The 65,013-nt window shown below is 59.6% G+C and overlaps 7 protein-coding genes and 1 long non-coding RNA gene across 23 annotated transcripts in view; 5 read left to right on the top strand and 3 right to left on the bottom strand.

The window, feature by feature from the left end:
* Positions 1-2,962, bottom strand: part of ZNF784 (zinc finger protein 784) — a 3,250-nt gene extending 288 nt beyond the window's left edge. The window contains exons 1-2 of the mRNA XM_059383011.1: positions 2,837-2,962; positions 1-1,637 (exon numbers count right to left, since the gene is read on the bottom strand). The exon at positions 1-1,637 is cut by the window's left edge and continues 288 nt beyond it. Of these exons, the coding sequence (XP_059238994.1) occupies positions 741-1,637; positions 2,837-2,938 (999 nt within the window). The 5' untranslated portion in view covers positions 2,939-2,962 and the 3' untranslated portion in view covers positions 1-740. The remainder of the gene's footprint in view (positions 1,638-2,836) is intronic.
* A 14,861-nt stretch (positions 2,963-17,823) lies between these two features.
* On the top strand, positions 17,824-20,224 carry ZNF580 (zinc finger protein 580). 3 transcript variants are annotated; one of them, XM_059383048.1, is made up of 3 exons: positions 17,824-17,908; positions 18,063-18,332; positions 19,296-20,224. In XM_059383048.1, exon 3 carries the CDS (start codon positions 19,308-19,310, stop codon positions 19,824-19,826), a length of 519 nt encoding a protein of 172 aa, XP_059239031.1. In that variant the 5' UTR covers positions 17,824-17,908; positions 18,063-18,332; positions 19,296-19,307; the 3' UTR covers positions 19,827-20,224. The 3 variants fall into 3 exon arrangements, with proteins under 3 accessions (XP_059239031.1, XP_059239033.1, XP_059239032.1); XM_059383050.1 differs by lacking the exons at positions 17,824-17,908; positions 18,063-18,332 and adding an exon at positions 18,451-18,544; XM_059383049.1 differs by lacking the exons at positions 17,824-17,908; positions 18,063-18,332 and adding an exon at positions 18,556-19,196.
* Positions 20,225-20,321: 97 nt separating this feature from the next.
* On the top strand, positions 20,322-22,330 carry ZNF581 (zinc finger protein 581). 6 transcript variants are annotated; one of them, XM_059383052.1, is made up of 2 exons: positions 20,322-20,538; positions 21,281-22,330. In XM_059383052.1, the coding sequence occupies exon 2, from the start codon at positions 21,303-21,305 to the stop codon at positions 21,897-21,899; it is 597 nt and encodes a 198-aa protein (XP_059239035.1). In that variant the 5' UTR covers positions 20,322-20,538; positions 21,281-21,302; the 3' UTR covers positions 21,900-22,330. The 6 variants fall into 6 exon arrangements, with proteins under 6 accessions (XP_059239035.1, XP_059239034.1, XP_059239038.1 ...); XM_059383051.1 differs by having other exon boundaries at positions 21,284-22,330; XM_059383055.1 differs by lacking the exon at positions 20,322-20,538 and adding an exon at positions 20,613-20,795.
* Positions 22,331-22,424: 94 nt separating this feature from the next.
* CCDC106 (coiled-coil domain containing 106) lies at positions 22,425-27,745 on the top strand. 5 transcript variants are annotated; one of them, XM_059383045.1, is made up of 6 exons: positions 22,425-23,368; positions 24,707-24,782; positions 24,940-25,047; positions 25,142-25,318; positions 26,362-26,574; positions 27,023-27,745. In XM_059383045.1, the coding sequence occupies exons 2-6, from the start codon at positions 24,752-24,754 to the stop codon at positions 27,337-27,339; spliced, it is 846 nt and encodes a 281-aa protein (XP_059239028.1). In that variant the 5' UTR covers positions 22,425-23,368; positions 24,707-24,751; the 3' UTR covers positions 27,340-27,745. The 5 variants fall into 5 exon arrangements, with proteins under 5 accessions (XP_059239028.1, XP_059239027.1, XP_059239026.1 ...); XM_059383044.1 differs by lacking the exon at positions 22,425-23,368 and adding an exon at positions 23,394-24,112; XM_059383043.1 differs by lacking the exon at positions 22,425-23,368 and adding an exon at positions 23,394-24,108.
* Positions 27,746-27,844: 99 nt separating this feature from the next.
* Positions 27,845-29,171, bottom strand: LOC132005659 (uncharacterized). Its single transcript, XR_009400865.1, has 2 exons — positions 29,079-29,171; positions 27,845-28,984 (listed from the first exon to the last, which is right to left on the bottom strand). It is a non-coding gene; the product is annotated as an uncharacterized LOC132005659 (long non-coding RNA).
* A 251-nt stretch (positions 29,172-29,422) lies between these two features.
* Positions 29,423-45,472, top strand: U2AF2 (U2 small nuclear RNA auxiliary factor 2). Of its 2 annotated transcripts, none has more exons than XM_059383040.1 (12): positions 29,423-29,508; positions 32,704-32,839; positions 33,570-33,614; positions 33,913-34,016; positions 34,317-34,468; positions 35,748-35,864; positions 35,996-36,134; positions 40,548-40,627; positions 40,710-40,832; positions 41,108-41,206; positions 41,438-41,686; positions 44,718-45,472. In XM_059383040.1, exons 1-12 carry the CDS (start codon positions 29,460-29,462, stop codon positions 44,850-44,852), a joined length of 1,428 nt encoding a protein of 475 aa, XP_059239023.1. In that variant the 5' UTR covers positions 29,423-29,459; the 3' UTR covers positions 44,853-45,472. The 2 variants fall into 2 exon arrangements, with proteins under 2 accessions (XP_059239023.1, XP_059239025.1); XM_059383042.1 differs by having other exon boundaries at positions 41,108-41,194.
* Positions 45,473-46,012: 540 nt separating this feature from the next.
* On the top strand, positions 46,013-60,482 carry EPN1 (epsin 1). 4 transcript variants are annotated; one of them, XM_059383058.1, is made up of 11 exons: positions 46,013-46,211; positions 48,987-49,312; positions 53,398-53,647; positions 54,578-54,702; positions 55,028-55,102; positions 55,671-55,754; positions 56,981-57,266; positions 57,892-58,002; positions 58,174-58,254; positions 59,518-59,775; positions 59,875-60,482. In XM_059383058.1, the coding sequence occupies exons 2-11, from the start codon at positions 49,085-49,087 to the stop codon at positions 60,081-60,083; spliced, it is 1,707 nt and encodes a 568-aa protein (XP_059239041.1). In that variant the 5' UTR covers positions 46,013-46,211; positions 48,987-49,084; the 3' UTR covers positions 60,084-60,482. The 4 variants fall into 4 exon arrangements, with proteins under 4 accessions (XP_059239041.1, XP_059239043.1, XP_059239040.1 ...); XM_059383060.1 differs by having other exon boundaries at positions 46,020-46,211; positions 48,971-49,312; positions 58,171-58,254; XM_059383057.1 differs by having other exon boundaries at positions 46,020-46,211; positions 58,171-58,254.
* Positions 60,483-62,975: 2,493 nt separating this feature from the next.
* The window catches only part of LOC132005902 (ret finger protein-like 4A), a 3,433-nt gene continuing 1,395 nt past the window's right edge, over positions 62,976-65,013 (bottom strand). Inside the window, exon 2 of the mRNA XM_059383415.1 lies at positions 62,976-63,562. Coding sequence (XP_059239398.1) covers positions 62,976-63,562 — 587 coding nt within the window. The remainder of the gene's footprint in view (positions 63,563-65,013) is intronic.

The following is a 65,013-nucleotide window of genomic DNA, read 5'->3' on the forward strand; positions in this document are numbered from 1 at the left end:
GTGGTTGTTTGCTGTCCGGAATTTTTTTGTGGCTTCAGAGTCGGTGGGTTAAGGAGGGACCACCATGGGAGCCGGGAGCAGCTTTTGGAGTCAAGATCCTTACGGTCAGGCTTACATCCTTGAGGCTTGAGTGCTCTCGGCTAGGACATGGGGACCCTCTAGCTTCGAGGTGATGGGATCCCAGAGTCTCTTTACGGAGGACCTGGTGGGCGTCTTCTGCCTGAGGGTGGGTAGGCATCCCAGGTTCAGTGCAATCCAGTGAGGTAGGCAAAAGATTCCATCCGGCCCACCCTAGGCCCCAAGATAGTCCAGGGTTCTGTAGATGACGGGCTAGCCCAGAGACACCAGGGCAGACCCTGGTACTGCCCCTTCCATTTAACCCTGGCTCCCTCCATAGTGCCCAGGCTCTGTGGGGACAAGCTGTGTCTTGCACGAGTACACCCAACGAGCAGGCCGATTGGGCAGTGACATCCAGCCCACGGTCCTCATACTTAGCTGGGCATCCACCCGGTGGTGTTTCTGCCTTTCTGAGTCTCATGGAGGTGCTGTCTGGGTTTGTGGGGCTCCCAAAACTGGGTCTCCCTGTGTTCTCCCGCACTAGCTGCTCATGGCCATCTCCGTTAGCTCTTGTCACTTCTCCCCCAATATCCCCTCTCCTGCCTCCTTGTCCACCCTCCCCCTCCCCTGCAATCTGCCTCCTACTCCTCGTGTCATTGCCCCCACAGCCCTGGTCTCCCAGCCTACTGGTCGACCTCCACCTTCACCTTGGCCCCTTCCCCTTGCCCTTCTTCCAGAGTGTTTCCTGGCCCACACCCACTCCCTGGCCCCTCGGCCCCTGTGGCCTGCTGGCTGCCAGAGTCCCCCACCCCCAACCCTGGGCCCGGCCCGTGGAAGTGGGTGCGCTGGTGCTTGCGGAAGTTAGAGGAGTTGTTGAAAGTGCGATCGCACAGGGCGCAGCGGAAGGGGCGCTCCCCCGTGTGGATGCGCGCGTGGCCACTCAGCACCGAGGACTGCGTGAAGCCCTTGCCGCAGATGCCGCAGTGGTAGGGCCGCTCGCCCGTGTGCACCCGCTCGTGGTCGCGCATGTCAGAGGAGCGGCGGAAAGGCTTGGCGCAGAACCTGCAAGCGAAAGGCTTCCCCACCGCAGCGCCGGCAGCCGCCGCCGCCATCACCACCTCCGACCTCTCCTGGGGCACCCCGGGTCTCTGTTCTCGAGACGCAGCCACCTCCAGAGGCCTCTGAGAGGTCCTTGGCTCCACCCCGTGTCGGTGCTGGTGCCGCAGCAGAGGTGCCAGGGCCTTGAAGGCCCGGGGGCAGAGGGGGCAGCGGTAGGGCCGCTCCCCTGTGTGCAGGCTGTAGTGGGCACGGAGGCTGGCGGGGCCCGGACAGCTGTGGCCACACACATGACACCGGCTGGGGTCCCCACCCTGCCCACCGCCCTCCGCCCCTGCCAGATGGCCATGTTCATGGAACAGAAGCTCAGAGACCAGCCGGAAGGCAGCTGGGCACAAGGCACAGTGGAGGGAACCTGGCTCCGGGGGCTCAGGCACCAGCGTGGTGTCTGTCACCTTCACCACCTGGATCTCGATGAGGTCACTCGGGGGTGTGGTGGGGCGGCCATCATCAGGCACCAGGACCTGGGGGGGGTGGGGTGGAGAAAAAACCAGGAGCCTGTGGACTCTCCCACAGGGCCTCCCCAACATGCCCCACTTATTAAACACCCATCTCCTTTGTAGCATACTGGGCCCCTCAACTTCCAGATCCTGCCCTCCATCCTCTGGGATTCTGCAGTATCTCTCTCAAGACTTCAACACCTATCCCAAGCACATCACAAATGCAGCCATTTCCCTCTTCTACCCCAGTTAGAAGCCAGTTATTTCTTGGCTTGACAACTGAAAAAGCCTCCTGAGCAGAACCCCTGTTTCTATGCCTGCTCTCTCCCCAAAGCAGCCTGAATGACCTTTTGAAAATGGAAATTGGATCATTTTCCCACTCAAAACCCTCCCATTGGCTTCAACTGCACTTAAGATCCAAAACTGTCATCATAATACCCATCATGATCTGGCTGCCGCTTTTCTCTGACCCCTGTGTAAATATAAGCCAGCACACAGCTGACTTCTCTCATCTAAATTTAGCCCCCCTTACCTCCCTGACTCCATCAGCTCACTATTTCCTTTAAAGCATGTAACACAATAAATATCTTATTGACTCTCCTCTAGACTGTGAACTCCAAGAGAATACAGTCCTTATCTGCTTGGTTCACCTCCCTACCTACTGAGTTGAAGTAGGAGCTCAGGAAATGTTTGTTGTTACTCTCCAGTCCTGAGTGGGGAAAGTTCCAAAGTCACCTGGAGCAGTCATCCCTCCCCCCTAAAATCTTCCCTTAGGCATTCGGGACACGTCACTCAGACTCTTGGCAGAATCACTCCAACGTGGGTCTTGCGACCGTAACTACCCACCCTTGCCGTTCAGGGTCACCTTCCCAATCTTCCACCCAAGTCCACTAGCCCCAGAATTTCTGAGACCCCGCCCCTCGGGAGGTCCCGCCCCCTCATTACACAAACGCAATCTCAGATCTCTCCCTGGACTCATCTCCCGCCCAGAAGTTCCACCCAACCCCCTCCTCTGGCCCCGCCCCAACAGGCCCCGCCCTCCATTCTCATAGGCTCCTCCTTATGCCACGCCCCTCGCCCACCCCGAGAAGCACCGCCCCCAGACCCTGAGCCCTAAATACCTCTCCCGCCCAGCCCTTGTAGGCCCCGCCCCTGCCCCGCCCCCTGCCCTGAGACTTCCTCCCGCCTCGAGTTCCCGGCCGAGGCCCCTTCCCCGCCCGCACCACGTCCGGCGTCTCCGGGGATCGCGGCTCCGGGGCCGCTGAGCTCGGACTCGGGGGATCCGGGCGCGCGGCAGCCATCTTGTGCTCAGGCCCCGCCCCCATGCCCGTGGTAGCTGCGGGAGGGGGCGGGGCTCGGGCCGCCGTCAGTGGCGCTGCGCAGGCGCACACGGGCGGGCAGGGGCGTGGCCCTGCGGCGGCCGCGCCCCGCCAGCCAGAGGGGAGGGCCGAGTTTCTTCCCACTTGTCCGCTGACGACCGCGGAGCTCGTGTGGGGCGTGGAGGTGGCCCCGGCCAGGCCGGATTCGTGTCGTCCCCCCCACCCCCCGCTCACCAGCATCCACAGGCCGTTGCCGTCTGCCGACTCCCGCCGGAGCCTCGCTCGCGTTACCCCCACACGGTCTTGTCACCGCCCCCGGGGGGTCATGCGAAGGTGGCCGGCGTGGGGGCTTCCACGGCAGGTACTGGGCCAGACGCGGCCCCGCGGCTGAGCGCGCACAGCTCAGGGCGGTGCGGCATGGAGAGCCCATCTACGCTCGGGCCACGTGCCCGCGGTGTCGGGTGTAAAACCGGGCGGCCGTGAGAAGAGGGGTACGGGGCGCCTCTGCGGCCGCGTCGGGGTCGCTGGAGACGGCCGGGCAGCGCGCTGGAACCTGCCGCTGCTCCTTCCCCGGGGCGCGGTAGCGCGGCCGTCTCTGGCAGCTGGCCCGGCCTGTGCTTCACCTTGGCCCCGGGACCGTCCGGGGCAGCAAGCCGCGTCCCCTTCAGCTCGCGGGGGAGCCTGCGGGCCCTTCGCTAGCTCCCCGCGCCCGTCCCCGCGTGGGATCCGCTGGCCGCGGCGGTTTGCGGCCGCCCGACCTCCAGAGCGGCCGCGGTGAGCCGGCCTGGTGCCGGCCTCCGGTGACGCGTAGCGGTTGTGTAGCGTCAGGGAAGGCTTGATTCTCCCGAGCCGCGAGCCACCGTGCTGGTACTACTGGGGGCGTCAGCTATTTTTTATTATTATTATTAATTAATTTATTTGACAGAAGGGCAGGCGGAGGGAGAGCGAGAAGTAGGGGCTTCGCTGAGCAGAAGGTATAACTCGATACCGGCACCCCGAGCTGAAGGCCGCCGCTTCGTGGGCTGAGCCACCGGCGCCCCTGGTGCACCGGGTTCTGTCTCGACTACGCAGATGGGGCCTGTCCTCACCCGCCCCTACTGACACTCCTCAGAAACGGTTTTTGTATGAAAAGGGTCCAGTAATACAAACAGCTGCCGCTAATAAGCTTAAAAGACACGACACTGCAGATACGATCCACCCTGCGCCCCGGCACCCCTTTCCCCGCCCTCCCCCGAGGTTAGACTTTGTATCTTCTGTTCGTCGTTCCTAGGCATGTCTTCCTTATTCCCTGCGTAAACCAAGTGTGATGTTGTTGTGTATGCTGTAAACTTTTTGTAATAAGGGCGCCTGAGGGCTCACGTCATGATCCCGGGTCCTGGGACCCAGCCCTGTGCTCAACAGGGAATCAGCTTCTCCCTCTCCCTCTGCCCTTCCCCTCTGCTCGTGCTCTGTCTCTCTAGTAAATAAACAAAACCTTTAAGGAAATAATTGTTTTTCTAATCAATTAGGAGTGCCTGGCTGACTCAGTCAGAAGAGCGTGTAACTCCTGATCTTGGGCCCCTAAGTTCAAGTCCCACATTGGTTGTAGAGATAAAACAAAAACAAAAACAAAAAACTGAACCTTAAAATTTTTCTAGTGGCACCTGGGTGGCTCAGTGGGTTAAGCCTCTGCCTTCGGCTCAGGTCATGATCTCAGGGTCCTAGGATTGAGCCCCATGTAGGGCTCTCTACTCAGCAGGGAGCCTGCTTCCCCCCACCTTGCCTACTTGTGATCTCTTTGCCAAATAAATAAAATCTTTTAAAAAAAACTTAAAAATTTTTCTAGTGATATAATTTCAGTCTAACATTCTCTGTTTTCTCCTCCCCTTTTTATTTTTGTGTACATCGATACTTCTAGTCTAGCAACTGCTGATGTCAATGCCGGCATAATACCCCACTGATGATTATGTCCCATTACATGTTTTCATTCTCCTCTTGGTGGGCATTGGGTTGGCTCCAGTTTTTTATTATTGCAAACAGTACTGCCAGGAGTATTCTTGCTCATGTCTCCTCGAACCCTAAAGAGAGCTTTCTCTGTATTGTATCACTGGAAGTTGAATTGCTTGGTCAAAAACTATTTGACATCTTCAACTCCCACCTGTATTATTTAATTGCTTTTTATTTTTTTTTGAAGATTTTATTTATTTATTTATTTATTTGTCAGAGAGACCAAGCAAGAGAAGGAACACACATAGAGGGAGAGGGAGAAGCAGACTTCCCACCGAGCAAGGAGCCCAATGCGGGGCTCAATTCCAGGACCCTGGGATCATGACCTGAGCTGAAATTCAGAGTTGGACACTCAACAGCCTGAACCTCCCCCCCCCCCCAACACCCCTCTTGAGTAAATTATTTCACCACTCACCGTCTCTAGTGCTTTCACCGGCCCCGGGATTTCTGCCCTTTGTGGCTCTTTCATTTCAAAAAGTGCATTTAAGATTTCAAAATTAAAATATTTCTCATGGGCCCCCCAAAGTGTCATGAGATCTAGGCACTGTAGATACCTGCCGTGGCTAATAAGAAAGGTAGCCCTTTCTGTTTTCTCATTTGTAGAGCAAAGATAATAGTACTTACTTAACACCGTTAAGTGCTAGGTGCTAGGGTGATTAAGGAGCCGCTCTATGCGAAGTGTGACGTAGGCACTAGGATCAGCTGTAATGATTACTAACTTCCACTTCCACCAGCCGTGAGTGGGAGCTCCTATTGCTTGAAGTCGTTATTAATCTTCAATAGTCCAATTTCATTTTTTGCCGATCTGGCGGGTGTGACATGGTTTTTTCATTGAAGTTCCTTCTATTAAGTGAGATAATTCAGGATCCCGTATCTAGCATAGAGCTCATCCTCTGTTCTCTTGTCTGTGGGCCGGGTCCATGTCAGCTCTGCATCCTCAGAAGGCTTCAGCGAATGTCAGGTCAATGAACAAAGGAGTGAATGAATGAGTAGCTTAGATAACACAGGTAGAAGAATTTGGGTATGAGAGGTAGAGACAACTATTTGCAGAGGAGACCTAGTTCAGCGGAGTGACCACAAACTTTCAAGTCAGACAACCGTGGATTCGGATTCATTGACTCACTTGCTATGCAACTTTGGGCAAGATGTGTCTTCTCAGTCCCCAGCTGCTATCCACAAAGTGGCCAGCATGATTCTACTTGGTGGGACTGTACTGAGAACAGCACATGGAGAATGCTGTGGGTCCAGCAGAATTCCTGGAACCAGCTGGCGCTTAACAGATGTGGACTCCTTGCCTTTTCCCCTGTCTGCCTGGGTCCCTCGTGGGCTGGCACTACATTAGCAGCCGATATTTCAGAATCTGATGCTAGAGTTTGGCTACATGGACCCGCTATAAAATGGCAGAAAGAGCCCTGGATTTGGAGTCGGAAGACGTGGGATCTAGTCTTCCTTCTTTCTGTCCCTGCTGTGAGCACATCACTTAACCTTGGTGGGCTGGATCTCCTGCTTCTTAAATGAATTGGCTGTTAGGGTTACCATAGGACCCAGCAATTCCACTCCCAGGGAGGTTTCCAAGGGAAAGGAGAACATTTGTCCACACAAAAATTTGTAAACAAATGCTTACCATTTGTTTACACCATTATTCATAGTAGCCAAAGCTGGAAACAATGCAAATGTCCATCAACTCATGAACGGGTAAAAAACATGTAATATACTTATGTGGAAATTAATATATGGATATATATTATCAATAAGATAGATTTTTAATCTTTATTCCACAAAAAGGAATGAAGTACTGATACATACTAAAACATGAATGAACCTTGAAAACATTATGCTCGGTGAGAAAAACCAGACACAAAACCCTACACATTTTATTATTCCATTCAGGCAAGCTATCCAGAACAGGGAAATTTACAGAGACAGAAAGTAGAGGGATGCCTGGGGTGGTTCGGTTGGTTGGGCTTCATCCTTTGGCTCAGGGCATGAGCCCAGGGTCCTGGGATGGACTCCTGCAAAGTAGCCCTTGCTCAATGAGGAGTGCTTCTCCCTCTGCCTGCCGCTCCCCCTGCTTGTGCGCACTGACAGATAAATGAATACAATCTTTTAAAAAATGCAGATTCGTGGTCCCTTAAGGGCCAGCAGATGGGTGGAGTGCGGTTGAGGGATGAGAGGAGTGACAGCTAGAGGGTACAATGTTATTTTTGATGTGATGAAATGTTCTAAAATTGTGCTGATGGCCGCACATATCTGTAAATATACTGAAAACCATCGAGTCATCAGTGATCTTTCAGGATCAAACTGTAGCTGACATTTTAAACTGACACGCCTGTAAGATAGGCACATGATGTTCACTGTGCAGTTCTTACACCTTTTCTCTTTGGTTGTAAATTTCCATAATAAAGCGCGGGGTTGGGGGAGCCTGCAGATGATGTCCATTTGTTTGTTTCTTAATGAAGTAATCTCCGCCGCAGTGTGGACCTGGAACTCCTGACCCCGAGATCCGGAGCCGCACACTCTTCCCACCAAGCCAGCCAGGGGACCCTTGAGCCTATGGATGATTTTTAAAATCTGATTTTTAAGAATCTCACATCAATTCCATGGAAAATTCCCATCCGACTTTAAGCTCTCTAAAGGCAGAGACGAGGGGCGCCTGGGTGGCTCCGTGGGTTAAGCCTCTGCCTTCGGCTCCGGTCATTATCTCAGGGTCCTAGGATCGAGCCTCGCATTGCTTCCTCCTCCGCCTCTGCCCCTCCCCCTGCACGTGTCCCTCTCAAATAAGTAAATAAAATCTTAAAAAAAAAAAAAAAAAAAAGAAAGAAAGAAAAAAGTAAAGGTGGCGACCAGGACGGCCTCACTTCCCGCTGCCCCTGCGGCACCCACACCGGCGTCTGGAGCGCTGCCGGTTCCCAGGAACACTCGATAAATGAAGCCTGCGAACGAGCGAGCCGCGGGTGACCCTGGTTGCAGGGGTCCGGCCCGGCGGCCGCACTCCGGGAGCCGACGACCCTCCCTCCCTGACGGGTCTGCGAACGAGCCCGCTGCCCGCAGTGACCAGCGTCCGCGGAGTGGGGCTGCAGCGCCGACCCCGGGTTGCGGGCCGCGCCTCACACAGCGGCGAGTGCGGCGTTTCACAGATGGAACGAGGTGCGCACGTGCGACGAGATCGAGTCCCACCAGCCGCAAGACCTGAAAGGTGACTGCGGCCGCGCCACCCCACGCTTGCAATTGGACGTAATATTTTCAGGAGTTTCGGGCCTGACCCGGCTCCATCCTCTTCCCCCTCTTAAGTGACTGGCAGGAGCCGACTGGGAGGGCCCCGCAGGCCTCCCCGAGGATCTGCCTCCTCCTCCCCCTGTGACCTGCCATCTTTCTGGGATCCCAGCTCCTCGCGGCGCGGGGAGGCCCGAGCGGGAAGCGGACCCTTCTTCTCGGGGCCGCGTGTTTCCGGCGGGAGCGTTTTCCCCGAGGGCCCGGACGGCGTACCTCTTCCCCAGGGTCTCTCACTGGAGGTCGCGGTACCTCCTTGCCCGGGACTTCCTTACGGGCGCTCTGCCAGTGGCCGCCGCTTCCGCCGGGCCGGACCAAAGAGGCCGCCCCAGCTCGGCTCGGACCGGCGCGAGAGGCCGACGGCCGGGACAGAGTTACTTCGAGAAAGATCCAGCACCGTGTGAACGGCCGAGAGGGGAGAACCATAGAGACGGTGGCGGCGGATAGAGCAGCCGGGCCGGAAAGGAAACGAGGAACAGGGAGGAGATGTTTGTGTGTAGAAGGGTGGGAGGAGAATAAAAACAAAAAACAAACCAACAAAAAACCACACACACAAAAACACCAATCATAGAGAGGCCAGCGGAGGCAGGAAGGGCCGCGGTGGGCGGGGCGGAAGAAAGGGGGTGTGGGAAAGGGACCTGGCCTCCGAAGGCCGCACGGAAGCTGCGGCGGGACTGACTCCTGGCTGGAGGGATGCGGCGTATTTTTTCGGTTTGAGCTCCCTCTCGGAGCCTCAGTTTCCCCCCTGCAAACGAGCATGGTTGCGATGCCCATCTTCCCGAGCTCGGACCTCATTCTTTCTCAGGCCCGCGTTGCAGCGCCGGTCCCCTCCCTCGATCCCTCGGCCCCCACCAGCCCGCCTGCACAGCGGATCTTTCTGAAACGCAGGCCTGACCTTGTCCTTCCATGGCTCCCTCTTGACCCAGGACTGAAGCCCTTCGTGGAGCGGTGCCCACCAAGCCCCCGACCCCCTCTGTGACTACTTTGTACCCTGGCCCATGAGCATTTCATACCTCGGGCTGCTAGGACGGGCTCAGAGTAACCTTTTGCAGGGAATGCGGCTGGTTTTTTCCCCACTAAATTCCTCCAGAAAGCATCCTCTGACTCCTGCCTGCCTTCAGCTCCTCTTGCTGACCCCAAGCCACTAGTTTCAGAGGAATCCCAAAGCCCTCACATGGTGGTGTCCCTGCCAAGCTCAGAACCCTCCCGCGAGGTGCAGCGTGTAGTCCGCAAGTCCCTCAAGCTAGGACCTGTTGATGTCCCCCACCAGCACTGTCCCCGGCTGCGTGAAGGATGGTGGTTCTCTAGGCTGGGTGCGTCTTGGCTCCGTGTGTCCCATGCAATGGATCCACCGCCTAGGATTCATCCACTTCTCAAGCCCTGGTGGGCATTTGGTTTCTTTCCATGTTTTCGCTCTTAGGAATAATGCTACTCTGAACACTCAGGCTTAAAGGTTTTGTATAAACCCGTGTTTTCAGTTTTGTTGAGTATCCCTCAGGAAATGGAACTGCTGGGCCACCTGGTAAATTGTCATCTTTAACTTAGGGAGGAAATGCACCATTCTTTGTTCCCACCAGTGATGTCTAACGGCTCCGGTTTCCCTACGTCCTCGTGGAGCTCCGGTGTCTTCAGGTTCACCAGACGGCCTTTCCCTTCAGGTCCCGCAGTACCTCCCACTGGGACTTGAACTCCGCTGGGCCCCTGGAAGCACCCGCTTCATCCATCAGCTTTGTTTTCTTGCCCTTTGTACCACAGCTGCTTTCCAGATTCTTGGTACGTGCGTTAAGTTGGTGGATGTAGACGGAGCAGTGTCTGACCATATTCACTGTCAGAGCCCCAGGTGCTGGGGTGAAGACTGCACGTGTGCCTGCTTCGCTGCTTCCACAGACGGAATGTGTCTCCCCCTCCCCCCCACCTCTGATTCATATGTTGAAACCTAATCCCCAATGTGACAGTATTAGGAGATGGGGCCTTTGGGAATGGATTAGACCATGAGGGGGGAGGCTCCATGAATGGGTTTAGTGCTCTTATAAAACAGACCCCAGAGACCTCCCTTGCCCCTTCCGTGTGGGGACAACAGAGAGAAGGTGCGGTTTGTGAATCTGGACACTGAATCCGCTGGCATCTTGACCATAGCCTTCCCAGCCTCCACAACTGTGAGAAACACATTTCTCCTACCTGGGGTCTGGTGTTCTATGATGGGAGTGCAGTGGACTGGGGATGTTGTGCCAAGAGAACACATTATTGAGCTTTTCCTGACCTAGGTTTCTTCAGCCCACCAAGCCTCCTCCCTGCCATCGAGAGAGATCCTTCCACTTAAAAATGGGCCAGATGTTTCAGGAGAGAAGCGCGCTCTCTCTCTGACAAATAAAATCTTTTAATAAATAAATATATATATATATATATATACATATTAATTATAACTGTGCGTGTGTGTATAATTTATGTGAGATTTATTTATTTATTTATTTATTTTTATGTGAGGTTTAAAAACAAGCCAACGTCATGTTTGGGAGTTGAAGTCAATGTGGTTAGGCTTGCCCTGGGTTAATGATCAGCAGGAAGCACTTGGGGGAGCTCTTCAGGATGCTGGTTATATTACTGTGTATATAAGTAAAAATTCACTGATCTGTTACTTTGGGTAATTTACATCTGATATAAAAAAAAAACACCCAGAATGATGGTGTCTATATGACAAGTGGAGCAACAGAGTCACCAAATGAGCACGGTGTCCCAGTCATGAAGTCCCAGAACCTAAGTCAGGTTCGGTGGGGTGAGGTTCGGAGCTGACGACTAAGGAAAGAATTCTTAAGACATCTTTGGTGCAAAATGGTGGTTTATTAAAGCACAGGGACAGGACCCGTGGGCAGGAAGAGCTGCTGCCCCGGGTTGTGAGTGTAGGCATGTTATATACCTTGCGGTTGGCGGGAGATGGTGAAGGGATGGGAGATTTCAACAGAGTTTTCACATGTTAGGGAGGGCCTACAAGGGGCTGGGGGGAGGCCTTGCCCTTATGGCCTGATCAGTGTCGTCTTTAGGTCAGGCATTAACATCAAGATAATTGGGAGATTCTTGGTGGGGTGTTATGATCCTGCTATCATTTACATTCCCTTCTACCTCAGCCTCCTCCAGTTTATGGTGGGGAGGAAGACATTAGGGCTTCAGGGACTGAGAGTTATTTGCCTCTGGAAATTTGTGCTATTGATAAGGTAACCTCCCTGTTTGTAGATCTCTAGGCCATCTGTAGAGCAAGGGAGATTCCTGTTCTGCAGGATTGCGATCCCTGCAAGTTAACTATTTATCGTTTTATGGCAGTCAGGGGTGCCTGAGGAATGCTACACATATGGAGGGGAGCGGGTGAAGAGGGGGTGCAAGGCACCAGCTTTTGCTTTGTCCTCAGCCAGCCTCCTGCGCCCTCATCACCAGGACACTTCCCAGATTCACCTGGACAGACTTGGGGTCTGACTGTTGGGAGATTAGACTGCGACCCTGTCCTTTCTAAACGGCTTCATTAAAATCTGCAGTTTGCCGTAAGCTCCTGATGGAGGCCCAGCCCGGCCGGACCGTTAGCGGGGAGTGTGGCTCCCGCTGCCTGGTTTCTCCCGGCAGCACGATCATCAGCGCGGAGCGGCCGGCCCCAGACCTATCACTCCCGCCGTAGGAGCCGCCCGGCTGCGGGGCGCTCCGGCGCTCTTTCCCCGAGGTCGTGCCCTCGTTTTAAGCATGAACTTTCCAGTTCTACGCCTTGTAACTCTCAGGGGCCCCAGCACGGTTTCCCTAAAGAGAACATAACGGGAGAAACAGCCGAGACCCAGCTCTGCGTCGCCGTCCTGGCTCTGGGATCCTGGAGACCTTGTCCTTTGAAGTTCCCGCGTCCCCTGCATAGGAGACTTTGGTGATGCTTCTGTTCTGGTTGTCATCCCTCGCCGAGGGCTCCCTGGGGTGAGAATTCAATATTTTGGTCTTTGTCGCCCCCACGAGGCCCAGGAGAGCTCCTTGCTGCAGCAGGTGTCCCTTAAAAATACAATTTGTCACCTGTGAAGGGAAGGCAGGCACAGCTGCTTCGCTCTGGTTTGCTCACTCTTTTTTCCCTGGCGGATGCCCTGAAGGAGACCCTCACGTCCGCCCAGTGGAACACAGGTTCCTGGAACCCTTCTTATGAGGGTGTGTGTTTCCCCCCCGGAATGCCTTCACGTGAACGCTCCCCCTTCCTTTCCGGTCGGGGTCTTGGCCCCTGTAGGGTTCCCAGAAGACCTTCCTTCTGAGGCCCTGGCGGCAGCGACCGGGCGGCCGCACGGACAGATAGAGCCGTGTCCGGAGTCACGGGCCGGAAGCTGAAGGACCCCGCGCCGAGGGGGAGTGCTCTGCGGAGAGTCTGAGGCGAGGCTCCCGCGGGCTGAGCGCCCGGGGACTGGGCGCGGGCCGGACGACCGTCGGGGGCATGGGCGGGGCGGACAGCGGCGCGGCTGTGCGGAGGGGGTACGCGGGGCGGGAGGGGTGCAGACGCCCGGTGTTGCTGGACAGGCTTGCGGTCTGCGGGCCGGCGGCTGCTCTGCGGCGGGGCGCGCGGAGGGGTCAGGGGGCCGGGGGTAGCCGCATCCTCCGCGCCCCGCGGCGTCGTGAAGAAAAGCACGGGGTCGTGCGGGGTCCGGGGGACGGCGGAGGGTCTCAGTGCGCACCGCTGAGCGAGTGGTGGACGCCGGAGGCCGTGCGAGCGGGGGAGCGCGGGGCGGCGGCGAAGTCGGCCAGTCCAGCTTCCGGCTCGTGGGGCGCCGCGTCGGCCGGCGGGTTAGGGGGTAGCGGGTGGAGGGGGACGTGGGGACGTGGGGACGCAGGGAAGTCCTTCGGTCACCACCCACGCAGGTCTTCCTCCTGTAGCTGCCCGCCTGGATTCAGGGATGCCCCTGGCTTACCTTTCATCAACGGAGGCTGCTCCCGCCCTCCGCGAATACCCTCCCCCGGGTTTGCTCTCCTCCTGTCCTTGGGCCTCAGGCTCCTTTCCTGCGCTGGATCCGGGCATCATTGACTTCAGGACCCTGGCCCACAGAGGGCCTGGCAGCAGGGTACCTGGCCCTGGGACACCACCGACCGCCGGGGGATGTATTAACTGTTAAGACCGGGTTTACTTTGCTGTCGCAGGGCGGTGGTCGTTCCGGCCTGTCTTTCCTATGTGGACACCGAGAAACGGCCAGCCCCTTCTGATTTTGCTGTCGGTACCCCTGTGGCGCCGGAACCGCTGTTTGGCAGTGGCGGCCAGGCTGCAAGGGGCGGTCCCTGGAGCTCACCGCGGGGACTGGGGCTGGGCGCCCGGAGGTAGTCCTGCCCGGGCTCTTCCCGCCTGGGTCCGGGGCCCCTTGGCGGCCCCGCCTGCCCCAGCGCCCCACTGGCGGTCTCGGACCCCTCCAGTGGCCGGGGTGCTCATGTGCAGGGAGGAGGTCCACGGGTCAGAGCGCCCACCCTCACTGCCCCCAATGATCCCTGCATGCACCGGGAGCCACGGCATCACCCGCTCGGAGCTCCAGCGCGTGGCCCAAGCTTGCAAGCGCTGCAGCAAGGCCTCGCTTTTCTGGGGGCCCTGGCGCAGCACCTGCAGGCTGGGAGGAACTTGCTGGACGGCGGTGAGGCCACGGAAACTCTGTAGACTCTCTTGGTTTTGGTACAGATTGCAGAGGCCCTGGTCTTAAATGCTCTGTGACCTGAGCCCCTGTTTCCTCGGTCCTGGAAGAGGAAATGAGGTGGGGTTTCCCAGCCAACTCTGGTCAGGGGTGAGAGGCGGGAGCCTCCTGTTGGATTCCTTACCTGCCACAGCTCCTCTCTGTAGCCTGGGGTGCACGGCTGTGCCATGCTGTAACTCAGTTTCCCATCTGTAGGTGGGACGGAATGAGACGTGGGAATGATAAGGGAGCTACAGGTGTGTGGTGCCACTCAAAGGCAGCACCTGCCGCTCCCCTACCTATTTTCCCAACTCATGGGGTCTGCTCAGACAGGCTCAAATCAATGTGAGGTGGGCTTTTAAGATTTTATTTGACAACAGGGTTGGAGTGAGAGAGCAAACACAAGCAGGGGGAGTGGGAGAGGGAGAAGCAAACTCCTGCTGAGCAGGGAGGCCAGTGTGGATCTTGATCCCAGAACCCCAGGATCATGACCTGAGCTGAAGGCTGATGCTTGATGACTGAGCCATCCAGGAGCCCCTCAGTTTGAGTTTTGATTCTTAAGTTGTTGGGGTGGAGCTGAAACCCAAATTATGTGGGAACTTTTCCTTTGTAAGTTCTTGGCCAGAGACCTTAGGCACATCTGCCTCTGTCTGGGTGGGCTGGAGCCCTCTGGGAAGGCATCGATGCATCCACTTAGGGTAGCATGGCTGAGACAAGGCTTGGAGGAGTGAGTGGGAGCAGGAAATGTGGCATTGTTAGGATCCTGCCCAACGAGCAGTGAGGGTTTTGGGTGACACAAGGGACTTCGGGTATGGGACTCAGTGGCCCCAAGGGCAGGGGGGCTTGGAGACAGAGAACCCCTGCAAAAGGAGGGTCGGGGAGACCTGGGATGGGGTGCAGAGAGGAGGGCAGGAAGCTGGTGAGTGGATTACTAAGACCCAGATTGACCCAGAGGCAAAGGCTTGGCGATCACTTCTTTCCCAAAGGAGAGAAGAACTTGTTGTGTGGGAGTGCAAGGTCGTATGGAGTGAGCGGTGGATGTTGAGAGGAGAGCGGTCCAGGAAAAACTTGTCAGAGGCTGGGCTCTGGCTGTAGGCTGTGGAGGGAAGGGAGGGTGCTGGTGGGGAGTGGGTTTGATATGGTCTCTGCCACTCAGGCTGGGGGAGCGGACTGCCCTTCCTGAGGCTCAGGGGAGTGCCAGCCCCACTGGATTACTGAGAGGGAGAGTGAACTGAAGGCTGGGGACACAGGTAATGGGTCCTAGAGGAGGCTGGAGAGATTGCTGAGCTGGTGGGTGGGAATGTCAGCCAGCACGAGCAGTGTCCCTGCCAACCAGGGCACAGGATTTGGGACACTGAGGAGGAGGCCACAGTCAGAGGAAGGGGAAGAGTGGCAAGTCGAGGAAAACACAGGAGCCTTTGCACCTAGAGCCGTGTAAGTTCAAGGTCCGGTCGGGGGCTGTGAGGTGCTGTCTGGCTCTGGGGAGCTGAGGAAGGCGGGGGCAGGGAAGAATGAGACCATCCAAGGTTCTGGACTCAAGTGCATGTGGGAAGTCATGGTGACCACATTCCAGGAGAGAAGCGGGGTTTTATGGCTGTGGGTAGGGAATGCTTCACTTTTGGATGGGGGGATTGAAATCATTCATTCATTCATTTATTCAACCAAAACTGAATTGAGTCCTTACCCTCTCCCAAGACCTTGGCTGGATTCTGAGGATACAGCGTCATCCCAGACCGACTTCTCTGCCTTTATGGAGTGAGAAAGGCAGACAGAAGAGCGAATTGGTAAGTGAGCCAGACCACCATGGACGGCCCTACAGGATGCTGGAAGGAAACAATGAGGATGCAGAGCCAGGTGTCACCCGCTTGACCTCAGACTCAGTCAGCAAAGCTTCAGTGATGAACTACCATCTGAGTGGAGACCTGAGGGATCAGAAAGGGTCCATCCCGGTGAGGGGCTAGGGGCGATACTCCAGAGAGAGGGAACAGCAGATGAAGGCCCTGGAGGCTGGGAGAGGGGTAGGGGCAGCACTGTGCTTGGTGGGTTTCTGGGCTTCATTCTGAGTGCAGTGCGGAGGGTTTTTTTTTTTTTTTTTAAGGTTTTTTTTTTTTTGCAGACCGGGGTCCAAAGTAGGCAGAGAGGCAGGCGGGGGGGGGGGCGGAGCGGGGAAGCAGGTTCCCTGCTGAGCAGAGAGCCCGATGTGGGGCTCGATCCCAGGACCCTGAGATCATGACCTGAGCTGAAGGCAGAGGCTTTAACCCACTGAGCCACCCAGGTGCCCCTGTGGAGTGTTTTAAGTCCACAGAGGAGACACGATTCCCTGGGTTTAAACAAATATAGGGGCTGCAGTATTGCCGTAAAGAGAAAGTACCAGAGGGTGGGTGGGAGGCTGTCCCAGTAATCAGGGGGCAAACCACAGTGTGCATAGTGGACACCAGCTGTGGCTGGGGTCCGGCAGAAGCTGGTGCTGTCCTGAGGACCCCAGGCCAATCTCATGATCTTTTCCAGCTTCTGCCACTTCACCCGTAAAACGGATCCTTTACACCAATACACTCAGTACTGCAGCAGACTCACTGGGTTAGCTGCCTGTGTAGACCAGAGCCCCTATTGCCCAGGGTGACACTTGGGAAGCCTGCTCTCACCTGAGGGAGATGGGGACGAAAGAGGTGCTACAGGCATCTGGACAGTACCGTGTGGAAGACAGGCCCCCACACTGAAGAATGATCCAGTTCCAAAGTACTGGTAGAGTCAGAGCTGGGAAACCCCAGTGTAGACAGATGGTGCAGTTGCCCTGCACACAAGGTGTGCCCTCTGCTCACCAGTCCCTGTCCTCCCTACTGCCCACTGAGGACAATGCTGTCCCCTAACATCAGAATGAGCCACACTTGGGAAATGTGAAACGAAATGGGTGACATCAGTTTTAACATGATGCCTTACTTAACCCAGTATATCCAAAGCATGACCACTTGCGAACCATAATCCATCTAAAAGTCATTCACGAAAGGTCCTGCCTCTTTTCTTTCCAGAATAAGTCTTCAGAATCTGGGGGACGTCTTGCATTTACAGTATGGCTCACCTCAGGCCAGACCCTCATCAAACCTCCCTGAGCCACAGCACCATACAAGGGGGGCTTTAGTTTTAGCCGAATTCCACACATGTCTGGAGGTTTCTGGAAGGTTTTCGGAAGAATGCTTTCTCAGCTCCAGCTTACTGCCACATCCGGAAATTGTTTTCCAAGTGTGTCTGGGATTTTGAGTTTGCGTATTTTCTGGCTTCTTGGATACTGCCTAGTAAAACACTGAAAAATAGCATATGGTCCAGACCAAACACTGAATCCTTTTCTGGCCTGCAGGCCTCCTGTTTGCAAGTGGTTGAGGGTGGCGGGAGCTGTCCCAGACCACAGGCAGCCACTAGCCCCGTGTGGCCATTGAGATTTACCTGAAGAGAAAGAGCATTTAAAGCTCCGGTCCTCGGTCGCGGGGACCACACTTGGCCAGTCACCACAGACCAGTTCTTTCTGGTAGCTCATTGCCAAGCAGCTCTGACCGCCCCCCACTTCCCCCGGGTCCCCAGGCTGCCAGCTCCAGTAACGCCCTTTCTCTTCCTCCGCTGTGCGCTGCCCGCCACGCCACTCCCTGCTCTGGGACTGTTCCCGCGGTGGCTGCGGGACAGGCCGCAGGCGCCCCAGGCGCGGCTCCTCGCTCTGCCCCGCCGCCGCTGCAGCCACCTGCCCCCCGCCTCCCGGAACAAAGCTGCAGGCGCGGCCGGTGGGTGGGCACGCTACGAGCCTGAACGGGGCACTGCCTCGGTTTCCCCGTGCGCACCGCGGTCTGTGCCGGGCACCTCCAAGACACGACCGCGCGCCGCCTCGGGCCTCAGTTTCCCCATCAGCGGGACGCGAGGAGGCGCACGTCCCCACCTCCGCAACCAGCACTGTCTGGCCTTCCGCGGGCTCGGGTCCGCGTCCACCCCCGGGGCGCGCCACGCCCGACCGACAGAACCCGCCCTCTGCACGGCTGCGCTGGGAAGCACGCGGGACGGCCCGGCCGCAAGTGGACAAACCTGGGTACGCCCCTTCCTAGGGGAGCGTCGAGAGAACACAGGCAGCCTAGCCTGTGTATTAACGCACGTGTGTCGCGGCACCCGAACAGTCCCCTTCGGGGACCGGGGCAGGGCTGGCGCTGTGCAGCCGACGCCCGTGCCCTCCTCCCGCACCCCAGGCCTGCAGCGACTCGGACTTTGCGAGCCTCCCCGCTCCGGGACCGCGGAACCCTCGTCGCGGCGTGCGTGTTTCCGCACGGTGCCCTTTTCCAGAGACGCCGCCGCCCCTCGCGCCCCCGCGCCCGCGCCCCCCGCGCCCGCGTTCCCGGCGCCGCGGGCCCGGAGCTCCCGGAAGTCTCGGTCCCGCCGCCGCCAGCACTCGCGAGGGGAAGACCGGGCCGCCCGGGACCTCGGCCCGCTCCTCCGGTCCCGAGAGGCCGCCGCGTCGGGTACGGGGGCCGGGACGGAGGGAGGAGCCTGGCTCCGGGACTGCGCGGGGCCGGGCCGGGCTGGGGGAGGGGCGGGCGCCGCGGGGGTGGGACCGGAGGGAGTGCGGGGGCCCTGAGGGTGCAGCGGGAAGGGGGCGGGAGGGGGGCCCGGGCGCTGGGGTTGCCGAGGGAGGCGGAGCAGCGGAGCGGGCTGGAGGGATGGAGAAACAGAGGTGCCAGATGCTCGCAGAGGGGAGGGACGGGGCTCCCGGGGCCCCGGTGCGGGCAGCGGCGAGGGGGCCGAAGCCCCGCAGGGCACGGACGGAAGAAATGGACGATGTCGGTGGCTTGCGTCTAGGGGTTAGGGGGAGAGAGGGCGCAGGGTGTGTGGGTGCACAGAAGCGGGCAGTTGAGGCGTCCCAGGGGATGTGTGCGTGAAACCCGGACGGCGGGTCCGCTTGGCGCGGGGGAGGCTGAGACCTGGCGGTGCTAAGCGTATGGTCGGAAAAGACGAGCCCAGGCCGAAAACTAGCCTGGGGGCGTATCCAGGGACCGGTCTCAGGGAGGCCACGCTGTGCGCGAAGACCGGGAGGCCTTCCAGGGTCGAGGCTGCTAGGCCGGCCCGGGGCCTGGGAAGACCCGTTAGGAACGAGTTAGGAAACAGACTTGTAATCTGACAGGCTGCGGCGGAGTTGGGCGAAGGAAAAGTGGCAGGAAAGCACCGTCTGGCCTGGTCTGGGGGCTGAGACGGAGCCGCAGGAGAGAGGCGGGCGGGGGCGGCCGGCGGGGGCAGGCGGGCAGGGGTATGCCCGGCTCTCATGGGGCTGTCCTGGGACCCGCTTGCTGGAACCAGAGCCTGGAATCAGTTCCTTTTTTGCAGGAGAGGTAGGTCAGCGGTACAGAGGGCCTGCCAAGCCGTGGTAATGGGGACACTTGCCCCCAGCAAGTAGCGATTTTAACTTCTCTCCTCTCCACTGCTCCCAGCTGACACCCCAGATGCTGCTGCTGCCGCCTCGGCCACCCCACCCTCGGTCCTCCTCCCCAGAGGCCATGGACCCGCCGCCCCCCAAGACTCCCCCTTTCCCCAAGACGGAAGGCCCTTCCTCCACTCCATCCTCGGCGGCAGGGCCCCGACCCCCGCGGCTGGGCCGCCACCTGCTCATCGACGCCAACGGGGTCCCCTACACATACACGGTGCAGCTGGAGGAGGAGCCTCGGGGCCCGCCCCAGCGCGAGGCCGCGCCGGGAGAAGCGGGGCCGCGCAAGGGCTACAGCTGCCCGGAGTGCGCTCGTGTCTTTGCCAGCCCCCTGCGGCTGCAGAGCCACCGCGTGTCGCACTCGGACCTCAAGCCCTTCACGTGCGGCGCCTGCGGCAAGGCCTTCAAGCGCTCCAGCCACCTGTCGCGGCACCGCGCCACGCACCGCGCCCGTGCAGGCCCGCCGCACACCTGCCCGCTCTGCCCACGCCGCTTCCAGGACGCCGCGGAGCTGGCGCAGCACGTCCGCCTCCACTGAGTTCCCGACCGGCGGGGCCTCGCGAGCCACACAGCCGCGCTGCCACACGCGCGCCCTGCCTTACCCAGGGCCCGTCTCCCCGTCTGCCCAGAGGGAGAGACCCCCTTCCTTCCTTACCTTCCTGTCTCGCTGTGTGATGCCGGCCCCGTCGCTGCCCCTCCCTGGGCCGGGGAACCAGTCTCGGAACTGGGCCCCGGCCGGGCCGGGCCGCGCGAGCCCTCGCAGGCGCACAGCGTCTCGGGGTCCGGCTCTCCTGCTCCCGAGGGCTCAGCCGTTGTGTGCGCGGAAGAGCTGACCCAAGAGCACGGCACGATTTTACGAGCACTGGCTCGTTCCTGTATCTCCCCCTTTTCACCCGCAACCCTCGCCCCATACTCAATAAACATTCCACACTCCGCCTCGGGGCTCTGATGTGTGTGTGTGTGTCGGGGGGTGCGCAGCGGCTGGGAGCGGGCAGCCGGGGCCGTCAGCCCGTGGGAACTTTCCTCTCGGCGTGTGTTTCTGGCCGGATCCGTTTCCCGAAGGCCCGGGCGCCCCGCCCCCACCTTCCTCCCCTCGCCCGTCTTCTCCGCACCCGGGTCCGCTCTCCTGTTACCGGTGCCACCAGCTCCCGGGGGACACCCCGAGGCGCCAGTCCCGCTCCCACCTGCGACCACGGGGGTAGCCCGGGGCCGTTCCGGAATCGCCCGGACCGGAGAGGCTGCTGCACCGGGTACGGGGGCCGGGAGGCGGGAGGCGGGCGGGAGCGGGGCGCGGGCCGCGAGAGGGGCGGGACCGGGAGCCGGGTACCTGTGCGCGGGGCGGGGAGGGGCCCGCCGCGGGGCTCGGGAGGGCACCGCCCAGAACTCGCGGAGCGGGGCTCGGAGGCCGAGCCACGAACGGGGGGGGCGGTGCCCTGGAGAGCGCTAGGACCCAGGAAGAACTTGGAGTGGAGAAGCTGGATGGGCGTGGACCAGAGAGAATCTGGAGGTAGCCGGGCTAGGAGCGGGGGGGCGGGGCGCTGGGGTGCTCAGGGAGCCTGCTGCAGGGCGGGCCAGGACCTGCGGGTCTTAGCGTGGCAGACCGTCGGACACGGCTTGGCGAACATGGAAGGGGTAGACCAGGCTTCTGGGTGGAGTAACAGGATGGGGCGACACCCGGACCCGAGTCAGGGGCATGGGGAGTCGAGAGCGAGACCTGCAGGTCTAGGGGGTGGGGCCTGGGGAAGCCCTGAGGGAGGCTGGAGTGCAGGGGCGCCCAGGGACCTGAGGAGGGTACAGAGGAGGAGAACAGAGCGAGGTCCTGGGTGTGCCCGTGCTTGCAGTGGGTGATGGGACCAGGACCCTGGAAGCTTTACAGAAGGTCACAGAGTCTAGGGACGCACAGATTCTGAGCAGACTCCACAGAGGGTGAAGAACAGAGCTCGCGCAGCCAGCTTCCCTCCTGTGTGTAACTTCATCCTCTCTCCTGCCCAGCAGGCCTTAGCCACCCCTCCGGATGCTGGTGCTGCCGTCGTCCCCCTGCCCGCAGCCCCTGGCGCTTCCCTCCGCAGAGGCCATGGAGACCCCGCCCTCTCGGACAGGCAGGTCTTCAGAACCCGAACCTTCCTCCGCCACAGGACTTCCGCAGACTTCCTCCTCTCCAAGGCCCAACCACTACCTGCTTATTGACACCCAGGGTGTGCCGTACACCGTGCTGGTGGACCAGGACTCCCAGAGAGAGCCCGGTGCAGATGGGACATCCGCTCAGAAAAAGTGCTACAGCTGCCCCGTGTGCTCCCGGGTCTTCGAGTACATGTCCTATCTGCAGCGGCACAGCATCACCCACTCAGAGGTGAAGCCCTTCGAGTGTGACACCTGTGGGAAGGCATTCAAGCGGGCCAGCCACCTGGCTCGGCACCACTCTATTCACCGGGCCGGCGGTGGGCGACCCCATGGCTGTCCGCTCTGCCCTCGCCGCTTCCGAGAGGCGGGGGAGCTGGCCCAGCACAGCCGGGTGCACTCGGGAGAGCGCCCATTTCAGTGCCCCCACTGCCCGCGCCGGTTTATGGAGCAGAACACGCTGCAAAAGCACACTCGGTGGAAGCATCCATGAGCCAGGCTGCGGGGCACCCCAGGTGCCACGGGGATCTGTGGGGAGCCTGGACTCCCCTTGCCCTCAGACACCTGGCCAGTGCGGAAGGCTGGGTTGCAGCCCTGGACACAGACCCACCACCTGCAAAGGCCAAGTCCTGCCTGAAGGAGGAGCCCATGAGTAGCCTTCGTGTATTGGAGATAGCTGAAAACAAGACCTTAACATTTGCAGAGTGGAGCCCCCCAGCCTCAGGCTGAGCCCTGAGCGGAGGTGTGGGGGGAGAGTGCTCTGTGTGGAAATTCTCCAGCGTGAAAAATGTGGTTGGGAGCCGTCAAGAATCTGCACCAGCTTCCTGAGGCCCTCCATGTTGATGCTGGGGGAAGGGGCCCCAGACCTGCCTCCCAAACCCCAGCCAGACACTGGACACTCAATAAACGCCTTTCCCATTTTGAGCTTGACATTTGTTTTTGGGGACAGCGGCTTGGCCCGCCTGCTGCCTGACAGGGAGACTCAGCAAGTGCCTGGCTCAGCTTTTTGGGCAGAAGAACAAATGAGCCATTTGTTCTCCCCAGAGAGGGAAGAGCTTCCCACTGTCTGACCTCGGATAGCAGGAACAGTGCCCTGATGTCGAGCTTAGACTATGGCCAGCTGCTGGGCTTGAGCATCTTGCCTGGGTCTTACCAGTGCGAAATGATTGGCCTGCCTGGCAGGCCATCCGAGTCTGGTCTCCTGCACTGGGGTCCGCCCTAGCATGGCTACTCACAAGGGGCATCAGCGAGGCAGAGTGTTCTTCAACCTTTTTCTTTTCCCTTAAAGCTAGGATCTATTGTATGAAACATTTTATTTGGCCACCCAGTATACATCACACAAACTATATGTGAAACAAAACTTTAACAATACTGAATCTCTACTATGTGCAGTCCACTTTTCCTTCCTCCTGCCCATTCTGTTCTAGCCTATTGAATTCCCAGTCCATGAACCTGTAGTTTGCAAAACACGGATCTAGGGCAGGTCCCTCCCCCTGGACGTTTTGACCTAGCCAGCAGTTTATCTGTATTGTGAAGCAGGTAGGAGAGGGGGGTGGTGCAGACATTTACGTTCTCTTCCTGCAAGGTTAAAGCCCTAATCTCCTAGGGCTGGCGAAAATTCCAGTAGCAACTGGAGACTGGGAGGAGAGGCAGGGAACCCAGCCAGAAGCGAATAAACACCAGCCTTCTTAATGAATTGTCCTCGTATGTCTGCTTTGTGCCAGGCACTGTGCTGGGCCTCATTCCTTCTTCCGACCTCTTTTTGGGTGGAAGAACAAATTAGCCATATTCACTCCCCAGAGAGGGAAAGAGCCTCCCGCTGTTTGACCTCAAATACCACTGCCAGCGCCCTGATCTTGAGCCTAGACTATGGCCAGGCGCTGGCCTGAGCGTTTTGCCTGCACATATCCATCCACCCTCACAAGGAACCTAAAAAGGACCGTGACCTCCCCCACTTTACAGGTGAGTAAACTGAGGCGGGGGCGGGGTGGACCGGGGAGGGTAGGGAGGAGGAGCGGCCAAGACTGGGTCTAAATGATCCCAAGCAGCTCATTATCGCTGCCACAGGGGTGGCGCTGGGGGTGTTCCAGGCCCCTGTTTTCAGGGAGGGTAACTGTAACCCCCTACTCTCCCATGGTCCTAGGAACCGTGCGTGAGGTCCGGTTGTGCTGGCAATGCACGGACAGCGGGAGATGAAAGGGCGGGTTACGGGGGTCCGTGGGGCCAGTTCCCAGGGTACCGCTGAAAAGGATTCTCTCTGTGCCTCAACTTTCCTGGTTGTCTCCTTCCCTCTCCCGGGCCCGACTCAGTGCATCTCCCCCAACTCCGGGGACCCCGGAGCCGCCAACTCTCCAGGAATTGGGAGTTTCTTGACGTTCCCTACCCGGGCTTCGCGAAGGGCGGGGATAGTGTGGCAAGGGGCCGTCGCGCAAGTGCAGCTCGCGCCTCGGCCGCAAACGGCGGGCCTCACCTGGGGCCGGAGGCTCCTGGAGAAACGCACCGACCGGCGGGCGGGGAAGTGCTGACGTCCCTGTCCTCTCCCACCCGCCCGCTACCCCGCCCCAGGCTTGCCGCCTCAGCCTCCCCGCCTGCCCGCGGCGGGTGGGCGCTTCCCTGCACTCTCTGCGACACTTTGCAGACGCTCCCCGGCGCCGGGCATGGGCGCCGCCGCTGTCTGTCCCCTGGCCGGATTCCGCGCGCGGGTGGGTGAGCGCGGGGCTCTGGCCCCTCCGACCCCTGGCACCTGTGGGCGGGGGGTGGTCCCGCGGCCTAGTGCATCTGACGAAGGGACCCCTGGCCAACATCGCTCCCCCTCCCACCCGGGGGACAAAGGGCGGGGGCGGGGGCGCATCCCCACGCGTGACCTTCCCCCGCACTGCGCACGCGCCCCCTCCACCACGGGGAGGGGCCCTGCTCGCCCACACGAGTGCGGGGGTGGGGCGTGGGGAGGCGCAGCTCGTGGGCTGGATCCCCATTCTATGCCTGGAAGTTGGGGCACGGTCCCCTCCTCCCTGAGGCTCTCATTTCTTTTGGCCGCGAGGTGAACCGTGATGTGGGTCGGCCCCATCCGGGCCAGGATGTCTTGGCTCTGTCGACCCCGCGGGGAGCACACTCCTTCTCTCAGTGGCTCCGGGTCTGGGCCCCCAGCCTCCCCATCCTAGGAGCCCAGGAGTTTGAAACCCCAGGTGTCCTCCCAAAGACCCAGGAATCCTGGCCCTTCGCACCACCCCCGAGTCTTAAAGAGTTGGGCCCCACCGTCCCTGGGATGTCCCTCCATCTGTGGCTGCCCTTTCTGTCCAGTGCCCCTGAGGCGCCAAGCTGCCTGGGTTCACTGGAGGCTGAGCCATGAATGACCGAAACAGCCGGAGGAGGACACGTGAGGAAGCTGGGACCCTGCCTCACCCTTGGACACCCCCCCCCCCCCCGGGCCCTGCCCATCCCTGCCCTTTCTTCCCCCGGGGCTGCTGTGGTTGGGGGCTGGTCTGAGGTGGCTGGGGCCTTCCCTGGGGTGACCCCTGGCCTCTCCCCTCCAGTGAAGAAAGACGATGAGGCCTTCGAGATCTCCATCCCCTTCGATGAGACGCCCCACCTAGACCCACAGATCTTTTACAGTCTGAGCCCCTCTCGGGGAAACTTCGAGGGTGAGCTGGGGGGGAGGCTCAGAGGGACCCCAGTCAGCTGGGGTGCAGGGTCCTTAAGGCCTGGGGTGTGACCAGGGTTCCCCCGTGTTCCTAGAGTCTCCGGATGCCACATCCCCAACCGTGGCCCTGATGAATGGTGTCAGGGCCCAGCTGCACATGGCCCTGGAGAGAAACTCGTGGTTGCAGAAGCGCATCGAGGACCTGGAGGAGGAGAGGGACTTCCTGCGGTGTCAGCTGGACAAGTTTATCTCCTCGGCCCGCGTGGATGCAGGTGGGGCACGTGAGCAGAGTCCCTTGCCTCACTCCGGGGCCCTGACACTAGGCTGTGGCCCTTCTCCGGGATACAGAACCCTTTTCTGCTTTCATTCTTTGGTGGTCCAGTGGGGATCTCTCCCTACTCCCAAAGCTGTTTCTAGGACCCCAGGATCAGCTTCCTTCCTGCTCAACTCCTGCCACTGCTGATGGGCAGAATCTTGTGGCCAGTCCCAGCCAGGGATGCTCAGGGCTTTCCTTTTTTAAATCTTAACAGCCTGTTTTGGAGAGTCCAGCTTCTGCTCCCCTCCACATGATGTTCAGCCCCTGGCTGGCTCTCCCCCCGCAGGCCCCCATAGTCCCCTGTGATTCACCTGATAGCCTGGGAAAGGGGTCCTTTTTTTCAACATGTGTGTTACTGGGGACCCCTCTGCTCTGGACCACCTGTGGCCTGGGTTGCTGGGACCTCCCATTGTCTCGCCACGCAGATGGGAACCTACCTAGGAAGCCTCGGCTCAGGGCCTTCTGGACTTTCTCAGTGAAAACCCCCACACTGGACATCCCCCCAGCCCACTGGACCCAGAGCCCGGGATTTCTCTCAGGGTCTGAATCCCCCACCTCAACCAAGGCCTTGCTTGCATCCCAGATTTTTAGTGTCTACTCTTCTGGAGGTCCCACCGAGTCCCCGCAAAACTGCTCCTCCACCATGGGAGTCTAGAGTCACAGACTCTCTGAGGTGTCTGGTCCGGTCTTGGTTCTCTCAGCCCTTCCCGCAGATCTCTTGCCATAGAGCTTAGGAGTCTGAGGGGCATGAACCCACGCTCCACCTGTGATCTCCGCCCCCAAATGCTCTCAGCCCTCCTGCTAAGGACTGCAACGTCTATGCTGTATTGTCTGTTTGTCTCCTTGGGGGCTCCAGCCCCGTTTAGGCGCCCCCCTGCTTCCTGGGGACCTGTATATGATGTGACATCTATCCCAATCTTGCAGACAGCCTCTTGCCTTCTTCTCCCTTCTGTTCTGGAAGTTCATGTTACGGGTCTCTCTCTCTCTACCTCTTTCCAGAGGACCACTGCCGGGTGAAGCCTGGGCCCAGGCGGGTTGAGGGTGACAGCCGGGGTGGGGCTGGGGGCGAGGCCTCAGATCCGGAATCAGCGGCCTCCTCACTCAGCGGAGCGTCTGAAGAAGGCAGTACTGTGGAGAGGAAGAGACAGAAGCAGAAGGGAGGTGCTGGCCGGAGGCGCTTTGGGAAGCCCAAGGCACGGGAGAGGCAGCGGGGTGAGCAAGGCGCACTCGGGGTGGGAGGTCAAAGGGTCTGGGCTGGGGGCTTGCTGTGACCTTGGAGGAGGCTCTCCCTTCTCCCCTAGCCTGGTTGTCTGTCCCAGACAGACTCTCCATGTAGTCTTACTTCGCAGTCCACCCTCACCAGCCTTGCCATCTGGGTCTGAGCTTTAGGTTTCTCATCAGTAACAAGGGGAGGGGGGTGAGGCTCAGCGGGGGCTGGGAACAACTCCTCTCTGGGCCTGCCTTCTCTGATTTTTGCACTTGTCTCGCTCTGTCTCCATGTCTCCCACCACCTCTTGACTCCTCACCCACGTGTCCTCTGGATTTCCATGTTGTTCTCTTGGCTCTTCTTGTATGGGGCTCGCTGTCCGTGCCCCAGCTCTGCCTCACATGTCCATCTCTGTTCCTCATGTCTTCCTCTCTGCCTGCCCTGGCCTTACAGTGAAGGATGCAGACGGAGTCCTCTGCCGCTACAAGAAGATCCTGGGCACCTTCCAGAAGCTGAAGAGCATGTCTCGGGCCTTTGAGCACCACCGAGTAGATCGCAACACGGTGGCGCTGACCACGCCCATCGCGGAGCTGCTCATCGTGGCCCCAGAGAAGCTGGCGGAGGTGGGCGAGTTCGACCCCTCTAAGGAGCGTCTGCTAGAGTACTCGCGCCGCTGCTTCCTGGCCCTGGACGACGAGACCCTCAAGAAGGTGCAGGCGCTCAAGAAGAGCAAGCTGCTGCTCCCCATCACCTACCGATTCAAGCGGTGATCCTGCCCCACCTGGCCTGGGACGCGCCCTTGGCCCCCACTTCCCTCCCTCCTGTGTCCCTCCTGGCACCGGGCGAGCGTGTGCATGAGTGGCGTGCTCCTCCAGAGGCCCTGGGGTGTTTCTGCACGTGCCTCTCCTGCTCCTGCAGATCCCCACTCCCACCCCAGGTCCCTCGTATATAGATCTGGTCCCCTCCTTGCCTCTCATGTTCCTAGCAGCCTCCCCTTTCTCTTTAACCCCTGGGGAGGGGCGTCCACTTAGCCTGGCTCCGAAGCCCCCAGGATTAGGTTTCTGCCCTTTCCCAAACACTGGCACCCCTCCCACGCGAGCTGCACCGTCCTGCCCTCAACGGGCACTTCCTCTGGGGGACACTGAGACACTCTGCGGGGCCAGGCACTGTACATACCCCGTCTCTACCCCCCAGCCCCGAGGGGAGGCTGGCCCACTCTGCCAGGAGCTCTCCACCCGCATTCCGGGCAAGAAAGAATTATTCAGAGAATTTAAATTAAAGAGAGACGATAAAATTTGGAATAAACTAGGCCCGGCTCCTTTTTGGAGGGGTGTCAGTTGCCGCGGAGACAGTGACGGGGGTCCCGGCGAGTTCCACGGAGCGGGCGGTCAGGCAGGGAGCAGGAGCTCGGGGAGACAGGGTGTAATTAGCACCCCCGGCGGCAGGGGCGGGAGGAGGGAAAGCAGCTGTGCCCCAGGCAACTCGGAGAGGTAGAGCTCCGGGAAAGAGGCTAGCTCGACTTGAGGCGCGGTGGCAGGGGCCGGGACTCAGTGACCGCTGGCGGGAGCGACCCCGGCGGGGACCGGGAAAAGACACCTTCGGGCGGAGGCTTCCACGCCCACCCGCCAGGAGGCGGTACTGCCAAATTACCGCTCTTCCGGAAGTGCCCTCTACGTCGCCTGCTGCGCCTGCGCTGCGGGAGGGGAGCGAGCGCGCTTACGCTGTTGCTACAGCAACCAGGAGACGGCGGCTGTGCCTAACGGTCTGGAATCCAGTACCTTTCCCGGAGTGAGGGAAAGTCTCGCGCATGCGTGCTGGGGCCTCTGGCACCCGTTCGCGAAACCTCGCCTCAGACCGACCTCTACGCAGGCGCAGAAGCCCAACTCGCTCTCCTCCTTTTCCACTCTGCGCAGGCGCACAAAGCCGCGCTGGCAACCTCCGCAGCGGCCGCGCGCACCCTTCACCCCGCTGCCTGCTTTTGTCTCGCGCAACCTTCTTAGGACCTCTGCGAAATCGGCCCCTCTTTTCCTCCGCTCTCCTCACCCGGAGGGCCAGCGGCAGAGAGCCGGGACCCCGCCCTTTTTCCGTATCCCTTCTCCTGACCAACCTCGTCTCTGTCCTCCCTCCCTTTTCGGTTCCCGAAGCCGGAAGGAGCCGAAGCGCCGACGGAAAAAACCGAAGCTGTCTCCCGTGAGTGAGGCCTTCCCGAAGCGGTGGCGGAAGGAGCCGAAGTTCACCGGCTGGGGAGGAGTGAGTGCAGTGTCCGGAGAGAGCCGAAGCTTAGCATCGGGTTTAATCCTCGGGTTCGAGAGCCAGCGCTGGAAACCTTCAGAAAGCGCAGAAGTGCGGGACGTTTAGGATTGTCGGAAGTAGCCGATTGCTTGGATAGGGCCGGCAGCGAAGAGCGGGTCGAATCTGCGGGAGCAGCGAGAGAAGGGGACGGTTTGAATTGTCGGAAGAAGCCGAACCCTTGGAGGGGGGGGCGCTGGGCGCAGAGGAACGCGCGGACCTACGAAAACGCCCGAACGTTGAAGAGCTAGTTTCCGAAAAGTTACGATAGCCTGGGAAGCCGTGAAATCCTCGCTTCGGGTGTTTTCGGAAGCTGCCGAAGCCGCCGCTCGCGATTTCTTCTACGGCCCGGAAATAGCCGACGCTATTTGGAGCCAGGCTCTGGGGAGGAGGGGCGGTTCGCGGGCGGGAGGGCGGGGAGAGGGGCGGAGCCGGGGCGGGGCGGGGCGGGCGTCCCGGGCTTGATTAGGTAGGAGGCGGCGGAGCGCCGGCGACGGCCGGAAGTAGCCGAAGCGAGCGGCGGAAGTAGCCGAAGCGGCCGGAGCGGGCGGGCGGCAAGGCGAGGCCAGAGCTGCACAGGCCCTTACGCGGCCGCCTCAGCATGTCGGACTTCGACGAGTTCGAGCGGCAGCTCAACGAGAATAAGCAAGGTAAGGGCGCCGGGGGCGTGGGGCGGCGGGCGGCGTGGCTCCTGGCCTCTCCTTGTCCCGCGCCATTTTACTCCTCTCTTTCCCCCTCCTTTCAGGGCCGCGCGGCGCCCCCCCCACCGCTCCGCTGCGCGCGCCTCGCTCACGTGACTACCCGGCGTGCCGCCGCGCGCGGGAGGGGAAGGGAGGGGAGGGGGCGGCGGGCGCGGGTCCCGGACGCATGCGCGGCGCGCTCCGGTCTGCGCCCCACGTGGTCCGCGGCGGAGGCGGCGCGGACCCGCGGGCTAGCTGGGAGTTTCCTCGCGTACTCGCCACCCTCTTTTTTTTTTTTTCCTTTTTAAAATACTCTGAAAACAGGGTTTCTGTGTATCGATCCCGTGGTGCTTCCTTTCTTTCCCGCTGCCCCGGCACTTCCGCTTCCGGCCGGGCCCGCGGCCCGGGTCTCCACGCCCCTTTTGTCCCAAAATGGCGGTTGAGAGCCCCCTTCACGTGGGCGCGGGTCTGCCCCGCCCCCCGCTCCGAGGCGGCGGGCTGCGGCGGTGTCCCTCATGGGAGAGGACCCGCGTGCGTCCTTGGGGCGCAGGAGTGGGGCCGTCCCGGCGCCCGCGGCGTGGAGTGTTGGCTGCTCGTTTGGTCCCCATGGTGGGGCGCGTGGACGCGGTCCTTGCCGTGTTGTGCCGCGCGGTGTGGGACGAGGGGCGTGGGGATTGCGGGGTGTCAGCACCAGGGCAGGAGGTGCACGCTGCTGCGGTCCGTGTGCGGGTACGGGCGGCCAGGAAGAGACCCTGCTCGAGCGTCCGTGCGCTGGCTGCCGTGCTTCCCGAGACCCCTGTGTGGGTGTCGCGGCCCTGCGTTTGCGGCATCGAGGAGGGCCATAGTGCTAGTGATCTGGGCGCGCGCCCCGCGCTGGGCTGTTTGCTGAGCCGGTGGCTGTCTTAGGAGCGCGCGAGGCGGAGCCGATGTGTTTGCTCTGCGCGAGGAGGCAGGCTCGGGGTTCAGCACTTCCGCGGACCTCAGCTGGTCCCGGGCAGAGCCCGGGTCACGCGGGGAACACGGAGAGGCGCGCGTGCCGTGGTGTTCGGTATACGCTAAGGGCTTGATAAGCGGCGTGGTTTTTGTGAAACTGTCCTTTGTGCGCTGTCGCATTCCAAAGCGGAGAGGCCCGTCTTCGTGGAGGTGGCGCCGGCGCCGAGAGGTGCTTTGCAAGTGTCGTCGGGCCGCATCCTCACCGCGTGGGCCCACGGGACCTTTGTTTCAAGGAGGTTTGGCTGTGTTTGCGTGATTTCCTATCGTCAGGAGGCAGAAAGGCTGCAGTCCTCCCTGCATCTGGCCGGTGGGAGGCCGGGCTGCCGGCCGGTACTGCTGGAGACCTTTCTTTCCCACTCCTGGCTTCTCTGCGGCACTGGGGGGCCAGCCCTGAGCCCCAGCCTGAGTGCGGTTGGTGGAGCTGTGTTGTGTGGGGAGGCGGGAAGCTCTGTGCACGTGTCGCTCTGCCTGCCGATCCTCCCCTCTGGGGGCCAGCCTCTAGCTTCAGCCCATGCCTGGGGCACGTGTGTCAAGACGTTTATCTTGAGAGTGAATTTCCTTCTCTGGTGGCAGGCATCCAGCGGGCATCTCTGCTTCCTCTGCCGTCCCTCTGGCTGTGTGTCCATCTCAGACCCTCGCCTCAGGGAGAGTTCTTGGGGCTCAGAGCCTGCTCATTTACCAGTGTGGAGCCAGAGGCCCGCAGCTCCAGGCCGCAGCTGCTGCATGTCTGGTGCCATGCGGGTTGGTCTGTTCCTGCTGCACCCCAACCGTGGTTAGGACCAGTTCAGCTTTCGTTTTCCTAACTTGGTAGGGATACTAGCATCATTACTGGCAGCTTTAGGCAGACCCTTGAGGGTTTTGCGTATCCTGAGTTAAGGAGTGTGTCCAGGTGCCTAACCATACTTGATAACGTTTCAGGGTGCACTTTCCGGGCACACTGTCGTGTTGGCCCCGGTCTCTTTATGTTATTTGGGTTGAAATGTTTTTTCTGCACAGGAAGGGCTGAGGGCAAGTGGGGCTACTCAGTATAGATGGGTTTTAGGAGCATTCTTTTGTCTGCTGCTCTGGTTTTTCTCTTTCTGAGGTGCTTGTTTATCTTGAGTTTTAGTGGTTCTGGAATTGAGCTTTATTTATAGAAAGTTCACACAGGAAGTCTCAGGAAACAGGATGAGGTAGTAACAAGGGGGCTAAAGGCCACCACCTTGTCCTTACTGCATCTCCCTGCTTTTGTCCATGGACGCGTGGTAGTGGAGGAGTTGGGGTGACTTCGAACCAAAGAATAAGGAAATGCACTGGGACTCGGTGCTGGTGGGTTGGTCCGTACCTCCTTCCTGGGGTGAGAGGTCTTTGAGCGGAGGCTTCTGTGTTTTTATGGGCCTGGCTGTGCTCCATTCTGAGTTGCCACCCCAAGGCCATTGAGGGGGTTGAGGGAGCCAACTGGGGCCTGGACCCCAGTCCCTGGCTTTGGGGGAGGGTGGGCAGGATGGGGTGGTTTGGGATACCAGCCTGTGAGGGCGGGGGCTAGGGCACGCTCCTCCCCCCGCTCCTGAGGTGGGGCCAGGTACCTCCTCTGTAGCCCAGGATCAGAAAGGGGCATGTCCCTAGAGGAGGGCATCCTGCATTCTTCACCTGGTTGGGAAGGGACCGTCAGGTGTCCTGGCTTCCTGGGGATGTCAGATCCTGCCTGGCAGCTGACCCCGGGGCCTGATGGTGGGGCTGTGGGTGCCAGCTGGTTGAGGAGGTCTTTCCTGAGGGGTCGCCAGTTTCCTTCATTCAGGAAAACATCATTGGGTCTCTTGATTCCCCAGCCTCTAGCCCTGCCCCTCTCAGGGACGACCCTGGGGTCAGGCCCCTCAGCCCTCGAGGGGGACCAGGAGCCAGCCTCCTCTGTCTTCTCTGGCTCCCCAGCTCCTCCTGAGCAGCCTCAGGTATCTTACACCCCGGGGGCGTTTCCAGGCCCTGTCCCCTCAGGTAACCAGCTCCCGTGCCCTTGGTCCCCCAGGGTCCCTGGACTGGCTTGTGGACCCAGGAAGCCTGTTGTCTGCCCTCCTCCACTGAGTCCCTTCCCCTTGGGGGTGGCCTCCCTGGGGCTCGGGGCTTAGCCACCAGTGAGTGGGTGGGCTGGGCCGTGTCCTCCCTCAGCTCATTCTCCTCCCCCTCCCCCTGGGCCAGAGCGGGACAAGGAGAACCGGCACCGGAAGCGTAGCCACAGCCGCTCTCGGAGCCGGGACCGCAAGCGCCGGAGCCGGAGTCGGGACCGGCGCAACCGGGACCAGCGGAGCGCCTCCCGGGACAGGCGGCGACGAAGGTACTAGGGCTTGGGGACTCCTGGCTGGGCACAGGTGGGGTGGGCTGGCCTGGGAATGGGGTGTTGGTGCGCTCAAACCTTGTGTGCCTGGGATTCTGGCTTTTCTCTGTACCTGAGGGAGGGGTCTGTTCCTTGCCTGAGTTCTAGGTTTTTTTTTTCCTGTTTCTGGAGTTTCCTTCAGTTTCTGGTGTGTTGGCGAGGACAGTAGCTTCTTTATCTTGGAGTTGAGTGTGGAGTCAGGGCACTTGATTCTTTCTTCCTTCGTGACCCTGTCCCAGTCTCTGTCACTCAGGGCTGGTTTCTTTTTCCCACTGTCTGTCTGGTTCTGTGTGGGATCGTCTGCTGGGTCCTGAGCTTTGCCTCCTGGGAAGAGGTGGTTCTTGAAGTGCGGCAGCATCTCTGACCCCTGCCTGTTCTCTGCTCTTCTAACGCTTCTTCCTCGTAGACTGCTCTGTGTTTTCTGTCCCTTTAGGTGAGGAAGGGTGGGGTAGGTGGAAGTTCTCCTGCCTCCTTCCACCTCAGTTTCTCCAAGTAGAAAGTGGTCCATGTGGCCTTTTTGCCCTTCCTCAGTCCCTCTTTCCTGGGGTGGGGGAGTTTGGGGGGCATGGCAGGGCCAAGGGGGCCTGCTGGCCCCAGCCCTGGGGCTCTGAGCCCTTGGGGAGGTGTGGCGTGTGGGGAAGACGAGGGTCCCCAGTCACCCTTCCCTATACCTTTCCCTCCCACCCCCCAGCAAACCTTTGACCAGAGGCGCTAAAGAGGAGCACGGTGGATTGATGTGAGCTTCTCTTCCTGCCCCTTCCACCCCGATGTCCACTCCCTTTGTCCCCTCCCCTGCCCCCGTGCACCCTTCCCTGTCCTCAGCCAGCCCCAGCCCAAGTACTGGGGAGGAGATTCCACTGGCCTTGAAACCAGCACCCTCCCCCAGGCCTGGGTGCGGCCCTGACCCAGATCCTCTCCCTCCTGGAGAGCGCTGCACTCCTGGTGGGGAGCTGAGGGGAGCCTGGGGTGCTCGCAGGCCCACCTTTGGTCAGACTGAGGTTGTCCTGCCCCGCTCTCCCCTCCCCCCTTCCCAGTCGCTCCCCCCGCCACGAGAAGAAGAAGAAGGTCCGTAAATACTGGGATGTCCCGCCACCTGGCTTTGAGCACATCACTCCCATGCAGTACAAGGCCATGCAAGGTACCACATCTCAGTAGGTGATGGGCTGAGTGTGCTGGGTGCCTGAGGGGCAGACTCTGATCTGGTGGTGGGGGCCGGGCGGGGGGCCAGGGTAAGTTTTGTGTCCTGGGCCTCCTGGTTTCTGCCTTTTAGACCACCACAGAGGAGATACTGGGAGACTCCCTTGGCGGAGTGGGGTTGAGCCTCCCATTGGGCTGGTCCTTGGGGAGCTGCCCTCCTGTGGCTCTCAGGGTGTACATTGGGTGGTCCCTAAACCGGGTCAGGGGTGTAGAGGATAATCCTGTTCTACCTTTCTTGAAGCTGCGGGTCAGATTCCAGCCACTGCCCTTCTCCCCACCATGACCCCTGATGGCCTGGCTGTGACCCCGACGCCCGTGCCCGTGGTCGGGAGCCAGATGACCAGACAGGCCCGGCGCCTCTACGTGGGCAACATCCCCTTTGGCATCACTGAGGTACTGCCCGTCCCCTGCCTTTTCCCTGCCCCTACCCTCTCCCCCATCCTCCCCCCCCATTCCTCCCTTTCCCTCCCTTCCCTCCCTCAACCTGCACGGGTCAGACTCTGCTCCTGCAAGGCCCCCCGGCCCCCTCCCAGACGGACCGATGGAGTTGAGCCAGCCAGGGGCCGGGCTGGGGGTGGCCCTCTCCCTCCCTCCCTCTTCCCCTCTCCCGTCTCCCCTTTCCCAACCTCCTCCAACAACCCAGGGATCAAGCACACACATAACGAACCTACGAAAATCCATGAATCCGTATCGAGAGAGACAGAGAGGGAGACTCGCACGCGCGCGCAGGCTGACACACAGACATACACACACACAGACGCACGCTCCCCTCAGATTTCTCTGACACACTTCTGGTTTTCTGCCGCCTGTTCCCCGTCCTTTCCCTACGTCCCTCCCGTGGTCGCTGCTCTTTTGTTTTTGATGGCCCTGACCTCCCCAACCTTCCCCACCTCTCCTCTCCCCTCCCCTCTCCCCAACCCCTTCCCGTGGCACCCCGAGAATCCCGAGATCAAAGAGTTGTTTCCATTTCTCTTTAAAGTGAAATATTGTGGGGCTGAGATCCCTCGTAGCAACAAAAAGTTTGCTACCGTCGTCGAAGGCAAGTAAGGTCCATTCTGACTTTCTCAACCTGCACTTTGCTACGTTTGATAAAGCAGCCCCCGGACTCCAGGGCCAGATCCCGCCACATCACTCTTTTCTCCTCCCCTCCCGCCCACCCTGCCTCACCCCACCTTCCTTCCCTCCACCCTCCCTGTCCCTTTGCTCCTCTTTCTCTCTGACTTGGTGTTCTGTGTTTCTGCCTGCTCTTTCTTTGCTGCTTTCTTACCACTTTCCTCTTATTGCCATTGGATGCTTTTTCTCTCTCATTCAATCTACTCGTTTTCTATTTGATCCTTTTTTTTTTTTTTCCTGTTGTCCCTGTTTCCATGTGTTTTTCTTGAACGACGTCTCTTCTCTGGGGCCCCCGTGGCCCTCCCCACAATTCTGGCCCCTGGCTGTCTTTCGCTACTGCCTCCTTCCTTCCCTATTTTCTCTCATTTTTCCTGCCTTTGTTCCTACTATTGATCTCTTTGCCCCCATCCCTATTCCACTGTTCCCTCCCTTCTTCCACCCTTCCCTGGCCCCTCCCTTCCCCTCACCCCCAAACCCCTCTGTGTCTCCCTCTCTCACCCTCCCCTCCTCTCTCCACCTCCCTCCCCCCGCCCCCCCCTGTCTCCTATTCCCTCTGCAGGAGGCCATGATGGACTTCTTCAATGCCCAGATGCGCCTTGGGGGGCTGACCCAGGCCCCTGGCAACCCCGTCTTGGCTGTGCAGATTAACCAAGACAAGAACTTTGCCTTCTTGGAGGTGAGCCGGGTGCATGGTGGGGTCAGGAAAGTGTGTGTTCCTCCCGGCAGCACCACCTCTCCAGCAGCCCCTGTCTCCTCGGGCTGTTGTCCACTGGGCTCCCTGACCCTCACCACCTGCTACTCTTTCAGTTCCGCTCAGTGGATGAGACCACCCAGGCTATGGCGTTTGACGGCATCATCTTCCAGGGCCAGTCGCTGAAGATCCGCAGGCCTCACGACTACCAGCCCCTGCCTGGCATGTCAGAGAATCCCTCTGTCTATGTGCCTGGTGAGTTGGGGCTTTGTCCCTCCCTTCTGTCTCTGGCCCAGTTGGAGATAACTTGGGAAATGGTGTGAGTGCTTCTCACCCATTTCCCCAAACCTCTGGAGCTGGGCATTCTCGCTTGGGGTTGCACAGTGGCTGGGGGACATGTTGAGGGAGGTGAAGGGTTTGTAGCCTGACTGTCATTCTCGTTCTGGGACTTTGGCAGTCAGCGTGAGTACAAGCTGTCAGGCTCCCAGTGTGGGGACGGCAGGTGGATAGTTGTTTATTTTTCTGGTCTTGGGGTTTCTCTTAACTTGAGCTTTGGGCCGTTTCTCATAGCCGTGTCGAGTAGTATTCTGGGTCAGCGGAGAGCATAGCAGACCTGGGCTCGGAGAGTTTTTCTTGCAAAGGGTCAGACAGTAGATACCTTTGGTTTTGTGGGTCATGCCATCTGGGTCCCAGTTGTCCTGTTGTGATGTGGCAGCCCACACGCAGCCTTCTGATCCCTGAGTGAATGGGGACGGCCTTGTCCTTTACGGGTACTGGCTTTCCCAATTCTTGTCTCATCACATGTCGTATAGTAGCCCTTAGAAAACCTTGCAGGCTGTGCAAAAATGGCCTGCCTGCCTGGCTAAACCTGCAGGCTAGTCACCGTCCCTTGTGGTGAGGTGGGTGTGGCCGTGCTGGGGTGCAGGGACCAAAGTGGGCTTGGAGGAGCCTGTGCTGTAGTGGAGCTGGGGGGGTCCTGGGGTTCAGGCCCTTGGAATTCTTCCGGGAGAGGTGGGTGAGCACCAGTGCTCTGGGCTTGGTGAGGAGGAAGTAGTGGTACATGGGATTCAGCGGGCTGAGGCTTCGGCCTGAAGGACACCTTTTAGAAACCAAGCCCACTTCTGGCAAAGCAGGGGATGTGGAGGCACAGAGAGGTTGGCACATCAGGACTGGGTGCTGGTTCGCTGGCTCATTGCTGGTGTCTTCTGCCGTAATCACTTGGTAGGTTCCGTGGAATTCCGGGGTTCCACGTGACTGCAGTGTCCTATGCACTGACGTGCTTTAAGCACATGGCGTGGTGACATTCTGTGGGTTGGCATCTGTGGGACCTTGTCCCAGAGGAAGCCATGGAACCTTCTTTTGTGCAGAGTAAACTTTTTAGAGATTTTCTTTTAGAGTGGGGGGGGGGGGGCAGAAAACCTGGAGCAGACCATGCTCTGAGTGCAGAGCCTGTTGTCGGCTCAGTCCCACGACGGCTAGCTCGTGACCTGAGCTGAAAGCAAGAGTCAAGCAGCCAGCTGACGAGGCTCCCCAGGCGCCCCTTTGCTCAGGGAATTTAGTGCGTTCCAGTCACGGTGGATCGTGTAAGGAGCCTGTCCGCTCGCTGAACTTACTGTCAGGTGCTTTCCCCAGTGGGCTCTGTGTCTTACTTTATTTTTGTGACAGCCTGTAGTACAAGGTCAGTGAGCGACAGCTGGGGGGCCAGATGCAGCTTACTGCCTTCTTTTTCTGAATAGGCTCCACGTCCAGCCTGGGGCTCGAACTCCCGAACCCGAGCATGAGGCACATGGTCCAGTGACTGAACCAGGCACCCCCTGCCTTGTTCTGAAGTAAAGATTAGTTAGTAGAGCCCAGCCCGTTGCCTGTCTCTGGCCTGTTTCAGGGGCAGTGGTGGCCAGTTTGAGGGACAGAGACCCTGTGGGCCAAAACAAAAAGTTCACCGCTCAGCACTTTAGTGATCAGCGTGCTGGCCACTGTGTGGACACCGGGTTCCCATTTTACTCTGGAGGAAAGCATGGCAAGGCCACCATTAGACCCGGAGACAGCTGCTTGGGATGGTCTTCACAGAGTCATGGGCCCCTTTCTAGAGGGGCTGTTGGTGTGATGAAGCTGCTGAAAGATTGCTTACTGTTCTTGCTTTGGGATTTGTCCGCCCAGAGAGCCCGAGGGTCTACAGTCCCAGTGCCCAGGCGGGCATGCTCAGTTCTGGGAGTGTGGCCGGAAATGGCAGTAGGTGGGATCTGGTCTTTAGGTTAATAAGCGTTTTCTGGTTGGTGTTTCTGTATAGTAAAGTTTGTGTTCTGATCTCTAATTTTCACTTATAAAAACAGTTTTGTTATATAAAGAGCTTAACGGGGGAAAACCATGTGATGAAATTCAGCTGACATTTTTGGTTGGGAGAGGAACAAATCAGGAACCCAGAAGGCGACTTCTTGACCTTGATGGAAGCATGTCGAACTAAGACTAAGCTCGTATCCACTGGAGTCGTGAAACCTTAAACATTCGTTCCCACCGAAGACAGGCCTAGTTATTCGGGAGTGACAATGGGATCCTGGTCCTCCTCTTAAGACCAGAGGGAAACCTTGATGGGGAGAACATGGAGTGCGGGAGGTGCTTTGGAGGCAGGAAAGCCGAATAGCCATTCAGGATGTGAATTCAGCTCAGCCCTGACCACCCGCCCCTGCCAAGCCAGGCTCCCTGCTCAGTGCAGGGCCAAGTCCCACTCTCTTAGTGGAGGTCTCGGCCAGGTCCAGTGGTGTGTGCACGGTAGGAGGAAGTGACATTCCAGGTACAAGAGATTGCTCAGTTGGTGTGCGCTGGGTGGCCCTCCAGAGAGAGGATGATAGGCGTGTGCCGGGTGGCTCTCCGGAGACCGTAGGTTTGAGGTCAGTGAGGAGCCCCCCTGTTGTGTTCGGAGAGGAGGTTGCCCAGGGGCTTGATGTTTGGGCACCGGGGCTGGTTTGTATCCCCCTTTTCTGTTTGTATGACCTTGTGTGTTGTTGTCCTGGCTTCAAAACTGTCTCGCCCTCAGGGTCACTGTGGTCCTCCCTTCTCTCTGGTGCCGGCCTGGCCTCAGGCCCCCGTTTCGGGTGCGTACTCCCTGTGGGTGGTTTGCGTTCTCTGTCGCAGGCAGGACTCTTCTTGTTGCATGGACGAGAACGGTGAGGCCCAGGGGAGCCTCACTTGGGGCTGCTCCCCAGGTTGGAACCCAGGGAGCCCAACCCTGGCGCCCTCAGCACCATATCCTTCCCTGGGGTGCACGACCAGCGGGTATGAGCCTGCCGAGGTGCATGTGGCGCTGCTCCTCCTCTTCTGGCACCCCTGGACATGCGCCCCAGCCTCGTCTGCTGGTGCTCAGAGTGATGGTGCCTCAGCGCGGCAAGAACTGCCTGTGGAGTCATAGGTCACAGGGGCTCTAGGGATGGCTTTTCCTGCGTGTGTGGATCCTGGGTAGAGCTTCCTTTCTCTGCCTTAGTTTGTGCTGTCTTACCATGGGTGAGGCCCTGGGGGGCACTGAGGCAGTGGATCCAGGGAGTCTGCCTGTAGTGTCTGGCCTGGGGCCTCTGCTCGTCCTGCCTTGGACACATGGGGCCTCCGTGGTCTGCATCCCCACGGCCCCACCCTGACATGGCTCGGCTCTGGTTGTTCAGGTGGCTGGCGTAGTGGTAGGAGAGGAGGGGGCACCCTTCTTCGAGTCCAGTGACTCAGTGTCTGGTGCTTTCTCCCATCCTCCATCTCACCTGTTCCTCCCTACGACAGGAGGAGATGGGGAGGGCGGGCGGTGTGGACTGCTGAGGTGGGCAAGGCCATGCTGCCGTTGGAAAGTCTGGGGCTGGTTGGGCTGGGTGGCTGAGGTTTTTCTCTAACACAGAGCCCAGACAGCCAGCTGGAGCTTGGGTCGCTCACAGCTCATAGGAAGCCTCCAGGAATTGAAGCTGGTGGGACCAAAGGGTTGAGCCACCTGGGAGGCACTTGTGTCTGAATCCAAAGTTGAGTGGAGATGGCATGATGGGGGTGGACACATAGTGGTCATTAAAAGCGCTTTGTGGACACGAGCCCCCTGTGATATCCTCGCTGGTCTCTCTAGTCACGGGTCTGTGGGAATCAGGCATGTCTCTGCCCTCCCGGACCTGAAGCCTCAGGCCTTTCTGATTTCACACACAAGAGGACAGAGAAGGTCTTGCTTGTAGTTGCAAAAGGTACAGGACCATAGAGGAAAGGGCCACGAGTCCCACTGGGAGGGCTGATGTAAACATCAGGTGGGAGGAAAGGGCTTGGAGTTGGGGTCTGGCTGATTGGGGAGGGGCGGGAAGTTGTCATCCTGACGCCTCAAAGGGAGGAGGGTGCAAGCCCACACGAGCTGCTATAGTTGGCAGGTTTGGGTGTGAGTTTGTGTCTTTGTGGCTGCTGAGCGGGGACTTTTGCTGCTGTGCACGCTGGTCTGTCACAGTGTGGCGGAAAGTTGCTAGTGTGAGTCTTGATCTGGGGGGTTTGCGAGACAATATTTGCTGGGCCTCTGTGGCTAGGGCAGGTGAGTGGATGGTGGAATGCTGGCCTGTTGCTGTCACGGCAGGCATAACGGGCCTATCCCTGTGCGCTCGCCCCGGGGCTCTTGGGGAGAGACCTCGTGCTGGAAACCAAAGCCTGTCTACTCCCCTTTTTCCCCAGGAGTTGTGTCCACGGTGGTCCCCGACTCTGCCCACAAGCTGTTCATCGGGGGCTTACCCAATTACCTGAACGATGACCAGGTAGACCCCTTGCCTCCTCCTGGCTTCTCCCCTCCCAGTCTTTGCCCAAACCAGCCCTCATGGAGTTGCGGCCCCGCCGCAGGTGAAAGAGCTGCTGACCTCATTCGGGCCTCTCAAGGCCTTCAACCTGGTTAAGGACAGTGCTACGGGGCTCTCCAAGGGCTACGCCTTCTGTGAGTACGTGGACATCAACGTTACAGATCAGGTGAGCCCCGGGTCCCTGGCCCTGCTGCCTCCACCCTTGCCTCACCCTGCTCTGCGTCCGCACTGAGGGCTTTCCTCGGGGTGGGAGGGAGGAGGCCAGCCTGCAGCAGGGTCCTGCCGGGGGACTCGGCCCCTTTCCCTCGGTTCCAGCTCTTTCCAGGCTCTCCCCACCAATGCCCAGCTCTGGGCTATTGGGGCTTGGAGGGAGGTGTCAGGCGCCTGGCCCCTGACCCACACCTCTTCACTGCGCCCCCTTGCCCCATCCTCCATACACAGGCCATCGCGGGGCTGAATGGGATGCAGCTGGGGGATAAGAAACTGCTCGTCCAGAGGGCAAGTGTGGGAGCCAAGAATGCCACGCTGGTGAGCCCCCCGGCACGTCATCTTCCATTGGCTAGAGGGACACCTGGGGGTGGGGAGGACTGGGAGGGGCTGGGAGCAGGTCCCTGTAAGTTGTGACTCTGGCTTCTTGGGCCACACTGACAGTGGACACATGGGCCTTCAGGGGCAGGGTGCGGGGTTTTCTCTGGGTAGGCCTCTGGGGGTGCTGTGTGGCCCTGGCCATGACAGTCCTCTCCCCCCCCCCCCCCCCCCGGTTCCCCACAGAGCACTATCAACCAGACCCCTGTGACCCTGCAAGTGCCGGGCCTCATGAGCTCCCAGGTGCAGATGGGCGGCCACCCAACTGAGGTGCTGTGCCTCATGAACATGGTGCTGCCCGAGGAGCTGCTGGACGACGAGGAGTATGAGGAGATTGTGGAGGACGTGCGGGACGAGTGCAGCAAGTACGGGCTCGTCAAGTCCATTGAGATCCCCCGGCCTGTGGATGGCGTCGAAGTGCCCGGCTGCGGAAAGGTGTGCATGGGTGCCTGCGCCCCGCCCCCTCCCCCTTGTCCACAAGTGTACGATACTGCTACACCCCAGATGGGTGTGGGGCTCCCCAGAGCGTGGCCCTGCAACTGCTGGACTTGGTCATGCCCCTTACGCAGGTGGTTTGGTTTTGTCTGTGCAATGGGGAGAAAAGTGCTAAAAATAGTCATGGTAGCAGCAGACCCACTTATATCTCCTGTTGGCCAGGTGCTCACTAAGCTTATCTTTGTGGCCCCTCTGGACCTTTACAGCATTCAGGCCACAGGGTCAGAGCTCAAATTCTTGCAGTCTGGTTTCCCAGGCCACTGAGTCATGTCGCTTCTGGCACTGTGCCAGGTTGTAAGCACTTCGAACCCTTCTGGGGCAGAGGGTGGGGGTGGGACTTAGGTCATCTAACCACACAGCTAGTGATTCAGGCCTTTAAGCAGGGAAGTCCTGGGGCCTGCCTTGTCAGAGACAGCGTGTATGCTACCTCAGGTAGCAGCTGGGAAGGGAGAATTACTCTGATGCTCTTAGACAGGAAGGTAAGGTCAGGAGGTGGCGTTAGTAGGCCCGAATGACACCAGATCATCCCAGCAGGCAGGTAGGGTCTTGAGCAGGGAGTCCAGTGAATGTAGATGCCCTGGGGTAGGAGCCCAGTGTATGTGGGGACAGCGGCAAGGCACGTGTAGTCTAAGCAGAGAGTGGTGGGAGGGGAGGTCTGAGGTTGGGAGCTGGGGCCCAGTACAGCACGTCTTGTCAGCCTCTCTGGGTCCTAGAAAAATGTTGGGTGTTCCTGGAGTGAGAAGGAAGCCTTTGGGAGGTGTGGAGTGTGGTGGTTGCCTGACATGAAGAGAGGTCTCGTAACCAGGTAAATGCAGTCAGGGATGCTAGGCAGCTGCTTACGCTCCAGCCCCCAGCAGTGGGTTCTGCAGGCGGGAACGCAGAGGGGGCAGAGGTGCTGGAGGTGTGCTCTCTCGAGCTTCTCGAGCTGACAGCTTGTGGTCAGCCAGTTGGAAGATGGTGACCCTGAGAGAAAGTCGCAGCCAGAGGGTGGAGTGAAGTCTGTGGATTTGAGGCCCAGTACCTGTAAACACTCCGATCCTGGTGGTTGACTGGGGTGTGCTGGAGCCAGAGGAATAGGAGTCGAGTAAGCTGCTCTGACTCCCGGCTTAGGTGACTGGGTGGAAATGGCAGGTGAGAAGCAAGGGAGATGAGCAGGTTTGGGGGTGGGGGTCAGTGTTGGGGAACAGTGTTTGCGGGCAGTCTGAGGTCCTGAGACACCTCGGCAGAGATGTATGAAGCAGTGAGCTGGACAGAACTGTGTTGCGGGCCTGAGGTCTGATAGAAACGGAGGCGTCTTCAACACACTGTTCCTGTTCTGGTGTCAGCTGCATGAGCTTGCCCAGGGAGCAGTAGAGTGAGTGTCAGGGGCCAAGGGACAGGATTGGGAGCAGTGTTGGGGGGATGATGGGCAGCATTCCCCCCACTTCTCCTGCCCAGTCCTCATTGGTATGGTGTGGTGGAAGCCCCCATACCTGGCATGTTAGTTACACTCTGTGCTGTCATGGGTGTTGGGATGGAGCCTGGCTCCTGAGGGACTGAGTCAGTATTTGTGGGAAGGATGAACGGGTAGACCTGCCTGGTGTCTGGGATTATCTTTTGTTTTTAGACTTTGTCATTCTTTTCAAATGTACATGAAAGTACAAGTAATGTAGTGACCTAGTACTGTGGGTCACTTCCATTCTGTTATAGTATTTATATATCCTAGTGCCTCATCACCCAGCTTCAATTTAACTGTAGCTTGTCATTCTTTATTTCTGTATTTAGCTTCCCAACTTTTTTTCCTGAAATAGTTTAAAGCATATTTCCTATATTTTACCTGTAGTAGTCAAGTATATTTCTCTAATGTCTGAGCTACAGATAACTTGGTGCCTGGTAAGTCTTGCTTTGAGGACTGTGCCATGTACGTTTGGATGTGTAGCCCCATTCCTGGCCTCCTCCCGGTAGATGGTGGCTCCTCCTGCATGGCAGCACTAATATCCCCTTCCTGTGGACAGCCGAAAACATCTCCAGATGTTGCAAAATATTGCTTCGGGACACATTTGTGCTGGTTGAGAACTACTGCTTTAAACTTTCAACAGTTAACTTCTAAATAATCATAATGAAACTACAGTATCATTATTACAGTAACAAAATTATTCTTAGGATTTACTTAAATTTGTGTTCAGATTTCCCTGTCTCACGTGTCTTTATAAAAACTTGGTTTAAGCATCCAAACAAGGGTCCATGCAATTTTATTCAGAATGTTCTTAAAACTTAACAGTTGCACATAATGCTCTGTTTTTTGGCAAGGCATTTTGTTGAAGCATCGGGGCATTTGTCTTAAAGAAGTCCCGTGTTGTGAATTAGGTCGGTATTATCTTCCCCCTAGCTCACTCCCTTGTAAACTGGTGGTTAAAACAAATGAGAAACTTCACAAGGTCATTTTTTTTTTTTTTTAAAGATTTTATTTATTTGAGAGAGAGAGCATGAGAGGGGAGAAATTCAGAGGGAGAAGTGGACTCCCCATGGAGCTGGTAGCCTGATGAGGGACTCGATCCTGGGACTCCAGGATCATGACCTGAGCCAAAGGGAGTGGCCCAACCAATGGAGCCACCCAGGAGCGTCACCCCTCTGCCCCCCGGGTTTTTTTTTTTTTTTTAAACTTCTTTATCTGTCTTCTGGGGAGAACACAGCCCTTCGGGAAAGCCCAGCAAGGTGTGTGGCACAGGGGAGACACTGAACACAGGTGCCCCTCTTTCTTTGGGGAGCTTGCTGCTGTTCCATGTGGCTCTGCTCTATACACTCTTGTTCTTTGACCCTGGGTTCTGGGGGACATTTGGGTCAATTCTCCCAGACCTGCAGCAAGGCCCTTTCCCTCCCTCCCTCCCCTGCAGATTTCTGGGGAGATGGTGGCTGGTTGCTGTGGCTGAGCTGGTTTATCCTTGGGGGCTGAGACCACCTTGCCTTCACAACCTGTCTTTTATTCTCGCAGATCTTCGTGGAGTTCACCTCTGTGTTTGACTGCCAGAAAGCCATGCAGGGCCTGACGGGGCGCAAGTTCGCCAACAGAGTGGTTGTCACAAAATACTGTGACCCCGATTCTTACCACCGCCGGGACTTCTGGTAGAGGTGGAGGGGGAGGGTGGGGGCAGGGCTGGTTGGGGGCTTCTCCCCCTCCCGCCCCCCCTCTTTTCCCCCTCTGAAGAAGATGGGCAGAGGAGTGACAGCCGAATGACAGCCGGCAGCAACTGGAATGGCAGCAATTGGGGGTGGGGTGGGGTGGGGTGGGGGTAGGGGTGGGGAGGGCAATGGGGGAAGTGTGCGCACAGGCCCATACAGACACATGCACCCACAGACAGAGGGAAGGGGTCGGGGTGGGGAGGGGGTGCACAGCAGGGCGGGGTAGGACCCCCACAGCCCCTCCCCAGAACAGCCTCTCTTCTCCCTTCTCCCCAATTCCTCCTTTTCCCCACTGTAGAAACATAGTGTGTTTATATTTTATGGCCAAACTATTTTGAATTTTGTTGTCCGCCCGGTGCCCTGCCTTCTCCCTTTCCAGGACCACAGCTCCCGTCCTCCTGGCCTCTGGTCCCCAAGCCCTCCCTGGTTTCTTACGTAGTTGACTCTCCTCTTTAGTCTCCCTGACCTGCGCCCCAGCCCCGTGGCCCCATCCCTCTTCTCTCTGTGGCAGTTTCATATTTGCTAAGACGAATTTGCTCATTAAACATTTTGTTGTATTTTACTTTACGGAGCTGCTCTGTGTCCGGTGTGTGTAACCCCCACCGCCCCCCACCACTCCCGTTCCGCGGAGCCCCACCGCTCTGACCTCTGGCCCGGGCGTCCTTGGCGCGCCCCACAGGGCACACCCCGCCAGCGTGGCCGCCAGCTCGGCGCGCGCGGGGGGGGGGGGGGGTGGCGTCGCTGCGCGGAGGGGGCGGCTGCCGGCCGCTTCCTCCTGCCCCACGAGAGAGGGGGAGTTCTCTCGGACGTCGTGGAGTGCTGGGGGCGGAGTGGCCGCGCGAGCTGGCGACGACGCGGTACCTTCCCCGCCTGCCTCAGCCGCGCTTGCCGGCCCGCCCCGCTGAGGCCATTTGTACTTGTCCGCGCCTGTCCCTCGGGACCTCACGGCGGCGCCCGCGCGCCGGAAGTGACGCTGCAGGGCGAGCGGGGCTGCGGAAGCGGCGGCTGCGCAGGCGCAATACGGGCGGGGCCTCGGGTACGGTGCGGAGGGAGGGGCGCACAGACACTTCCGCTTCCGGTCCGTCGCTGCCTTCGGTTGCTTTCCGTCCGCTCGGCGGCTCCCCTCCCCCCCGCCCGGCTCTCTGCGCCGCTCCCGGGCGCCGGGGCGGCGGGGCCGTCGGCGTGCGCCCGAGTGTGCCTCCGTGTCCGCCGCCCGCAGCCAGGCGCGCGCCCCGCGACACCGAGGCCGAGCGGGGGCAGGGGGTTGCCCGCCATGACCCCCCGGAGCCCGGCGTGAGGGGCCGAGGTGAGCGCGGGCCGGGGCGCGGCGGGCCGGGCCGCTCGGGCGTCCGTCGCGTGTGATCCCCCCCCGGCTCAGCCCCGCGGCCTTTGTGTGTGTGAGGCCGGCTGGCCGGCATCGGGCGCCCGCTGGCCTGCGCCCGGGCCTCGGTGCTGCGGGGGCCCGTGCGCCTGTCTGTGTCCGGTGTCGGCGCGCGGTGGTCGGGGTGGCGGCTGTGCGCCTCTTGCTCTCTGCCTCTCTCTCTCCCCCGGGCTTCCGCGTCTGCAGTTGCCGGGGACTCCGGGCATCCTCTTCCCCCGTTTCTCATTCATTGCCGTCCCTGCGCACCTCCCCGCGAGCCCGGGGTCCTCTGCGCGCGCGCGCGGCTCGGTCTGGGACGTGCCCCCTCGCGCAGGTTTTCGGGTCTCGGGTGCGGTGGTCCGCAGCCTGGCTCTGCAATCAGGCCCACTGCGTGCCGGCCGGTAGTGTTCCTCGGGTGGCTTCTCACGGCAGGGCCGTGCGTGTTCACGGAGGTGGTACGGGGAACGTCCGGCGCCGGCTGGCGCTGCAGTCAGCTGCTGGCCGCTCCGGATTCCGTTATTGCCCCCAGATTTCCCCTTCCACGCTGTGTGCCGTCAGGCCTCTGAACACTCCTCGCGGAGTTTTGCCCTGTCGTCCTCTGTTTAACCAGATCCTTGTGTTTGAGGCCGTTTATTTTGAAAAGCTTGGTCCCATTTTAAGCGATATTGGGAGTTTTAGCTTTGGTGCCCCATTCACTATTCTGTAGGGCACTTTGGTACAATTTCACAGCGTTTGAGCGGGGCGTCTTCTGGGACTACCCTTTGGGAAATGCTCTTCGGCTCTGATAATAATGGGCGGCAGCCTCAAGGAGCTCCTCCGCTCTGTGGGGGCAGGGCCCCACGCACTGTAGCACTGTATGTACCCATCTTATTTGATCCATAACCTGCCAGGTAGGAATTCTTTCCTTCGTGTCAGAGTCTTGCAAACTCAGTCTCAAGGAGGTTGCCCTGTTGGTAGCTCTTGGCCAGGATTTGGGCCCCAGTTTCACATGTTCTCTGTTCTGTCTTGGTTTTTCCTCTGTAAGTCTGTAGTGTCAGGTTGTTGTCTCTTCGTTCAGGGTCTCAGTCTTTCCTCTTTGTCGTCTGCCTCATTGTCTACCCTGTTTTTGTCTGTCTCCTGTGACTTCTGCTCACCATGTCTCTGGGTAGCTCCTCTGCCTGGGTTTCTCTGTGCCTCTTTCTCCCCTCATTTGTCTCATTCCTGTCCCTCTGTGTCCATCCCACCAGCTCTTCCTCTCAGTGTGTCTGGCTGGCCTGCTTGGCCCCCTGACTGGGTCTTTCCTGCTGTTCACGTGTGTCTCCAAGTGCCCTGCTTTCCAGCCTGAGTTCAGAGCTGGGGCCCACTGCCAGTCGCAGGACTTAGGTACGTTGTGGAGGGCTCATTGGTGTGGCTGTGGACTGTGGCGGTCCGAGTTTCCTCTGGAGCCAGGGCAGGGGAGTGGCTCTTGCTGTGCCTCAGTTTCCTTGCCTGTGAGGTGCTGTGAATCATGGAGTTGGGAGCATTTAATGAGTCACTGTGTGTGAACCACGGGGAAGAGAGCCTGGCACAGGGTAAGGGCTGTGTGGCTGCTTGCTGTGATCGTCCCCGTCTGCCTGGTTCCTGTCCTCTTTTTTCTTCCCATCACCTTACTCTCAGTACAGGTTGGTTTAAAAGTGTAGGTTTGGGCGTCCTAGCCAGAGGTGCAGTCTGTGCTGCTGTGCGTGGTGTGCGACCTTGGTGGAAGTGCTTAGCCTCCACGAGCGCCCGTCTTCTCATCAGTTAGAATGCTCTTGGTGGCGTTGGGTGGGATAATGGGCATCTCTTGGTCAGCGAGTCCCTGGCAAACGGCTGGGACCCAGGCAGCCGCTGCTCATCCTTATCTCTTCTTCCCTGAGCCTCCAGCTCCCCCACCCTTGGGACACCTTGTACCCCTGGCATTGCCTGCCTCTTGCCTGTCTGTTCCCTCTATGGTCTCCCTGTGTATCCTTGTTTCTGTCTCAGATTCTGCCCTCTCCACCCCTGCTCCAGAGGTCTCTCCTGTTCTCCCTCCTTCCCTTCCTTCCTGTGGTTTATTGAATGGCTCTTCTGGGGGCAGCTGCTCTGATGGGAAAATTCATGTCCATACAGATGTGGTTTCTATCCCCATGGGGCTCATGGGCCGGCCTTAGCCACAAGGGCAGACAGACAAGTATAAAATCACGAGGGTGCCTCAGTCTATCCATGGGGCCCCTGGGAAACAGTGACCATGGTGTTTGGGAAATCTGGGAAGCTTCAACAGAGTTCTCAGGGTGAGTGGGCATGATCTGGGTGGTGGGGGAGAGGAAGAGCAAGGTGACCATCTCGTGACCGCCCATGTTCATAGCGCAATTCCCATGCAGCGAGTTTTCTCAGCTCCCAGGGTTACGGAACGAACCCCACTTCTTTGAGGAGAAAACTGAGGTGCAGGAGTCCCTGGCCCCCCGAGCAAGGCAGCCGGCTGAGACACGCTACACTGTGTTGCCCCCAGCCTGTGGTTCCCCCACTGCACACTGTGCCTCCCTGCCTCACTGAGCCGGGCCCCCAAGCAGGAAGGAGCTGGGCATGTTTGAGGAACTGAAAGATGGACCGGGTGACTAAGATGGGGTTTAATGAGGGCCAGAGCCGTCTAGGCCCCAGGGGCAGTGAGGAGCCCCACAAGGGTGTGGGTGCAGGCCGTGCAGCCCCAGGTCCCGCTTGTGTCTCCAAAGGGCCTTTCCTTCTCAGATGTGGTGATCCACCAGCTCCTGCCGCTGTCTTCTTTCTCGAGTCCTCCATCTCACCATACCCCAGGGGGCTTGCCGCCCTCGCCACTGCCTGCCACCATGTCGACCTCATCACTGCGGCGCCAGATGAAGAACATAGTCCACAACTACTCAGAAGCCGAGATCAAGGTCCGAGAAGCCACGAGCAACGACCCCTGGGGCCCATCCAGCTCCCTGATGTCTGAGATCGCTGACCTCACCTACAATGTCGTTGCCTTCTCCGAGATCATGAGCATGATTTGGAAGCGGCTCAATGACCATGGCAAGAACTGGAGGCATGTCTACAAGGTCAGTGCCTGGGCCTGCAGCGGGCCCTCCTGGGTGTACAACTGCGTGGGCAGGCGCTGGGCTCAGGCAGGGGCGCCACCCGGCCCACCTCCCCCGTGCTGTGGAGGAGCTGGCGTTCTCGGTCTTTATGTGCAAGCTCTCTCCCTTCGTCCCTCCTTTCTTTTAACTGAGGTAACAAACATGTGGTTTGGAGAATGGTAAGTCTTAGGACTCCAACTTCTTTTTGAAACCGTGGTACGTTTGTGAGATCTCTCCATGGAGAAGGCCGAAGCGGGTACCCCGCGTTTGTCCCTCTGTGTGTCCGGAGCCCAGTTCCCTCTCTGAGGCAGCTGGTATCCCCAGGCATGTGTGTGGATGTCCTTGGGCCCCGGGGGAACTCGGGGGCTGTGGAGCTCTCCTGTGTCTGCAGTGGTGACGTGGCCACAGGCAGTTAAGAGAACGCAGAGTTGCCTGTGAGAACTGGTGAATCTTATCATGGGTGAACTACAGCGCGGTTTTGAAAAGGAAGGTGAGGCTGTGTCTTAGAGATCATTCCCTGTCAAAGTGTAGACCTGTCAGCTTTTTCTCCTTTTGTTTCTTTTTTACTTTCTCCCATCCTTCTTTCCTTTCCTTTTTAACAACTGCCTGGTGCTGAATTTTGAGCGGTCTGTGATGTTTTGCTTTTGTTAACGAGACTGCCGCGAGCAGCCTCGTGCATTCGCCGTTGTCTAGAACGGGGATTTCTGGGACGAGGGGCACACGCACGTGTCATTTTGATAAACGTGGACAGAGTGCTCTCCACAGGAACCCTTTTGCTGGTCCCTAGTGAGGCGTGCACGTGTCCTCATCCAGTGAGCAGACAAGACCGCAAGCTGTGGTCGAAGGGAATGTGACTTTGGGCAATGCTCAGTGAGCAGTTTTTCCGTTTTCTTGCCTGGGGCCTGGTGTCCTTCCCTTGGGTCAAGAAGTCACAGTGGGGGGGGACGCCTGGGTGGCTCAGTTGGTTAAGCATCTGCCTTCGGCTCAGGTCATGATCCCAGCGTCCTGGGATCGAGTCCCATATCAGGCTCCTTGCTCCGCGGGAAGCCTGCTTCTCCCGCTGACTCTGCCTGCCACTCTGTCTGCCTGTGTTCGCTTTCGCTCTCTCTCTCTGACAAATAAATAAAATCTTTAAAAAAAAAAAAAAGAAGAAGAAGTCACAGTGGGCACAGGCTGGGGCCAGTGGCTAGGTCCCACTCCTGGCTGTGTGGCTCAGAGCGGCCTGTGAACTTCCTGCTGTGTGAGGGTCTGACTGCTGGCTGTGTGTCCGGAGCCCAGTTCCCTCTCTGAGGCAGCTGGTATCCCCAGGCATGTGTGTGGATGTCCTTGGGCCCCAGGACAGGCCTTGGGTCCTCAGGCCCCCTGGGCCTGCTCAGACACGTTTATCAGCTGGCGAGGAGCTGGAAGGAGGGTCAGCAGTGGTGGCAGGTCCTCCTGCTGCTGTTTCTTCAGTGAGGGTCAAGCTGAGGGTCTGCTCAGTGTGTGGCCGTGGATGAGGCAGATGAAGCTGCTTGCTCCATGGACTCCAGCTGGGGCCTGGGCTGGCCTGGCTCTCGGTGGTTCCCACATTTCTGAGACCTGGAAATGTTTTGGCTTCTTTTCACGCCCATCCCGACAGCCCTGGTTTGGGTCCTCATTCTTGTGGATTCTCTCCTGGGTCTGTTCTGTGGCTGTTTGTTGTGAAGGACTGGGTGGCTGTGGTGAGGGGTCTGGGTGAGCCTTCGTGTGGTGGTGAAGGGAGGGGATGGGACCTGGAGGGCCTCCTGAAACTTTGAGAGAAGCTTGGTGGGGCTCATGGACTGTGTTGGGGGAGGTGAGTCCTCACGGGCCCGGACACACTCACAGCCGGAGACACACTGCTGTGGGCACAGAACCCCCGTGAAATGTCCCCACTTTTTTTGTCCCCACTTTGTAGGTGGGGACACGAAGGCATGAGGAGGCTCGGGGCCACCCAGGGGCAAGGGGTGGGAGAGGAGCCCCAGAGCCTGTTCTTCTACTTGGCCATGTCTCCTCCCTGCTCTGAGGAATCAGGATCTCAAGGTCTTTTTCTTAAACCAGAGGTGAACACATGACGGCCCCAGGGCTTCCCCCAGTAGGTGAAGCTCTGCGGGAGGGCCAGGCCCGTGCCTGTGCGCCGGCCCCCCTCTGCCCCCCGGGCCGTGTGGCTGGAAAAGTGGGTTATTGATCACGTGGGCCCTTCAAAAGAAGTTCGCTGTCCCCTGTTTTAGACTAGCTCTCTTGTGCGGGCGTCCGCCATCCGGGAGCAAGTGGTTTTGGAAATTAACAGAGACTGTCGGGTTGTCCTATTGTTTGCTTTTGAGAAAACATACATGTTTGCCTCTGTGGCCCCCACTATGAGTGTGTGACTTGGTCGGCTCTTACGCACGCACACACCTGTGGAGCTGGCACCCACATGAGATGGAGGGTGTCCCGCCCCCCTCAGACACCCCTTCCCCAGAAGGGCTCAGGCCCCCTGGGCCTGCTCAGACACCCCTTCCCCAGAAGCATCCTGAGGTATCTTAGGTCCGCCAGGCTTGTTCTAGAACTTTCCGTGGGCTCCCACTCCTAGTCCTTTGTGTCTGCTGCGTCTGGGGGTCTCTTGAGCTACCTTGCTGTGTTTGGGCCGCTCCTGCTCCACGAGCACAGTGTGTGTCGTGCGTGAATGTTTGGCCCTCGGTGGGCATTTGAGTTGTTTGCGGGTTCACGGTCTGTTTAACTGCACTGCCCAAGTCTCCAGGGCCCTGGAAACAAGGTCTCAGAGTCGCTGGGGGCGAGTCCCATTCCAGACTGAGGTGGGTTGTGTGGATCCATTGCTCTCGTAGCTTAACTGGCCTGTGGGGAGGCCGGTGTGGCGTGTGGGTGCAGCCGCTGTGGTCTGAGCACAACTGGCCCAGGACTCGGGGAGCCTGCCCCCCAATGCCCACCGGGCGCCACTTTCCCTCTTGTCGTGATGCATGGATGTCTCCTGGCTGGTTAAAGACTAACGTCTGGTTGCTGTTTGCACACCTTCGGGAAGCTGGCCAGATCCAGGTCGGGCGCTGGTGGACGGTGGGGCGTCACTAATGACCCATGGCATGGTCCGCAGCTCATCCCCCAGCTGCCCACCCAGCTCTGTGCCCCTGGCCCGGGCCTCCTGGTGTTATTTCGCTGTGCTCTTGGGGAGGTTTCCGGGGTCCCATGTGGCCCCAGAGGCCCCCTGCACACTCTGAGGTGTTCTGTTGTCTGAGGACTGGTGGTTTTCTCTGCCATTTAATTTTCACTTGTTGGAATGAGAATTTGTCCTCCCGACCAGTAATGCAGCTGCTGTTGCCAGGTATCCTGCTGCTCCCAGCACGCGTGTGTCCCTACAGAGAGCCGAGGCCTGACCAGACCCAGCAGTTCGGTGCCTCCCTCCAGACGGCTGATTTGGGGGGAGGGAGTCTCCCCCTTGTTGCCCTCAGACTTGTAAAGTCTCACACTGGAAGTGGCGACACTTTCCGGACTTCCAGGACAGTAGAGAAGCGGCGCGTGCCCGTGTCCTGGGCTGTTCTGGAGCGTGATTGTATGAGCGGGTCTTTGTGGCCACATTCCTTAGGGTCCTTCTCCTAGAGAACGAGAGTGGGCTCTGAACGCCGAGTGAAGTGCGGGTGGGGCCGCACTTCCCTGTTTCCATGTGCCTGTCGAGACACGTGTGGACGCCATGCGGCACAGGTCACCCTCATAGAGCGTGCGTACGGTCCCAGGGCAGCAGGTGCGTTCCCAGGCGCCGCACCCGTCCCCGCATCCTGGGTCCACAGGATGTTCATTCTGGACACAAAGCCTGTGTCCGTTAAGAAACCCCCAGCTCCTGGCGGCCGTGAGCCTCCTCATCGAGGCCACTTGGTGTGAGTGCAGCCACATGTCCTGCATCTTTGGGGTCGGCCCCGCAGGTGGCCGCTGTGCAGTGCTCTGTTCTTTCTCACAACTGGGTAGTGTCCGTGGTGCTTGTGGGCCACGCTTGTTGGCCTGCCAGCCCGTGACCCCCGGGGTGGTGCTGGGACGGGGTTCCCGGCCACCACGTGAGTGACCAGTGTGCTCCTGCCCTGAAGGCCATGACCCTGATGGAGTACCTCATCAAGACGGGCTCGGAGCGCGTGTCGCAGCAGTGCAAGGAGAACATGTACGCCGTGCAGACACTGAAGGACTTCCAGTACGTGGACCGTGACGGCAAGGACCAGGGCGTGAACGTGCGCGAGAAGGCCAAGCAGCTGGTGGCCTTGCTGCGGGACGAGGACCGGCTGCGGGAGGAGCGCGCTCATGCGCTCAAGACCAAGGAGAAGCTGGCGCAGACCGCCACGGGTGAGGGCTGCAGGGCTCCCAACCTAGGTCTCTCCCGGCAGGCCCCGCCCCTCTTCTTGAAGCCCCAGCAGCCCAGCCTCAGCCCTCCCGCTTCCCCTCCTTCCTGGCCAGGTGGCCCGGAGTTCCGGATGCAGGCTCTCCCCTTCCACGACTGTCCTTGCCTGTCCCGTCCCCCTCGTTGTGGGACCCGAGAGCTCAAAACTGTTCTGTTCACCCTCAGGTGTTAACCGAGAGCCACCTAAGGGCCCAGTGTGCCTCTGCCCCCAGGCTGGGCCCTGTAGCTACAGATGGGTTTGCCCGCAGTCCTGCCCAAGGGTACTCAGTGCCTGAGACAAAGAGAACAGGACTTGGAGGGGGCTGCCCAGGGTGGGAGGTTGGGGACGGCTTTCTGAAGGGGGACCGTTCACGCCAGAACCAGGGCGGACCAGCTGGGAGGGGCAGGTGGGCGCTTCCCCCTAGCTTAGCTGGTTCTCTGCCTGTTAGTTCCCTGCACTCTGCCCGTCCCTCCTTCCAGATGGTCACCCCCTTCCCATTCTCTGTTTCGCCTTCCTTCATTCCACGTCACCCCTGGTGTCTGCTGCGCCCAGCATGAGGTGGGGGGCTCTGGATGCAGTGCTGTTCTTCCTCTGACGCCCAGCTGGTCCTGCCATAAAGATCTCCAGCAGCCCTAGAAATGCAGGCCCTGGACACGCGGGAGCTCTGTGGGACCCCCGGGCTCTGTGCAGGCCCCAGGCGTGCCCCTTGTGGGTAGCAGGGGCATGGGCTCTGAGGCTCCCGGACTTCCTCCGTCCCTCCTGGCGGGATTCCGGGGACACTGGACAAACCCGGCTCACGGTCCGCCCCCCACCCCCAGTGGAAGCTCGCCATCTGGGCTGCGGGGGCCCCCTTCTCTGTCTCCACCTGGGTCTCAGCTGATTCTCCCCTCGGCAGCCTCCTCAGCAGCGGTGGGCTCTGGGCCCCCACCCGAGGCAGAGCAGGCGTGGCCGCAAAGCAGCGGGGAGGAGGAGCTGCAGCTGCAGCTGGCCTTGGCCATGAGCAAGGAGGAGGCTGACCAGGTAGTGGGGCACAGTGGGGGTTTGACTTTGGTTCTGCCATCCCGTCTCCATCCTTCACTGCTCCGCTCCCGAGGGCCAGTGCTCTCTGTGTCGCCCCCGCGCCCCCTCTCTGATCTGTCCGGCTTCTCCCCCTGCCCCCCGCCCACCGTCTGTTCTCGTCCTGGGAGTTCTTGTCTCTTCTGTGTGGGTGCTCTACTCTGTGACCGTGTCTGTGGCTCTGTCCATCTCTGGCTCTCCCTCCAATGCTCTCCTCCGTTCCTCTTCTCCCTCCTCTCCCCTCCCCTGTCTGGCCTCCCGCCTGGTCCCTCACACGCTCTCTCCCCAGCCCCCGCCCTGCGGCCCCGAGGACGACGTCCAGCTCCAGCTGGCCATTAGTTTGAGCCGAGAGGAGCACGACAAGGTCAGAGCAGCCTCCCTACCCTCTGCAGGGCTCCCCTCAGACCCTCCCCAGGTCCCCGCTTCCTTGCCCCTCCTCGCCCCCCCACCAGCCCCATCCCCGGTTTACACACACTCTGCCTCAACATTTCCAGCAGCGGACCTGTGTCACATGGCTTTTCAGATGGGTGCAGTCCCAGCATGGGAGGCAGATGCCTTGTAGCTGTTCCGGGTGGCGAGGGAGCCCTTCCCTCACCCTCCAGCACAGCCCAGGGCTTGGTCCTCTCCACCCAGTGCAGCTGACACTGCAGAGTCAGGCATCCGGCATGAGGGCCCGTCCTCCCCGGGGCCCCATGTTTCCCAAGCCGTAGGAGCCGCACCGGGCCAGGCCCGTCTCCCGCACACTACCCCTGTGTCCCTATCCCGTGGACTGCACGTTCTTCCCCGTCCCCCCTTCCCACACATTGTCCACATCCCATTTTAATTTTGTTACTTTTGTTTGGGTGGGACCGTGTGGTTGTTGTTGGGGGGTGGCCAGCCTGGTGGCTTCCATTCTAATCCTCCCTTGCTGCCTGCTTCCGTGACCCCAACAGGAAGAGCGGATCCGCCGTGGGGATGATCTGAGGCTGCAGATGGCCATAGAGGAGAGCAGGAGGGAGACCGGTGGCCAGGAGGAGGTGAGCATGGGCAGGCCACCCTGCCTACGTGCGCTCTGGGGCCGTGGGCGTGGCGCCGTCTTCTCATGGACGAACGTGCAGACTGGAGGGCGCTCCATCAGTGCCCAGAGCACTCCATGTGTGAGGCGCGACTGCTGTCTGCCCCTGCTGTCGGAGACGCTGCTGGTGCTGCTCGGTCCTTGTTGCTGAGCGGCCTGGTTGGGCGGAAAGGGCATGGCATCGAGCTCGTGCTCACGCACGTGTTCTGGGTACCTTCTCTGTGTCCGCGCGCACTCTGGATTCCAAGGCTCGGTGCACGAGCGAGACCAGTCTGGTCCCCAAGCTGCTGGGCCTCCGGTCTCCCCAGGGGAGACAGACGATGTCGGCTGATGTTTCCGTCTGCGCAGTTTCAACCCTTCTCTTGTCTCTGAGGGTGGATGGGTGTCTTCTGCACATCAGGGCCAAGGTCAGTCACCGGCTAGGGTTTCCAAGCTGGCGTGTTCTGTGGCCTCACACCGGGTGCTGTGGGAGACCTGAGCGTCTTTGTGGCACAGTCGGCCTCACGGTGGGGTGGGCCACGGGGCTAGCTCCAATGGGAGGAACACAGACACCCTCCCGGCCTCGGCCAAGGGTCTCCCTGGTGCTCAGGAGGGTCGGTCCCAGCACTCTGCTCCTTGTGTGCTGTGGGGACGGGTGGCGCAGCCGCACCGTGTTCAGAGACACTAGCCACTCTGGTTGGTTGGGCTCACCGCCAGGACACGGGGACACGTATGCTGCTCCCGTGAAGCACGGAAAGCCCGGTGTGTGCGGAGACGTGGGACGCATACTGGGCCTCAGCCGACGGCCCGAGACAGGGTGGGCGACCCCGGACACACCTCCTAGAGTGCATGGGAGCTGCACGGGCCAGGCTGGTAGGGGTGGTTTTGGGTTTGGCCTCTGTCCTCAATCCCAGTGGGAACTGGGGAGTGGATGGAGGGATGGGGGCAGGACCAGGTGAGACTCTCAGCGTTTGGGGCTGGGCTGGTGGGGGAGGCGGACAGAGCGGGGTGGAGTGGGAATGGGGGGCGGGGAGGCCACCTCCTTCTGTCTCACGGCCCCTGGCTATCTCTCTCTGGTGGTGGGTCTTCGCCCCAAGGTGCCCGGCTCCCTCTCTCATTCTGGGGCCATTTCTCTTCCAGGTTCTCTTCCCAGTGTTCTGGCCTGGCATGCTCGCGCCTCATGTGCAGTCTCCCCTTTGTGTCTTGCAGTCATCCCTCATGGATCTTGCCGATGTCTTCACGGCCCCCGCTCCACCACCAGCCTCAGACCCCTGGGGGGGCCCAGCGCCCATGAGCGTCCCTACCTCGGACCCTTGGGGTGGGGGCCCTGTCCCTCCAGCTGCTGATCCTTGGGGGGGTCCGGCCCCTACAGCAGCCTCTGGGGATCCTTGGAGGCCTGCTGCTCCTACGGGGCCCCCAGTTGACCCTTGGGGTGGGACCCAGGCCCCTGCAGCTGGAGAGGGGCCCACGCCTGACCCGTGGGGGAGCTCTGACGGTGAGTGCTGGCTGCCTGCCTGCTGCAGCCTCGACATCCAGTGTACAGTCTGGGGCACACCCTGGGGACAGGGGCAAATAAGGTCAAGGGGGTGATAGGCTGCTGCAGGGCTCAGATAAGACAGCCCAGAGAAGGGTGGGTGAGGGAGCCTTGAGGGATGACGGGCAGGGCACCAGGGGGTGTCGGGCTGCAGAGAGGCTGCTCGGGAGGACTCAGGATGGTGTGGCTGGTGAGGCTGGGTCCAGGCAGGCTGGGTGGGGGTTTTGGGGTGGGAGTTGGGCTCGCCTAGGTGAGGCACACACCCAAGGCCCCTTCACCAGCTGGGTTGCTTCTTGGGGGCTTTCCAGAGGCCATATAGCTGAGGAGGGTTTTGCCAGGAAGGGACACGTGGGCAAAGGCCCAGCAGTATACATGTACCCGTGCTAGATGGTAGGGATCAGGGGGTAATGGCTGGCTGGGGCTGGGCTGGGAGCCCCCCTGATGTCCAACTGTGTCCCAGGATGGGGACAAGGCAGGACTTCTGGGAGGGGTGGGCTGAGAAGGAAGGCTGGGGGTGGCGGGCACAGATCTATAGGTGATGAGTGCTCCAACCACCAGCCTCTCACAGGCCTCCTTCCTCACCCAGGTGGGGCTCCAGTTGGAGGACCCCCTGCCTCAGATCCCTGGGCTCCAGCCCCGGCCTTCTCAGACCCCTGGGGAGGGTCACCTGCCAAGCCCAGCACCAATGGCACCACAGGTACTGGGTGGGCTCTGGGGTTCAACTGAGGGGGTCAGAGTGTGTGTGGGGGTGGGTGGGTGGGTGCAGGGGAGGGTGAGGTGTCTGGTCTCCTGGGTGCTGGGGGTGCAGGGGGAGCGGGAGGCTGGTTCCCTCAGTGAGCTGAGCTGACATACTGGGCCCCTACAGCAGTGGGGTTTGACACGGAGCCTGATGAGTTCTCTGATTTTGACCGACTGCGCACGGCCCTGCCGGCCTCTGGAAGCAGCACGGGTGAGCCCCCTCCCTTGCCCCGCTGAGCCCTGCTGCACCCCCCACCCACACTCCTGCCCGCGCAGTGCCCCACCCCAGGTCACGCCCCCGCTGCACCCATGGGCACCCCTCCCTGTCCCCATCCCCATCAGGCCTCACTGACCAGGCCACATCCTGCCCTGCCCACCCTGTATGGTCTCCCTCCCCCAATGCAGGGGGCCCTCCAGGTCAGGTGGGTGTCCTTCTGAGTGCACGGTTAAGTGGGGTGGACTGCAGCCCTCACGGGATCCAGAGCCCAGGCTGTGTTTTCAGAGCTGGATGGTTTATGCTGGGAAAGAAGCTTTAACTTTGTTTCCAGTGGTTTTATACTTGAGGAAAGTTGCAAGAATAGTGCAAAGAGTCCCGTTTCTGGAGCCTCCCCAAGCACTAACCTGATTTCTCTGTCCCCTGGAACATTTCTCTGGGTGTCTCTGAGGGCCTGGCCAGTTGCACCCTGTGTCACCAGCGGTGCGGTGATCACAGGGGGCCTCTGGTGAGTGTCGCCTTCCTTGGCTGCCCTTTGGGGCCTCAGGGCTCAGCACATCTTTCCGGCCAGGCCCTCCCATCCACGGGGTACCTGGCCTGTGGACGCCCTGGCTTTTGTGTATCCTCCTTCTGGCAGAGTTCAGGCTGGCTTTGTCCTTGCTAGAAGACCCCTCCCTGCGAGATGTCAGGAGGACACAGGAGCCTCTCACCAGGAGGGGCCCGCTGTCTCCTCCCACAGGAGTGTGGTCCCTTTGTTTCTTTTCCATGTTGGTCTTTGAGTGACGTGGGCCCGCAGGAGGACATGGGACTGATGGGGCACCAGCGGTCTCCTCCTGGCCCCCAGGCCCACCTTGGTCACTGTGCGGTCTGCAGTTGGCGTTCCTCTGGGCTTTTTCTTCTCTCTCTGCACCAGTTCGTGCGTCTCCCAACATCAGATGGGGTTCCGAAACCTCTCTTTAAGAAAATCAGATCTCGTGCTAACAAATGTCATCCAGGCTGCTGGGCTTCTTGGTGCCTGCTGCTGTCTGTTCACCATGAACTTGCTTGGGACCATGGGACTGGTGGGGTTCTTGTGGGGCCATGTGAGTACCTCTTGGGTACACTTATCCCTTGGTGGTTCTTCCTGGCACTCTGCCCTGGGGGTCATCCACTGCTGTTCTTTGGGCTAGTGTCCCTGAGCTCTGTCTCTCAGCACCAAGGCCTCCTTGTTTGAGGCCCTCACTCCCGTCTTCCCCTGACTCCCTCTCTGGCTCCTTCTAGGGGAGCTGGAGCTGCTCGCCGGAGAGGTGCCCGCCCGCAGTCCTGGGGCGTTTGACATGAGTGGCGTCGGGGGCTCTCTGGCTGAGGCTGTGGGCAGCCCCCCACCTGCAGCTGCTCCAACGCCGCCACCACCCACACGGAAGACTCCGGAGTCCTTCCTGGGCCCTAATGCAGCTCTGGTCGACCTGGACTCGCTGGTGAGCCGGCCGGGCCCTGCGCCCCCAGGAGCCAAGGCCTCCAACCCCTTCCTGCCAAGCGGTAAGTGGGGGCCTCCCAGGCCAGTCCCGCTCCCACTCCTCCTCCCCGGGCCAAGCCCTGACTCTGCTCTGCATGTCTCCTCTTCTTTCTCTCCTCTAGGAGCCCCGACCTCCGGCCCCTCCATCACAAACCCCTTCCAGCCCACACCCCCTGCGACGCTCACCCTGAACCAGCTCCGGCTCAGCCCTGTGCCCCCGGTCCCTGGAGCACCACCAACATACATCTCTCCCCTTGGTGGGGGCCCTGGCCTGCCCCCCATGATGCCCCCAGGCCCCCCGGCCCCCAACACTAACCCCTTCCTCCTATAATCCAGGAGGAGGGGGGAATTTGGCCTGGCCTGGCTTCCCCCATTTCTGCTCCCTGGGAGACCAGTGTTGTGAGTGCATGTGAAGCGGGGGACCCCCGCCCTAACCCCAGCACCCTCCCCCTCCTGGGGCCCACTCACACTACACCCTCTTCCATGTCCCCCCGCCCCACCTCCCCGGAGAGAAACTGGACATGGGAGATGGGGAGGGGTGCTGGCCAGAGGAGGACCCCTTTCCTGTGGCATTAGAGAGGGGAGGGACAGCCGGGGGTCCCCCCACCATCCCTCTCCCTCCCAACTGGCCCCTCAATCAGTGTTTGAGCCTTCTCATCCCCATGCACACCCCCTGGTGAATCCTTGGTGATAATTTTGGCGACTTCGGGAATAAATGGCAGTTCTCATGGGTGTGGCTCCCCCAAGTTCCCATCCGTGATTCACAGGACCCACAGCTGTGGGACCCCAGGCTCCAGTCTTTTCAGAGGTCTACGTTTCCCTGGCCTTTCTCTCCTGGGGGTGGGCCGTGTGGGGCTCCACGGAGCACCCCGGCTCTGGCGGCATCACTGCCCACTCAGGGCTGGGGAGCTGATGGCATTGTTGGGTGGGGGCTGGCAGGCGGCACATGGGGGTTGGGGGTTGTCCCAGGCTTCGTGAGCCGAGGGTGAGCCTGCGGTAAGGCTTCCTCCTGAGGCGAGGACTGCGTGTGTTTGACACACGATGGCACTGCCATGCTATGTCCCAGTGGATACGACCCCCCGCCCCCAGCTCCCTACATGTTCCTCGTCCAGCCAGTGGTCCTGAGAAACTGGTGGCCACTTCTGCTGGAGCCCAGGGCCACCTATTGGCCAGGGCTGTGGTCTTCCTCTGCTGATCCACACCCAATGTTTCCCTGTCCCAGGGTGGTGAGGACTGAGCGTGTCTCCCCAAGGAGGTGGCCCACTTGAGAGTGTGGCTTGTGAGCCCCGGCACAGTCTTGGGGAGGGGGGGCTGAGACAGAATGCAGAGCAGGAGCTCGGGCGAAGGGCAGTGGGACTGTGTCCCTGCTGTCCAGTGGGGGGGGGGCGGTCAGTGTGGGCTCCTTCCTGCAGATGGGGGAGACTAGGATTTTGGGGGTGGGCGGAGGGGAGAGCGGCAGTCCCCCCACCCAGAGAAGATAAGTGCCTGGGGGCACTGGGGACTTGCAGGAAGTGTTTTCCTGGCTGACCTGGGAGGGTGCGGGGCTGTGGCTGGGGTCAGGGGCGGCACAGGGTGGCCAGGTCAGCACTGCACCCCCGTGGTACTCTTCTTCCGGGAGCCCTGTGGGCCCTTCTTCCACTTCCTTTGGAAAGACACCGAAGCAGCCCTTAACTCAGACCTGGGTTTGCTCTCCGGGAAGGCTGTGACAGTCTGCCTTTCTTTCCTTGTCACACGTGTCAGCATTCGCTCTGGGGTCAGTTCCTTTCCCTTCCTTCGGCATGAGTCCCCTGGGCTCCAAACACCTTTTGTTCCCACGCTCCTTCATCTGTCCAGAAGCTGCGGGCCACCATGTCTCAGTAGCGCCTGTGTTTGCAGTGACCCCTCGCGATCCATGCTGAAGGAGTGCAGCCATCCAGATGTCCCTGCCCCGGGCTCTCGCTGGGCTCCGTGGAGCTGCTCCCACTGCCCCGTCATGGGTGTGTCTGCAGGGCCCCAGGGCTACAGGGGCAGGATGGCTGGGGTCTTGTCAGGGGAGCGCCTGGGCCTGCGACTGGCCCGTGGTACTGGAGACGGAGGCCCCCCCGCGCTGTGCTTGCAGGGGGGGATCCCAGCCCACAAGCCTGCACCCCGATGGCGCTTGCCACTTATAGGCACCTTGGTGCGCTTGCGCGCGCACGGCCCACTGCTTCGGCCTAGCTTGTCTCGCAAGCCTTCTGTGTGCCCTCCGCTCACCTATCTTAGCCAGCCTCTGCCTCACCTTCCCTTGAGAACTCGGTCTGCCCTCTGTGCAGAATGTCCTCTGGTGTGGCCCCCATGCGGCCCAGCCCTGCACCTCGGATCCCTCGCTCCTTTTGCGCTTTCTGTGTGCACACAGCCGGCGCTGGGCTATGAACCCTCTGGCAGTCCGCGCCTGACGCCCAGGTTGAGGTGGGCCACCCAGGGTCTAGCTGCCTGCTGATTTTTGTAAATAAAGTTTTACTGGAACACAGCCCCATGTTTCCATATTCTCTAGGGCAGCTTCCACCCACAAAGGCAGCCTGAAGTAGGGGTGGCAGACACCACGGGGCTCTCTAGCCCAATGTAGTCACCACGGGACTAAGAAGGGGTGGCTCCCCGCTGGCTCCCTGCGGCCCCTTGTCCCGGCGACGGCAGACCTGTTGCTCCCACCCCTGGGACAGCCCCCCTCCGTGCCCCCCTGCACAAGGGGGTATCTCTTGCTTTAAGGGGGCACACCTATGGTGCCAGGCTGTACCCCCATTCAGTGGAAACCACCCCCGACTGCCCTGCCACCTTCTTCCTGTGTTCCACATGGTGTGCACACAAATGTGCATTTCAGCCCTTGGGGGAACTTCATACGTACTCACCTGTATTTACTGTCTCTGTAGGTTTTGCTCACATAACACCTAGAAAGTTCATTAATCTGTTAGGCGACATCCACGTTTTTATTCAGTTTCTAACCTCCGTTAACACTAAGTTAATATTGCAAAAAATAGATACATTTGGAAATTGATTTGAAAAACCAGAACCCATTCATTGGAACAGAAACATGGAAAGTCCCAACGAGAACGACTGTGCGATACTTCATGCTTTAAAGGCACTTCTCCCTTATCTGTTTAGTGCTCACGATTCGCCAACTCTACCATGTTTCTCATCTGCTCTCTGTACCATCCACGGTAACAAGCAGGAAGGGTCTCAGCTCTTGCTGTGAGCACACAGGAATTCTCTAGAAACTGTGTTCTGTATCCAAGCCCACTGGAGAGCAACTGGCAGCAGCTGGATTCCTCACAGGACAGATTCTCAGGAAGCCTTGACCATCCGTGGTGGGACTCCCGGGAGCAAAAAACGGACGCAGCGGCCCCACAGCAGGGATTCCAGTGAAGGTGAAAATGTGGGCTCCATCGCTCACGTGATAAAAAGAAACGGTGCCAAGATTCATGTCCAGGAAAATCCCTAGTCGGTGTAAGCGGGGGCTCACTGAGAGCATGGTCACAGGTCTGGTGCTGGCTTGGAAGAGATCTTTTCTCAAGCCCACTGTCCAGAAGCCAAGCTCTGCGGACAGTAGAATGGGCCCTTGCCGGTCAGCGGAGTCTCTGCAAACACCCACATCCCAGGCCTTGCTCATCCCCACGTCCACCTCCCAGTAGTGGCGGCCAGAGGGGAACCCAGGGGATCCCAGGACGCAGAGAGCATAGTCGAACCTCTGGGCCCCAGCGCTCCGGGTCTGTTTGCAATACCCAGAGCAGACACTCCTCAGGTCCTCAGAAATGATGAGGTAGTGGTTGGCAGTGTCAACATCCAGGGTCACCTCCACTGGGGTGGGAAAACAAGCCAATCAGCAAACATGCACTTGACTACGAAGCCCCAAGGTCTCACCTGTCTTCTCTCCACCCCGTGCTTCCACCCTGATCAGAATTTACCTGGGGAGATGTCTCTGGCCCCTGATGAGGTCAGATGTAGAGAGAGAACGATCCTAATCAGAATGAGTCCCTCTGACTCCTACTAGGTGTTCTCTCCACATTAAATGCTCTGTTAAATTACAGGTGCCCCTTCCTTTGGCACAGATTACACATGAAGAGACCATGCCCGTGTTTGTTCTCAATATGCAAACCAGTTCACATTCCATTGACAAATGTTGAATCTGGAAGTTGCTCCCATCTTCGTTCTTGTCAATTTTCTTCCTCGCTTCCTGCTGTTAACAGGCAAATGCACCCCCGCCCTTGGCTTCCTGGGGTTGCAAACACACAAGGCTGGGGGTTCTGAGAGGAGCCGGGTGAACTCTGGGCAGCCCAGGCTGAGGAAGGGCCCCCAGGGACATGAGTGGGGGTGTGCTGGGGTCTGGCAGTGACTTAGTCGCAGGGCATGGCTCAGAGGGCAGGGAGATGGGAGCACAGGGACTTTGTGGGTTGCCTACACACCAGGAGGCTAGGAGGCTATCCTAAGGGGACCACGTGAATGGAGCCAACACAATATCAGAAATAAACCCTCTGGGGGCACCTGGGCGGCTCGGTCGTTAAGCGGCTCCCTTCAGTTCAGGTTATGATCCCAGGGTTCTGGGATCGAGTCCTGTATCTGGCTCCCTGCTTAGCGGGATGCCTGCTTCTCCCTTTCCCACTGCTTGTGTTCCCTCTCGCTCTTTCTGTCAAATAAATCTTAGACAACAACAACAAAAAACCAAGAAAGAAGCCCTCTGGACCAGAGCCCAAGTCTTTCACTTGGCGCCCTGACACCCAGCTCTGTGGAAGATGCTCCCTTTTTGACCATCCCAGGGACTTGACAAGACTTGTCACGTTTCAGGGACAGGGTTCACCATCACGAATTCGAGTTGCACGGGGCTAGAGTGCACTCAGAACACGAGGTGACGCCTGTCCTTCACAAGGACACTGGACTGCTCACACACTCTTCAGACCAAGGGACCACCACTCTTCAGGACCCATCATAGGAGAGCAGGGACAGAGCCAGAAGGAGCAGGGACTCAGCCGGCTCCAGGGAGGCTGGGAGGTCCTGCCTGGCCTCCTTGAGCCAGTGAGCTGTGCAGCTGAGCTGGGAGAACGCACCCTAACTCAGGGATGTGAGAGAGTCAGGTGTGATTTCTCTTAGGTGCAGGTCAGGGTCAAGCTTCCCTTCTTATAGGTGGTTCTAATCTATACTTCTGGGTAAGTAAAGCAAAGATCAACGTTGCCGCCCATGCCCTTGTGTGATGGAGAGCTATAGGCAAGTTGTGTTTTCTGGGACTCTTGTGGGGGCGGGGGGGGGGGGGGCAG

The sequence above is a fragment of the Mustela nigripes genome, chromosome 17 (assembly GCF_022355385.1).
Source record: "Mustela nigripes isolate SB6536 chromosome 17, MUSNIG.SB6536, whole genome shotgun sequence".
NCBI lineage: Eukaryota > Metazoa > Chordata > Mammalia > Carnivora > Mustelidae > Mustela > Mustela nigripes.

Bases quoted from the DNA above. Each gene is read 5' to 3' on its own strand.
- CCDC106 (XM_059383045.1), top strand. From the start codon at position 24,752: ATGAATGACCGAAACAGCCGGAGGAGGACAC. The intron at 25,048-25,141 runs GTGAGCTGGGGG...CCGTGTTCCTAG, and splicing joins CTCTCGGGGAAACTTCGAGG to AGTCTCCGGATGCCACATCC. The intron at 26,575-27,022 runs GTGAGCAAGGCG...CTGGCCTTACAG, and splicing joins GGCACGGGAGAGGCAGCGGG to TGAAGGATGCAGACGGAGTC.
- ZNF581 (XM_059383052.1), top strand. From the start codon at position 21,303: ATGCTGGTGCTGCCGTCGTCCCCCTGCCCGCAGCCCCTGGCGCTTCCC.
- ZNF580 (XM_059383048.1), top strand. From the start codon at position 19,308: ATGCTGCTGCTGCCGCCTCGGCCACCCCACCCTCGGTCCTCCTCCCCA.
- U2AF2 (XM_059383040.1), top strand. From the start codon at position 29,460: ATGTCGGACTTCGACGAGTTCGAGCGGCAGCTCAACGAGAATAAGCAA. The intron at 34,017-34,316 runs GTACCACATCTC...CCTTTCTTGAAG, and splicing joins GCAGTACAAGGCCATGCAAG to CTGCGGGTCAGATTCCAGCC. The intron at 41,207-41,437 runs GCACGTCATCTT...GGTTCCCCACAG, and splicing joins CCACGCTGGTGAGCCCCCCG to AGCACTATCAACCAGACCCC.
- EPN1 (XM_059383060.1), top strand. From the start codon at position 49,085: ATGTCGACCTCATCACTGCGGCGCCAGATGAAGAACATAGTCCACAAC. The intron at 57,267-57,891 runs GTGAGTGCTGGC...TTCCTCACCCAG, and splicing joins CCCGTGGGGGAGCTCTGACG to GTGGGGCTCCAGTTGGAGGA. The intron at 58,003-58,170 runs GTACTGGGTGGG...GGGCCCCTACAG, and splicing joins CAGCACCAATGGCACCACAG to CAGTGGGGTTTGACACGGAG.